The following is a 64,408-nucleotide window of genomic DNA, read 5'->3' on the forward strand; positions in this document are numbered from 1 at the left end:
TTTGCCTCAGCATCCTAGTCTGTAAAATGAAAGTAATCAGAATACCTGCCTGACAGGTCTGCTGTAATGAATGCACCAGAGGGTGTGTACGAAGTGCCCTGCATAGGGCTTAGTACAGAGGATATGCTCAATAAATGTCAGCATTGTTGTTATATTAAGTCTGAGGTGCCCTCGTGTCCTGAGGCTGGGGAAGAAACAAAGATAACTCCTTTGGCCGTGGATGCTGCATTTATGGACAAAGAATTCCCTCTCTCTAAACTCAAATGAGCCCCTTCCAGTCAGTGTGAGCCTATGAAACACAAGCTGGCCCCTTTCTCCAAAGGCTGGGGCAGAGCTGCTGAATTCCTTTGGCATTCTGTAAGACGGAGGCTCATTTTCCAACATTGCATTTCATCGTCACCCTCTCTTCACACCTCCTGCAAACTCAACAGAAGATGGCTCGCTCGTCAGTCTCACCAAATAAAACAAACATCCACAAAAGTGGAATTGTGTCCTGAAAGGCACGGCTGGAAGGACCCGGGTCGCAGGCTTTCTCTGATTGCAGGTGCTGACAATGCAGCCTTTTCCTTGCAAGTCACAAGCCTGAAACTCTAGCTGCAGCCACCCAGGTCAAAAGGCCGTCGCCATGGTTTCTGAGGCAGGAGCAGAGGCAGAAATTCCATTTTTGACTAATAGATGGAAAGGATAAGCGATCACCCTGTTTCTCTTCATGTGTCTTTAGAAGGGCAACAGGTGAAGAGAAAAGAGGAAATACTAGGGAGAAGAAAAACGAATGCATTTACCCTAGGGACAAAAGAGAAAATTACTTATTTTTCTCTTATACCTAAATAATTCATCATTCCTACCAGAAAATCACTTGACATGCTAGCAGTTGATTGTATTTGCAATTAACTTCTCTCCCTGACTGACTGGTTTTGGCTCGCGCTTCAGGTCCCAGACTCCCTACATGGGTGCTCCCTACGTGGGTGAACTGGTGGGTGAACCGCGCGCCTTGGTTAATCAGCGCTGTGACCAGCCTCAGCCTGTTTCCCTCTGAAGGGTGTTTGCTCTTCCAGTCCAGGGAGCCCAGGTTTATGGCCCCAGGGTGTGGCACCAAGCATAAATCTTTGATCAGGGTTTGTCCCTGTTACGTCAAGGGTGAATTAGTTAGGTTAGCTAATAGTGGGGATACTTAGTTATTAATCTTTTGTGAATCTCAGCTGCAGTTTTAAAAAATATATATATATATATATATTATTTTTATTGATTTCAGAGAGGAAGGGAGAGGAGAGAGAGGTAGAAACATCAATGATGAGAATCGTTGATCGGCTGCCTTCTGCACGCCCCCTACTGGGGATTGAGTTCACAACCCAGCCACGTGCCCTGACTGGGAATCGAACCAGGACCGCCTGCTTCATAGGCTGACACTCTACCACTGAGCCACACCAGCTGGGCTCTGCTGCAGTTTTGAGCCAAGAGAATGACACTACAAAGAAATGAAAACAAAAGGTACCTGTGTAAAATGGTGACTGATGAGTTTCAGTGTTTGTGCGTGTTGTTGCGGGTTGGGGAGTTGAGGGGACGGGGAGGCTTTGGTGGGGTGTGCTCGCCGGGTAATAATTACCAGGCTGTTTTTCTTTCAAAGTGTCCCAGATACATTTTCAAGCATTTTGTCTTTCCTCGTTTCCTAAAACTTGACTCAAAGCGACAAGGTATTTAGAACCTATCTTTCGTTGATGAGTGTTAAAACCTCCGTTCTGCAGTAGGAGACATAACTTTGATATGAAGGGGAAGGACAGGACACACTAAAATTTAGCTTAATTCCCCTGGGGTCTGAACTCCAGTTCTTAGGGCGGCGCCTACCACCAAAGACGCTCTTTCTGTTCCACATACCACCCTTATGAGTTGTGAGTGACACGGAAGGCAAGCTCTCCCTTTTTTTGCCCAATATCCTATTGCACTTTGCAGTCTCCATTATTTTAGCATCCATGTCATCACGAGTTACTCAGAGGACCAGCGCCCCGAGATTCAAAAGATCACAGACCCTGTCCCGGGGCACGAATGCTTTCAAGGAGGGCAGGAGGGTGAGCAAAACCCCCACTGCAATGAAACAAGGTTGTAGTAGAGATAGAAACCCTCATGATTTCAGGTTTCCTTGGTCCTGCAGAGCGATGGTCATCCTCATTAGACCCAAAGCCCCTTCTTACAACAAACATTTTGAAACACCCCCTTAATATCCTGAAGTGGAATTCATAGATAATGCAACCTGCCTACACACTTCCAACAAATCACTATCATGCCCTAACTGGAATATAAAGGAGAAAAGCAAGGAAAGTCATCTAATTGGTCATATGTATTTTAACATGTAAATACCCCAGCACAGCTACACTGAGACATATGAAAAGTCAGCTGCTTGTACCCACTACATTGAAAATATCTTACCTAATTTTTATTTGTTTATATTACTGTATTTAATATTTCATTTATTATGTATCAAAATAGTTAAAGGGTGTTTAATATAATAATGTGTTGTTATTTATAGCCAATGGTCTATTTTTTTTATTTGACATTTTGAAATCAGGACTAAATTAGTATATCATAGATATTGTGAGGTTTTATATAGATAGAGAAATAAATACACGTAGATAATGACTAAGAATGCAGAAAAATACAACGTGTTGATTTGGTGACTCAAATACCATGAATGGCTTTGTCGTCTGTGATGTGATCGGTTTTGTTATGATGAATAAGCACTTAATAAAGCTGGAACACAAGGAAGATTCAACTTATATCATAGTTGAATACCTGGAAAATTCAGTGTATGTCAACAACCATGCAAGAGAACATTTTGTAAGTTCAGTTTTAAACTCTACCCATTTGTCTTCATAAATTCCCAACTAAACACTTTAAAATTGTATGTGAGGCAATGCACTTCTTTGCTGAGCAGGATGTCCCCTGTCCCTGTAACCATGCAAAACCTCATCACCACATCTAAACAGGCAAACAGCCGGACTGGCGTGGCTCAGTGGTTGAGTGTCAACCAGGAGGTCACAGTTCGATTCCTGGTCAGGGCACATGCCGGCTTGCGAGCTCAATTCCCAGTAGGGGGCATGCAAGAAGCAGCCGATCAGTGATTCTCTCTCATCATTGATGTTTCTATCTCTCTCCCCCTCTCCCTTCCTCTCTGAAATCAATAAAAAATATATTAAAATAAATAGATAAATAAATAAATAATAAACAGGAAAACCACCAAAACCCTCCACACTGCAGTGGTTCTCAACCTTCTGGCCCTTTAAATACAGTTCCTCATGTTGTGACCCAACCATAAAATTATTTTTGTTGCTACTTCATAACTGTAATGTTGCCACTGTTATGAATCATCATGTAAATATCTGGTATGCAGGACGGTCTTAGGCGACCCCTGTGAAAGGGTCGTTCGACCGCCAAAGGGGTCGCGACCCACAGGTTGAGAACCGCTGCTCCACAGGGTCCCAAAAAGTCCCCAAGGAGGCGCCATTGTCCCCACCGAGAATCCCTGGCCGAGGAGCCCTGCTGGCCTCTGCAGTTTAGTGGTTCTGTTTATATACTTCATTCCCAAACTTAATGTAATTAATTAAAATAGACCATTGGCTATAAATAACAACACATGTGTGCCTTGTCGTTGAGGCAGGCAAAGATAAACTTGTGTCTTATTCCTTTACAAAGACTTTCACAGATTTATCCCTAATGCCTAGCACAGCCCCTGATACACACTAGGTGCTCGATAAATATGTTTGAATGCATGAATATGCATCGGGAGGATACTCAAAAAGTATCCTAGTAAATAAACATGAGTCTTTTCCTTGCATTCTAATTGGAGATGTCCTACATTTCCAGCATCCTACTTGGGGAACTAAGAACAAGATGTGACAACAATGAAAGATCAGTACAATGCAATACTTCATGAAGGGGTGCATCTTATGGTAGAAGCTGTAAGCATCATAAAGTGATAAGAGAAATTGCTGAGGTGCTGAGAGAAGGTTTAGTAGTCAGTGGAACTGGAGCGGGGCCCTGAAGGAAGGGTTGAACTTGGGTGAGAAAGGGGGAAGGCTTCCCAGAGAAACAGAGAGGAGTCTGGGCCCAGAATCAAGAATGTGCAAGGTCTGAGTGAAGAGCAGGGCAGGGAGGCGCCTGGCTGGACTGGAAGTGCAACAAGGTTCACATTAATGAGGTGTGGAAACGCTGTGACTAGGTGTGCAGGGGCCAGATTTAGAAGGACTGTGAATACCAATTAGTTAAGACTTACTTGAAAGATTTAAAAGATTTTAAAATTGTATACTATTTTAGAAACCCAAGCCAAATGCTGACATTGTTGGGGAGTGGAAGGAATGTGGACGGCTGAGGGCAGAAGTGGTCTGAGCAGTGAGGTGCTCAGGCCAGTTCACAAGAGTGGATTATTGCATTTTCAGGAATTTTGTTGGTTGGTTGGTAAACACAGCCATTATTAAAAATCAAGCTATGTGGGCAGAATTAAATAAATTCTATTAAAATGAAGGTAATACATCCTCAAAACTCATCACTTCCTAATTATTTTACCACATTTTACTATTTCTATGTTTTTGAGGTTATTTACCAGTACGTACCAGAATGGTGGAAATGATGCAGAATGTTGTGCCGCTTGAAATCAGCCCAGGAGGGAGTATGAACACTACAGAAATCAGAAAATGCTACAAATCACAGCTTGATCGATCATTTTGTTGACTGTTAAGAAGGTGACAGAGAAAATGTTAAGAAGCTTGATGAAAACTTTAAAACTGTGTCATGTCTCTAAGAACTGTTGCTTAGAGCATACCACAAAAAATTGAGGAAATCATTTTTCCAGTATTTAGAAATTTTTTAGCTTTATTTAGGTATAATTAACAACATTATAGGGTATTTAAAGTGTACAAGATGGTTATATGATATATATGATATGATTACATGATATATATAGTGAAAGTATTCTCCCATCAACTTAACATATCCCTCATCTCACATATTTGTCTTTGTTTTTGTTTTAATTTTTTATTAGATTGATTGGGGTGACATTGGTTAATACATATATAGCTTTCAGGTGCACAATTCTATAATACATCATTTATATATTGTATTGTGTGTTTACCTCCCAAAATCAAGTTTCCCTCCATCACCATTTATCCCTCTTTACTCTCCACTACCTCCCACACCTCCTTTCTCTCTTGTATTCACCAAACTGTTGTCTGTGTCTGTTGGGGAGCACACAAGACTTGGTTGGAAAGTTTGTAAGGAGGACATTCTGAGAAAAGGGAAGTGTGTGGAAGTCTGCCTGCCCTGTTTATCAGAATTCTGACTTAGGGGAGTGCTGAAGGCAGTGCCCCTAATTATTCCTTGACTTTTCCAAACAAGTCTGTGCACATGCAGACCCCTGGGTGCTTATTGGAATCCTTATGCTTAATCTTTGGGTGTCCTTGCTTAGAGGACACTACAAACACATGTGTCCTCCAAGGTTACTTATGCTACTGATTGTATCTAAAAGATAAACTTTATCTCAAACTGCTGCTACAATAAAAGCCTAAGGAGGCAGGCAATTGAGGCTGTCTGGTTCCTTTAGCCAAGCAGTCCCTTAGCCCTCTCTTTCACAGCATTGTGTCAGAGTAATCCATTCAGCTGTCACTCTGGATCTGCTGGTCAGCCCAGCATGTGTCTATGAGGGTTTTTTGTGGGGGTTTTTTCTTAATCCATTCACCTTTTCACCCAGTCCCCCAACCTCCCTTCCCTCTAACAGCTGCCAGTTTGTTTTCTGTAATGAGTCTGTTTCTATTTTGTTTCTTTATTTTGTTCATTAGATTCCACAGATAAGTGAAATCATATGATATTTGTCTTTCTCTGACTGGCTTATTTCACTCAGCAAAATACTCTCTAGACCACCCATGCTGTTGCAATATTTGCCTTTCATTTGTTTGGTAAAAATATTTAAATTCTACTCTCTTAGGAACTTTCAATATACAACAGAGCATAATCAACTATAGTCCCCATGCTTCACATTATCTCCTCAGACCTTATTCGTCTCATAGATTAAGGTTTGTACCATTGTACCAACTTCTATTTCCCCTATTCCAAGCCCCTGGCAACCACTTTTCTACCTGTTTCTATGAGCTTGACTTCTTTAAGATTCTACATATAACTGATATCATTCTGTAGGGGGAAAAATACTTGTAAATTATATACCTGGTTAATATCCAGAATATATAAAGAACTACAACTTAACAACAACAACATAAAAAGCAATCTAATTAAAAAATGAGCAAAGGACTTTAATAGACATTTCTCCAAAAGAAATAAAGGAAGAGTCAATAATCAATCACATGGAAAGATGCTCCATTTCAGTAATCATTAGGAGGGAAATGCAAATCAAAACCACCTGATATCCAACAGGATCAGCATTATCAAAAATAGCAACAAAAACAACAAACCCAGGGAATAACAAATGTTGGCTAGGATGTGGAGAAATTGGAACCCTTGTGCACTGCTGATAGGAATCTAAAATGGTGCAACTGCTGTGGAAAACAGTATGGCAGCTCCTCAAAAAATTAAAAAGAGAATGACCAGCTCTTGCCTGTATTCTCAGTGGTTAGAGCGTCAGCCTTGGACTGAAGGGTCTCAGGTTCAATTCCGGTCAATGGCACAATACCTGGGTTGCAGGCTCAATTCCTAGCTTAGTCAGGCCTCATGTGGGAGGCAACAAATCGATGTTGTCTAGCTCACATCTCTCTCTCTCTCTCTCTCTTTCTCTCTCTCTCCCTACCTCCTTCCCACTTTCTTTAAAAATCAATGGGAAAAATATCTTCGAGTGAGGATTAACAACAACAACAATAACAACAAAATAGAATCACCGTATGATCTAGAAATTCCACTTCCAGGTGGAATTAAAAGCGGGATCTTGAAGAGATATTTTCACAGCTGCTTTTACACAATAGCCAAGAGACAGAAGCCACTCAAATGTCTATTAATGAGTGAATGAATAAACAAAAGGTGTTGTATACATAAAATGGAATTTTATTCAGCCTTATAATGAAAGGAAATTTTGACACATGCTACATGGATAAACCTTGAAGACATTATGTTAGGTGAAATAAGCCAGTCACAAAAGAATAAATACTCTGTGATTCCACTTACATGAGTTACCCAGAATAGTCAAAATCATGGAACCAGAAAGTAGAAAGTGGTTGCCAGGAGTTGGGGGTGCATGGAGAATGGAGAGTTATTTAATGGGTGTAGAACTTTAGTTTTGCAAGATGAAAAAAGTTCTGGAGATTGGTTGCACAACAGTGTGAGTGAACTTGCCATTGAACTGCACACTGAAAAATGGTTAAGATGGTAAATTTTATGTTATGTGTATTTTATTATATTTAAAAAAAGGTATTTCATGCCATGTGGTACTCATAAAAGTGACTCATTATTTATGTATAAAATGTTGACATTTGAGATTGCTTTGAAACAGGATACTGCTCACACCAGGAATCAGAGCACTACACTGGGGGTGAGGAAACCCAAGCCCACTTCTTTCTGACTTCATCAATGATCCACAACATGTGAAATGCAGTTATTGAACCTTTTGAGGACTTGATCAAATGCCATTACTGCCTTCTAAAAAAAAGTAGATGTTTTAGGTATGGGTGAGGTAATATTTGTAAAACTACAGAGGCTCTTTACTAAAAAGAAGACTTTAAGTAAAGAAAAAAATATCATTAGCATGATTGTGCTACTTCTGTAAACATTATTACATTGTTCAAAGGAATTCTGTTCATTTTAACTGGTCAGGGCTAGATATCTATTAATGATAGACCCTTTGTCACAGCAAGTAATATTTAGTTTCCTGAAACCAATCTTTAAAAGTCTGCTTTGTACAACTGTTGAAATCTATCATTACAAGGACTTATTTTTGGCAGCAGGTCCTGGAGCTTTGGCTAATAGCAGTCAACTGAGGTAATTCCAGCTTACTTTTGCAAGTGTTCTAATGGCAGAAAAAATATGTTACCCATGAATCATCATGACACCCAGCAGAATAGCTCAACGTTTTACAGAGCCATAAGAGCATGTTAACTGTAGTTCCCATTTTCCAAGATCCACCCTTTGTTGGGAATCTTTCTATTATTTGGAGATATACAAATAATTTTAAAAAGTCAAATTTCATTACAATTAATACCCACATAACAAAAACATGTTCAATTTTGGAAGTTTGTGTGGTTGGCCAAGTAATCTAGATTCAAGCCCCAGGAAGAGTTTTTATACTGTGATCTTTGTTCCACCACCACTCCCCCCAAAAAAACCCAAAACAAAAAACAAAAAAAACTACTAATAAGCAGACAGAAACCAAGATGGCGGCATAGGTAAACACCTGAAATTGCTGCCTTGCACAACTACTTCAAAACAACTAAAGACAAAACAGACATCACCCAGAACCACAGGAAGGCTGGCTGAGTGGAAATTCTACAACTAGAAGGAAAGAGAAAAGCACACTGAGACTCAGAGGAGGTGTGGAAGTAAAGTGCAGAGGTATGGAGGCGCACGCTGAAAGGGCTGGCAGCTGAGAACGAGGTTGTCTTTTTCAATCGGGAGGGAGTCTCAAGCTCCCGACGGCCCTGACTCCAGTTCCAGGCGAGTCTCTGGGGACCCAGACTCATACAGGGAGAAACTGGACTGTCTGGTAGCAGGCGGAACTCGAGGGCAGCTTTCTCTCAGAGGTGCTTGCAGCAATTACCGTGGGACACTGAGACCTGGGAGCCTCTTAGGACCAGACTGAGGACCAGCCATAGCTGTTTGCTCCGCCCTGTTGATTCCCTGAGACCCCGCCCCACCCAAGCTGCGAGCAGAGGCTTTTGCATATGAATGGGCGGGCCCTTTGAGATCTAAAATTACCTAACAAACTGCAGCTGGGTCAGAGAAAACCAGAACATCCAAAAGAAGGATCAAGGCCCCACAGCAGCTTGCTTTGCTTCACAGCTGGACCTCATCTGAGCACCTCCAAACCCCAAACAAGGAAGATGAATCTGCAGATCTCTCCATAGCTCCTGCTGGGTAGCCTCAGGAAGAGGCTAAATTAGCACCTCCTTAGAGATCCAAGAGCCCGTATACCTAGTGGTCAGAGTGGGACCATACAGATTACAACTCCTCAGATCCATTAGGGACACACTCAGGGGGCAGACTCAGTGAGAACCAAAGCCCCACTGAAGCAAGTCTTGCCCCAGAAGGGTGTCTTCAGCACAGAAGGTCTCCCACTGTAGACACAGCTGATTCTCACAGTCAATTGGCCTGCAGGTCAATTCCTCCCAGTGATACCAACAACAATCAAGGCTTAACTACAATAAGACTGTGCATAAAGCCCACAAGGGGGTGCACCAAGAGTGTCCACCTCAGGTAATTGGGGAGGCTGAGCCACTGGGCCCTACAGGCACCTAGCATACAAAGCCACTCTATCAACACAGGGAAGCAGCCAGAATGCAGAGACAAAGAAACAGATCACAAATGACAGAAATGGAGGAAAGCAAATGACTGGATATAGAGTTCAAAACCACAGTTATAAGGTTTTTCAAGAAATTTCTAGAAACTGCCGATAAATTTAGTGAGACCCTCGAGGATATGAAAAAGGACCAACTAGAAATTAAGCATACACTGACTGAAATAAAGAATAATATACAGAGATCCAACAGCAGACTAGAGGATCCCAAGAATCAAGTCAAAGATTTGAAATACGAAGAAGCAAAAATCACCCAAATGGAAAAACAAAAAGAAAAGAGAATCCAAAAATATCAAGATAGTGTAAGGAGCCTCTGGGACAACTTCAAGTACACCAACATCCAAATTATAGGAGTGCCAGAAGAAGAGAGAGAGCAAGATATTGAAAACCTATTGGAAGAAATAATGACAGAAAACTTCCCCTACCTGGTGAAAGAAATAGACTTACAAGTCCAGGAAGGGCAGAGAACCCCAAACAAAAGGAATCCAAAGAAGACCACACCAAGACAAATCATAATTAAAATGCCAAGGGCAAAAGACAAAGAGAGAATCTTAAAAGCAGCAAGAGAAAAACAGTCAGTTACCTACAAGGGAGTACCCATATGACTGTCAGCTGATTTCTCAAGAGAAACAATGCAGGCCAGAAGGGAGTGGCAAGAAATATTCAAAGTGATGAATACCAAGAACCTACAACCAAGATGACTTTATCTAGCAAAGCTATCATTCAGAATTGAAGGTCAGATAAAGAGCTTCACTGATAAGAAAAAGCTAAAGGAGTTCATCACCATCAAACCAGTATTATATGAAATGCTGAAAGGTATTCTTTAAGAAGAGGAAGAAGAAGAAAAAAGGTAAAGATACAAATTATGAACAACAAATACACATCTATCAACAAGTAAATCTAAAAATCAAGTGAATAAAAAATCTGATGAACAGAGTAAACTGATGAATATAATAGAATCAGGGGCATAGAAAGGGTGTGGACTGACAATTCTCAGGGGGGAAAGGGGTGTGGGGGGTGGGGGAAGAGACTGGACAAAAACCGTACACCTATGGATGAGGACAGTGGGGGGTCAGGGGGTAAAGGTAGAAGGTGGGGTGGGAACTGGGCGGAGGGGAGTTATGGGGGGAAAAAAGAGGAACAACTGTAATACTCTGAACAATAAAGATTTATTTAAAATAAATAAATAAACTACTAATAAGCAATTTACAAGTGCAATTGTTTGAACTGATTTTCCTGTTTGAAGAGAAAATGTCATTTCTTCATGTTGCCTAGCCAACTTTCTTTTCTATACCTTGTCAATTATTTTTCCTGCTTAGTATTTATGCTATGTCAGTGGTGAAGAGAGAGGATCAGGGGAGTCATGTAGAAGAAACAAAAGTCATTTGCAAAACATTTTTTGATAAATTGTAAGCAAGAACCATGTCTTTGGCGTATAGTTCTCATGGTGCTCAGCATTTTATGGCCATTAAAATCAAATGATATTTTAAAAGCACTTTGCCATGCGGGATATCATTTTTTAGTATTTTTTCAGCGTTCATGGCTTTCTAAATCTTAGTAAGATTTTAAGTGCTAAAACAAGTTAATAAGTAATATTATATTTTAATGGGGATATTAAGGAAAGTAAGACTTTTAAAATTAGGGAAATTAAGAAAAATAACTGTTAAAACTAGTATTTAAAGAAACAAAAATCTTTGTTGATTGTCTTTCTTATCTTACTATTTCCAAACTATTGTCCACTTGTGCAATATATACAGGGTAGGGCAAAAGTAGGTTTATAGTTGTTTGTATGGAAAATAATACAATAATACAACAAGAATAAACTGTGTTTCGTGTACTCACAACTGTAAACCTACTTTTACACCATCCTGCCTGAGCAAGAGATGAATCAAAGTTCACTGGTTCAATGCCATTGCCTTCATAACAATACAGTAATATACTTCATAGATATGAATATATACAAATTGATGTGATGTATGTTATAATAAATATTTTCATTTGTACAAGGATTGCTAATTGTTAGAAGCATTATAAAACAGGATCTAACAATTTCAGAAGAATGTATTTAATGCTGTCACCATATTTTTAACAAATGAATCACAATATCATTAAGCTAGAGATCCCAATTTTTTAGTTTTCTTAAATCATGCTCACAGTTGTACATCAGGAAAGTCCCAGAAAGTCAGGGAGAAGGTGACCTACCCTTTGATTCCAGGGGCACCGGGGCATCTATATTTTGGGCAAAGAAAGGGAGAACAGATGAAGAAGGGATATTTCCTATTCTTTCTTTTTGCTACATGAAAAAAAAAAAGTGTTCTTGGAATAAATCCCATTGCACTGCATTTCTATACTTACATGATTAATTTCCAGAAATAGAGCTGTCAACACTACAGGAGAAAATCATTTCAAGGGCTTGGTGGATCAGAAATGTGTCAGCATCAAAACAAATGATGATTTAAAATAGTTCAAAAACAATTTTTATTTTTCAGGGTATCCTCACCACACCCAGAAAAGTCACTGATGTTAAGTCAGTAAGAAATTTAGCAAGAACAGAATTTGAAGCTAAATTAAATAGATGGAGATGATACAAAGATGTGAAGCTACAAAGGCAGAAGCCACTTCTTAAGACGGCTCAGAGGTGGGGCCATGAGGTTTATTGCCACCGGAAGGGAGGGGGTGAGAACTTTCATCAATGAAGAAGCTGGGGTAGGCTGGCTTTGAGTCCCACACTTCCTTTTTTTAATTTACTTAGTCGAGACATTTAAACTTAAAACTAGGCTTTGTACAGAGAGAATGGATAACTTAATTCCAGATCATCCCCACTGGTTAGCATATCAAGGGCCGGGACTGGAGGACTGCTCACAGTTGTACATCAGGAAAGTCCCAGAAAGTAAGGAAGAAGGTGACCTACCCTTTGATTCCAGGGGCACCGGGCATTCTACAGTCCAGGACGCAGTGCTGTGTTAGGTGAGCACAGAGGACTTTCGCTACACGTCTCATGTGATTTCCTGGAGGAACACTTCTCAGCTAGTGCCCTGGAGCAATCCAGGATTGCCAAGAGGCCAGGCAGAGAGAGCCTGAATTAGCGTCTCTGAGTGACCCTGAGTGGCATGAATGGAAGGCCCTAGAAGTGTCTGCATCCCCTTGGGTGCTAAAAGAATAGTAGAGACGAGGTCTGGGAAGCTTGCTAGAGTGGGTCTCCAGTGCCATGCAAAAATAACTGTGGTCAAGGGCCACAGGAGACGAATGGCCAATCCGCAGTGTCAGATGCTGAGGCAGCAGGCAGTGATGCATTTGCAGACAGGGCAGTGGTGCTGCACGGGGAAGCCAGCAGGGCCCTGAGCCTGCGGGAGCACCAGGAGAGCAGAGGGAAGAATATGGTCCCTCAACTCTCTCTGAGATCCCCTCCCCGACTCCTTCACCACAGAGGCACTGCAAGCTGTCCACCCCTCAAACCAGGTGCCATCTCAAGGAAGAAAAGGAGATGGAGAAAAAAATTTAAGGGAGATAATGTAATCTTGAAATTGACCATGTTACCTGAGAAACACTGATTCTTTATATTACTGGGTAGGTTTAATTTACCAGATTGCACTAAGCATAGTTTCTCACCTCTTATCCAGAGAGTAGGACCTTGGGAGGAGACTAGACCAGATGCAGGAAAATGAAGAGGCTTTTCTTTGACGGAGTGTAGGGTACAAATTTACAACAAATCACCCCCAAGGCCACTGCTAGCCTCTCATCCTCATCTGCTCCTCTCTCCCTGTGGAGCTTCTTCCAGCCATTCTCAAACTAGCCAGGGCCTTCTGAGCCTGCCATTCCCCCTCCTCCGGCGTCACACTGTCAGAGAACCCAGCCTTCAGCACTGCTCTTTCGCTCTCATTCAGCAACAGTCACCCCCAGGACAGACCAATCCGGTTGGACTGTAGTTGAGGTGCTAGAGCAGGAAGCTGCAGGCCCCTGCTGTGTTAGGAACTACCCTTCAGATGCAGTACTGTGTGTGGGTGTCTCAGGGGAGAAGAGGAGCAACCGGCTCAGGAGAGCACTTGCGTGCTCAGGGCAGTGACTACTTTCCAACCACTGTAGGAGAATTTCAATATTTTAACAATCAGCACAGCCAGACTGGGATGTATTAACTGGATACCAGAAGCTTCTATGTCTTCTCTCCCTCTTCCAATCAGAGCCCAGACTCTCCAGAAGCCCACTATTTCTCTTACGCCCTCCATGTCAAGGCTCTTGACCAGGGGTCCTCAAACTACGGCCCGCGGGCCACATGCAAATACAAATATTGTATTTGTTCCCGTTTTGTTTTTTTACTTCAAAATAAGATATGTGCAGTGTGCATACGAATTTGTTCATAGCTTTTTTCAAACTATAGTCTGGCCCTCCAACCGTCTGAGGGACAGTGAACTGGCCCCCCGTTTAAAAAGTTTGAGGACCCCTGCTCTTGACCTTCCTTCCTTCCTTCCTTCCTTCCTTCCTTCCTTCCTTCCTTCCTTCCTTCCTCTAGTCTCAACCCCAACCTCATAGCAGGAGCTGGTGTAGGGGAGTAAGAGAAGTAACAACTGCAAGTGGGGGTCTGGAAACTCACCCAGTGTTGGATCAGGAGAAATCCTGTCACTCATGAACCCACTGGCACTCTGAGCACATTTCCAGAGCAGAATTATAAATGGTAGATTCACATTGAAATGAGGACTGCTGTTACACCGCTAGATAGGGTCATATGGCTGCCAGGAACTTAATTGAACTTTAGGATGTTGCTTGTATAAAAACAATGCATTTACAAGTTACCATTGAGCAATGTATAAACAAGCCTCTCAGACACAAGCTCTTTTAATTTGGGTATTATCAGAGTGATGAAATCTCTATGCATTTATTATTCACTAGAGGTCCGATGCACTAAATTTGTGCAAGAGTAGGCCTTCCTTCCCCCAGCTGCCAGCACCGGCTTCCCTCTGGCACCTGGGACCTGGGCTTCCCTCACAGAGGGAGGCCCCACCCACCTGCCGCAGCCCACGGGTCGGTGGCCTGGGCCTCCCTCTGCGGGGCAATCATGGGGTGATGGCTGGGCCCCCAACCAATTGCATTGCCCCATGCCTTGGCTGGCCTGGCACCAGTGGATGTCATAGTGTGGTCGTCCGGAAGGTGTTTCGGTCTAATTAGCATATCATGCTTTTATTATTATAGACTAGAGGCCCAATGCATGAAATTCATGCAAGGGGCTCTGCCCACACAGACCCGGCCTGGGCCCTCGCAGCCCTGGCTTCATCTGGAAGGTTGTCCAGATAGTTGTTCTGCTGTTTGGCCTAATTGTCATATTAGCTCTTTATAATATAGGATTAGCAGAAACATCAAAATATACATATAATACAATGAGAAAGGCAGTTCAGTAAAGAGATTGAGGCAAAGGGACACTAATGTTAGAAAAAACAAGCCATAGGTAGTTTCTGGTTTTAAAATGCATGCCTAAAGGCAAGTGGAGCTTACTGCTAGCCAACGGAAAGAAAAATTTACTGGTTACATAATTCCTGAGATTTTGTTTTGGCCTGATTTCTCTGGAAAATGCCCAATTATGCCTGGTACTGAAGGCTGAGAAAAATTTCTCTCATGGATCCTCAACTGAGGACTCCATGTAATGTCGTTACCTAACATCATAGCTAACACTTAGTGGGGACTATACAAGTACTTGTCAGCACTGTTGCCTTCACATCTCAAAAACACTCTCTGAGACTCTTCTGAGGTGGGGAAAAGGTGGCTCAGAGAAGTTCAACAACTTGGCCAGGCCATACAGCTCAGAAATGGTGGGCCTGGGACTTGACGGGGTCTGTTGGTCACTGAAGTCCCTGCTGTTGTGTGCTGTTTTATGAATGGTAACCCTAGAGTGACATCAGTCAGTACTTTCTGGTGTTTCTTACAATGGCCTCAATAGCCAATGACAATGTGTGTCAACAAAGGAACAAATTATCTTCAAACAGGAAGCCTAAAGCATTACTTGTAACACTTTAATTTTTTTATATTAAATTTTGTACTTTCCACTTCTAGTGAATTAGTAGGAATAAAAAAAAAGAATGTTATTTTTCAAGGCTACAAATTCTCTATTTCTCTAGTAAATAAAACAAGTAGAATTTTCGCCCTAACTGGTTTGGCTCAGTGGATAGAGCGTTGGCCTGTGGATTGAAAGGTCCCAGGTTCGATTCTGGTCAAGGGCACGTACCTTGGTTGCGGGCACATCCCCGTGGGAGGTGTGCAGGAGACAGCTGATCGATGTTTCTCTCTCATTGATGTTTCTAACTCTCTATCCCTCTCCCATCCTCTCTGTAAAAAATCAATAAAATATATATATTTTTAAAAAGTCAAATTTTCAAAGTTCCATGTTTTCTCTTTTGTGTAGGTGGTAGCTCTCCCAGAGACTCTGAAGGGTTTCTCACTGTCTGTGAGAAGTAAAGTACACTTGTCAATGCGAGAAGATTCTTTCTTAAATAGTCTGCCACCTTTTGTTTAATTTTGCTGCTCCGTGGAAAGCAGCTTTATTTTTTGTCCTACTTGCAAAAGGAACTTTTCCACTAACACCTGTTGGAAATATGAAAAAGGTTATATTTCCATCAGTCTTTTCCCTTTGTGTTGAAGGACAGCAGTAAGTGAATGCCCACAAAGCACCTTAGAGGCTAAAGAAGGATTACACTGAAGGCTAAACCCTGAGGCAGGTTTATGTTCCCTGCAGTGCACTTTCCCGGGGCTTAGCATCTTTTCTCCTGGCTGCTGAGGACACCGGAGGGCACCATATCTGCCGTGAAATAGGACTAATCACCTTAGCTGAGTTCGTAGTTAAGGCCAGGGGAAGTAACAGAGACAGTGTCTGCTGCAGTGGCCAGATGTGCTTTTCAACCTGCAGGCAGAGAAGCGTCTGCAATTGAAAGGCAGAAAGTCTTCCGGTGGATTTTCCATGTGCAGTGTCAACACCAAGACGTCTTCCCAGAGGATGTGAGTACACAAATCTGCACACTGGCTAGTCCAGACCGAGGCTAGTCGCTTTTACCAAAAATGTTTGCATATGTAAAGTAAAAGGACAATTTGATCTTAAAAGGAATATAGCTCTATAGGAGGCTAATGAAAATAGGAGAAGTAAGAAAATAATCTTGTATAAGTATCGTCAACAGCATTCCTCCCATAACCACTGGTAGGTACAAGAAATATATATATATATAAAATAAAACACAGTACACTTCGGAAACACAAATTTATATAAAGTTTTATCTGTAAATGTTATCGGCTCTGATACTAGCAGTATGGTAATGTTATTGGCTCTGATACTAGCAGTAATAAGTTCTTATTTGGCTGAAGCTACTAACAAGTAAAGGTAATATACTGCTTCTGTTAAGTAAAGAAATAAATACTACCTTGCCTTAATTTTTTTTAAGTGAAGGCAAAAGGAAGTTTTAAAAGATAAAGTCAGTTTAAAGTTATATATAAATTTAAGTGTTTTCTCATCTTCAAATATATCAAGTACCTGCCTCAGTGTGTTACTGCTACATATTTACTGTACATAATTATTTTAATGGCTTCCCTCCCATTACTGCAGGTAACCATATTCCAAAAATTGTTATAATATATGGGCCATGAAGTGTCAAAGTAGATCATTTCAGGGAGGAAAAAACCATTGAGGAATAAGCAATCATAATCATGAAAATAATATCTTTATGTTACTATTTCTTAATTCATTCTCTGCAACTATCTAAAATACCTGAAATTCAGTTCAACTATATGAGTACTACTAGAATTTCTTTAGTCTATGTACGAATTTATATATAATAGATTGTGGTTCACAATCTTTTGAAGGAAGGGAACATAATTTATACAAATTGTAATAGCACATAACGTCTGTTACATTCAAGTAGAAAAGGTATTACATAATTTCTACTTGCTTAATGATGTCAAAGGTTTATCCCATGTGGCACAATATCTGCAAATGTGCCTAGAACTTTACATTTTAAGAAGGTGTGGATGGATCTAATGATAATGAGCTTCCAGAATGAAAAGAAATATGTGGTGAGGGAACCATGCACATACCATTTGCCTTCACCAACACTTCCAGGGTATATTCACTGTGAGGAGCTATGTTTAGAAAGTGCTAAAGCACATGCCTCTAGTAAAAGTGAAATCTATTTTACGGTCACTGCCAAATGCTTCTGTATTAAGTGTCTTTGCTGGCAGTATACTACAGTGATAACTCATTTTTGTGTATACTGTGCTAGAATAACAGAAAAGGTGCTTGTTGTTATTTAAAACCAAAATTAAGTCTAGCTGCCTTCTAAAATGGAATGTTAGTGGCTTAATTCAAACCAGTAGAAAAGAACTCTCTAAATTTCCTATCTTTGGTAAAGATGGGAAGGAAGGGAGTAAGTAGTGACCCAGAGTGGAGGGCCCATGAGTAGAGGCTCAGAGCAGAGTCTGGAAGAGGGTCTAGAGAGGCCTCTGCAAAACAAAATGGGGAGAATTGGTTTGGAGTTGTTGGGGTACCAGCTGAAAGAAGGTCAAGGAAACGAACAAGAAACTAGAGGCTGACTTGTCAAAATGACCCAGAGGAATGGAGAAGTCATGTTCAATTTTATGTTGTTTTTGACACACCCCCCCCACTCCAATTGGCCAAAACCTCAGTAAAGTTGGCTACACGCTGAGAGTGGTTTTATGTGGATATTGAGAGAAGTGGACTGCATTCTGAGTCAGTGAGGCATGGGGTAGACTGGGAGCCCCACAAGAGCAAAAATGTTTAGACCGAGTGCCCACAAGGATGAAATCCCCGGGAATGGGCAGAAGCCTTGTGGAGGATGTGGGACAGGGGCTGAAGGTGATATCAGTCACTCAAATTTTAAGCAGCAATATCATTTGTCCTATTATAAATTACTGTGATGCACATTTGGGATGGAGATATTTTAAACTATTTCTTCCACTTGAAATGAGTGCTTGGATAATTTTAGAATTCCCTTGTAATCTTCTCAAGAAATATGTGATTCTAGAATTAGAACAAGCAAATATTTTATGCCAATTTATCCATCTAGTCTTACCTTCAACTTTATTTCAATTAACAAATGTATTTTGAATATTGTTATAATAATTTGTATTTTATTGTATTTAACACAATATTTTATATATTCTAAAACTTTTCTTGTATTGGATATAAAAATAGTTTTTTCACACTTCTAACTACAGCTATGAGAAAATAGCATGATGTCTTTTATCACAGCTAATTTTTCTGTTAGAAGTATCTATATATAGAAAAGCCCAGCGACTGGAACGGCAGAAAGACCAGAACGACCAGTGGCTATGATGTGCACTGCAGCAGCCAACCAGCCTGATCCGGGCCCCAATCAGCCCCCCCGCCTCCCCGCCCTGGCCCCCAACTCCCCAATCAGGAGGGGGGCCAGCCAGCCAACCCCCCACCCCCCCTCCCCGCCCCCCCCACCCCCCCCCGCTGGCCTGGCCCAATGGGCCTCCATCAGGGCGGGCCGGCCAGTCCCCACCAATGCACAAATTCGGTTTGATAATGAAATGCTTTGGGGCAGCTCTTTTGGCCTTCCTAGTTTTAAAAATGATTTCCCATGCATTATTTTTAAAAACCAAAATATACTTAAAGACGTGTGAAATATGCTTTAGCATTAACATGCTTTTCAGAACTCACATTAATATAGGACACTTAGGACTATGTGAAGATTGTTTTATACCTTAAACAAAAGACCTCTAAGGATATCTCCTTCTAATTTTAATTTAAGAATTTATTTTTTTTCCAAGAATTGTAGAAACACTTGATCCTCCTAATCTTCCTTTTTAATGTAAAAACTTACCAAATACAGCAGTTATTTTAAAATGTACTTATTTAGAATGAATACATCCTAGAATTCAAGCATCATACATGCAACAAATATTTTCTATATAATTGCTCAAAATCAGACTTGGCCAAACTCAAATTGCACTGGCTTTAATGAATAATCATTTCATTCTATTTCAGTGAGAAAATGAAATAGAATCAGATTTGCAGCTGGCTACTGTGCGCCATGCAAGCTTTTAGTAAATATCTGCTGACTTGGCAAGGCCTTCAGTTCATGAAGTTCATGTCTTACTACTACTGCCCTAATCAGTTGAGACAGAATTAGCACTAGCTAAGTCGCCTTTATGCTGCCTGAAGGAGTTTGTTGAGGGTAAGAGTCTGAAGACAGAGATTAAAGAGTCCTCATCCTCCTAAAGTGCTGGGCATCCCAGATGAGAGCTCTGGGTCAGAGAAATCCAGCCAAATGCAGACCTAAGCACAGGGCACTGCCGCACTGGGGATTACCAGACACGCTCCGCATTTAAAACGGATATCCCAGTTTGCATTTTGAATCAAGGGCATTTCATCTGCCATAGCAAAGTGACCTTGGTTCACAATTTGTCTACGTGTGTGTGTCTCTTTATAAAGAGGATACCCAGAAAATGTGAAAATTAGTATTTAAAGAATCATGACGCAGTATCTCCAAAATGGTGTATATGCAGAAACTTAGATTTGGAGCTTCACGTATCTACCTGGCTGATGAAAGGAAAGATCTGGCCAATCCCAGAATATTTCCTTGGAGTGTCCTGATAGTATTTGCTTTAAAATATAATTTGTTTCAGGAGAGTGAAACTGTTCTGTATTTTGGTGAATACATGTCATTATACACTTGTCAAAACCCATAGAATGTACAACACTAAGGATGAATTCTAAGGTAAACTGTGGACCTTGGGTGATAGTGATGTGTCGATGTAGATTCATCAATTGTAACAAATGTACCACTCAAGGGAAGGCTATAAATTGGTGGGGGAGAGGTATATGGCAAATTCTCTGTGCTGTGTACTCAATTTTGTTATGAACCTAAAAATATAAAATTATATATATATATATATATATATATACACACACACACACACTAGTGCCCCAGTGCACAGATTTATGCACATTGAAAGGAAATTAATTAGAAGGTGGCCGGCGGGGTGGAACTGGGCGAGATGGGCCTGCCCTGGAGCCAACCTCCCTCAGTCCCTCTCCCTCCAGCCGCACCTGGGTTGGTGCCAGGGAAGGGCGTCTGTGGATTGAGCTGGTTCCCTCCGGCAGGTGGGGTCCCTTGGCCTGGCCTGGGGGGATCGAGCAGAAACTGGCTCTCCAACATCCCCCAAGGGGTCCCGGATTGCAAGAGGGTGGTTCTCGGGTGATGCACCCTGAATCGGGCTCTCTTCTCTCTGGTTCTGGGGTGCATCACCAAGAATCGCAGCTGCCAAGTCACCGCAGCTCGGCAGCTCCTGCATTGAGTGTCTGCCCCCTGGTGATCATTGCACTTCATAGCTACCGGTTGGACGGTCAGATGGTCACTTAGCCTTTTATATATATAGATATATGTATAATTTTGGAAAACAAAACAGGCAAAACCTGAAAAAAAAAATAAGGCATCTTAGTCCATTCAGGCTGCTGTAACAGATTACTATAGTCTGGGTGGCCTATAAACACAGAAAATCCCTGGAGGCAGGAAGTCCAAGATGAAGGTGCCAGCAGATTCAGTGTCTGATGAGGACCTTCTTCCTGGTTCAGAGACGGGCATCTTCCTGTTGTGTCCTCATGTGGCAGAGGGGTCAGGGAGATCTCTGCGATCTCATTTCTAAGGACACTAATCTCATTCATGAGGGCTCTACCTTCATGACCTAATCACCCCCAAAAGACTCTACCTCCAACACCATCACATTGGGAATTAGGTTACAATATAGGAATTGGGGAGAGGAAGGGGGATATAAACACTCAGTCTATAATACCAGGCAATGTTGTTACTTTTTAAAGAAAATTTGGGCAGCAATAGACATGATAGCGGTAAGTAAAGAAACACTCCCTCACCAAAGAAACCAGGAGAGCCAAGTGGAGCTCAGAATCATAACACTTAGATGTGGCAGGTGCCAGGGACTCATTGTCCTCCCCAGAGACCTCCATGATATGGGGATATTTCCCTAGAAATTGGAAATAAATTATATTTTAAGTAAAAACTTGGTGGATTGGATTGATTAAAAAATAATAAACTACCATATCAAAAGTGTAACAACATTTTATAGATTACATTCATTTCCCTTGGCATTGCATAAAGAGAAAAAGCCAAACCCAAGAACCATAGAACCCAGAACAGATATGGTATCAAGAAGGGCTTTAAATTATATTTAAATTAGGTGAGACTTGTCTCTGGTGCCTCGTTTCTTTATCTCCATTAGCCTGATAGCCTGTGCTCTCCACTTACTTCATTGAACATGTAACTAACAGGGGGGAAAAATCCTGCTATGTTGTTGCAGACAATGGACCCTGCAGAGCCTCGTAGAAATATGCCTGTGCCCGGCGAACCCGGCAGTCCAGAAGAAAGGTATCTGTGCCGGTTATCTAGTGGAATGACACTAGAAGGTAACCACTTTGTCTCAACTGCACTAGACACTGATGCTGCCCTATCCTACATCCCCTTGGTTCTCTTCCGAGTTCACCTGCAACCATGGAGGTCATTTTCCATCTTGAGCACCTGCATTGCTCAGCTTCGCAGTCTGAAGGCTTTCTTCTGCACCATAGGACTTTGCTGGGTCAAGGTCAGGCATAACCCAGATGTGAGGGAGAAGTGTGCTGACAGCAATTGCTGGGTAAATAGCCAACTCTTTGTCGTTCACTTGGACATTTCTGAGGTGTATACTACACGGATTCTTAGAAGGTCCCCGGCAGGATTGAGCACCAGTTGCCCACAGTAGTAACTCACACATAATTCACCCTTTATTGACTTTTCCCTTCCTCATTTCACTTTCCCTCTCCCTTATGTGGGCTTCTTGGGATCACCTCTCAAATAACTACCTGCACTCAATCTCTTGTCTCCAAGCCTGCTTAAAGGGAATCCCGAATAAAACAGTCTCATTTACTTGTGGTGACTAATCTCCATGGCATTTCCCTAAGTTGGCATGTGTGAGGAAGAGGGGTGGTCAACCTCTAGGCAATCCTTGCTCCTGAGGAATTCTGCACTGCTCCCTGTCTCCCTTCCCCTTCCTCCTGATTTGTCTCAAGCATCCCATAAAATGCAAGATGAGCACTACATTTTATAATTTCAAAGATTCTCTCTCATTCATTGGTAAATTCAAACTTCTTCAAAAGACAACTTGTGACAGAAATAAAAGTTCATAATGTTTCTAAATGAACCACCAGGATGTATCCCACATCATTCTGTTGTGTGCTGGACTAAGGGGAAGAAGGTGGCTGTGCACAAACTTTCATGTGGAGGGCCTGCGATTTCAAGCCACAGGCCAGCGTCCCTGCCAGAACTGCAAGTCGTGTCTGACATATGCCCAGCCCACATTCTTTGTTGGCATTCTCACCATAGCTGGCAGGCACCTAGTAGATATTTTTATTCGAATCCTGACAGAAATACAGTGAAAATAAATCAACACAAAAAACATTGAAAACATTTATAGATATATGGCGAACGCAAATGTTAAGGGACCCATGGACTTGAATTTACAATTTTGTCAGTAGGTCTGTCTGATAAAGAAGTTAAAGAAGTTATTGCTTATTTAAATACTGTATATTTTTAGTTATTGAATCTTATGATTGTATTAACTATTTAAAATTTAAATCAAATGTACACAAGAAAGGAAGAAAGAATGGAAGATCACTACTTTGAAAAGCAGAATTTTTCTTCCTAATTTCCTTTTTTTCCCCAACTATAGTTGTAGATCTCTTGGTTGGTTTATTTATTTGTTTACTAGAGGCCTAGCACAATTTAAGTTGTGTGAGTAGGCACCCCGCAGGCTGCCGCGGGAGTCAGGCCGGATCCTCACTACAGGCGGCTGGGACCCGCCCCTGACTCCTGCCTCAGGCCCCCCCTGCCTGTGTCCGCTCTGTGGCTGCCCAAGCCGACGTGGCCTCTCGGCCAGCCCCAGGCCCCCTGGACCTCTGCCTGTGTCTGCTCTGGGCTGCCAGAGCACTGCACCAGCTTGGGCAGGCCCCCCTGTGTCTGTCTCCATCTCTGCTCCGGGCCTCACCTGCGCGCACAACCTCCTCCTGTCAGGTCGTGACCTGTTACGGTGTCCTGGCCTAATTTGCATATTACCTCTTTTTATATCTATCTATATCTATATCTATATCTATATATATATATATATATATATATATATATATATATATATATATTTTAGTACAACTGATGATGCAGGAGAAGCTAAAATAACCTGTTTGACCCATACTTGTTTAAAATTTAAAATTATCCAAGGGACATTAATAATTAACAAGAAAACGTAAGGCAAAATATTATCCCCTTAACAAGGGTCTCTTTTTCTGATCACTATGCTCTGAAGAGAAAGTTATGAATCCTTGTGCTTATATATGTTTGAATATAACTTGGTCACTTGTATTAATTAAATACAGTCTCATGCTTTCAGCCTGTATCCTTTCTAATTAGACATATTGTTAGCCATTAAGGAGATTTCCCCTTTGTTTTAATCTTATCAACTACTAGGAATATTTTTCCAAAGATTGAACATAAGAGAGAGTATCTGCATTTTTACCTCTGGAAACACACAAATCAAATTAAGCTGTAAGAGTGGAAGTTGGTATTTCTGGAATCTTGACGAGCTGGTTTAATTTTGTTATTGCCTGTAATGTGCTTTGCTATTACCTGTGGGCGCTGCAACAAGTTTCAAGGGCACATGGATAAAACACTAAGTTCTACAGTTGTATCTGGGTGCTGACAATGGAAGGGTTTTTGTGTAACTGAAAGCTTGGTGCTTCTAGTTTTCCCAAGTGTTGGGAAAATACAAAAGGTGTTCATTGTGTTAAGAAGAATTCAAATAGTTCTCAAAAAGTAGAGTTATTTATTAACGTATCTATCTGGTTCTTTTTAGAATTCCATCAGTGGCGAGAGATATCGATGCTAAATCCCACGATGGCCATGAACCCTTTATTGACAGCATCAGGGCAGCAAAGGATCCCACTGTTTCCCTCACCATTTGAACCTCTGCCTGTGGATAGGTATTTATTTCCAACATAATATTATGGTGAAAGGAGAACATGGATAATCATTTGCCACAACCTTTTGGAGCAAGGATTCAGGATCTTGAGAAGGGGCCGCGCACAAATGAACGCACTAGACAAGAAATATGAATTTAGAAGGCATGGGGAGCCAGGTGGAAACCTTTCTCTAATGGAGAGGCTCCCTGACTTCTCTTCCCATTTGCTTTTATTCACTTGAATACACATTTGCCCTTTAGGAATGCATACAGGCATATCAAAGGTAAAGTTTGGCAAACAGTAAAAGGATTATCAGGTTAGGGGATTGTGTGAGCCATTTGGCCAACAACAGGGCAATATTATGCTGATTTTCAGCCCTGATGAATATCGCATTAATATGTTCACTACTGTTGGTCTTAGCCTCTGGCAATCATTAAGTTTTTGGATGATTTTAACCTCAGTGTTGTTTTATGGTCTAATGTTACTTTAGTGAACAGTGGTGCAATAATTCATGTCAAGATACTCTGCTGACTGTACCTTCAACACACTTCCCATCATTTCCCCTTTGAGGCCTGCTTGACATATTCAGCAAATAGCTAACAAGCACTTTTACCATGTGACAAGCATTGTGCAGGTATGAACATTGGTAGAGTCTCTGAGAGCTGCCATAACAAAATATCACAGACTAGGTGGTTGCAACAACAGAAATCTATTTCTCCCAGTTCTAGAAGCTGAATGCCCTAGATCAAGGTGGCGACAGGGTTGATTTGTGGTGAGACCTCTCTCCTTTGGCCTGCAGACAGCTGCCTTCTTGCTATGTCCTCACATGGCATTTTTCTCTGTACTTGTGGACTCCTGGTATCTCTTCCTCTTCTTATAAGGACAGCAGTCCTGTTAGATTAGGGCTCCACACTTTTGCCCTCATTTAAACTTTTAATTACCCCATTAAAAGCCTTATCTCTAAATACAGTCACATTGTGGAGTAGGACTTCAGCATATGGATTTAGGGGACACAATTTAGTTCATAATAATTGGATACCCTGGGTTTCCTGTGATAGAACAAATCTTCCTATTCAATAAAAGTGACAGTATCAATATTTATGTAGCACACTTTGGCAGTTTCTTATTTTACCTTCTTTAGAATATTTTGACATTCTGAGGAGAGAGTAAACATCTATTATTTATTCCTGTTCATGAAGCAGGAACAATACATTTGACTTCAAAAAGCACTGAAGTTTGGCAAAATAATTAAATTATTTACCCAGAAAATCAAACTTTGGTTCCAGATGTCAGAACCCAAGTCAAATATCTCCAGTAAATGAGATAAGAATGTTGTGGTCAGAACAGTATGTGGGGGGTGGCTCAAACCCAAGACATGGCCTCTCATCGTCCTCCCAGACAACATTAGCTCAGCACCCATTCAAGCGTCTCCACAAACTATTGGACCCTGGGCTCCATGCAGTCACCCAACCACCAGCCAGGCTGGCCAGCAGCATGGCCGGCATCTATGCAGGCTCTGGGCGCTTGGGCTCTTGGATCTCTGTGTCCCTCTCCATGAGCATGCAGGGTAGCTGGGGGCCCAGGGTAGCTGGGGGTCGGGGACATGGTGGGCATAGGGGGCATCCAGAGCAAGAAGGAGACTATGCAATGCTTGAATGACCATTTGGCCTCCTACCTGGAAAGGATGAGGATCCCGGAAGTTGATAATTGGAGGCTAGAGAGCAAAATCCAGAAACATTTGGAGAAAAAGGGACCCTGGGTTAGAGACTATCAGGATGTGAGGGCTCAGATCTTTGCAACTTCTGTGGACAGACAATGCCAGCCCTGCTGCTGATGACTTCAGAGTCAAGTATGAGACAGAGCTAGCCAAGTGCCAGTCTGTGGAGAATGACATCAATGGGCTTTGAAAGGTCACGGATAATATCATTGTCACTTGGCTACAGCTGGAGACAAGACAGAGATCGAGACTCTCAAGGAGCAGCTGCTCTTTATGAAGGAGGAACACTGGGAGGAAGCAAATGGTCTACGAAATCAGATTACCAACTCTGGGTTGACTATGGAGTTGGATGTTCCCATATCTCAGGACCTCAGCAAGATCATGGTGGACATCTGGACCCACTATGACCAGATGGCTCCGAAGAACTGAGCGATCGAGACAAGTACTGGTCCCAGCAGATTGAAGAGAGCACCACAGTGGTCACCTTGCAGACCACTGAGATAGGAGTTCCTGAGATGACACTCATAGAGCTGAGACATACAACCCAGTCCTTGAACTCTATGAGAAATTTGAAGGCCACCTTGGAGAACAGCCTGAGGGAAGTAGAGACACGCTATGCCATGCAAATGGAAAAGCTCAATAGGATTCTGCTGCAGCTGGAGTCAGAGCTGGCCCATACCTGGACAGAGGGACAGTCCAGCCCTAGGAGTATAAGACTCTGCTGAACATCAGGGTCAAGCTGGACGCTGAGATAGCCATCTACCACCCTCTTGCTGGAAGAAGGGGAAACTTTGATCCTGATAACACCCTGGACAACAGCAACTCCACACAATCCATCCAAAAGACCATCACCCACAGGATTGTGGGTGGCAAAGTGGTGTCTAAGGTCAATGACACCAAAGTTTTGAGGTGTCAAGGCAGCAGAAGCAGGGAACTCCTTGGCGGTGGGAAGGGGGTGGGAGGGGAGAAGGCCAATAAAAAGTTCAGAAATTGTTAAACATTTTTTTTTTAAAGGAATACTATGTTGGTCATGGAAAGTCAGATCTTTTCTTTCTGACATCCCTAAAACTTTTCTTTCCTATTTTTTCTGTTGTTGTCAGTTGGGTCAATTCTTCCTTAGTAGAGTCCTTCCTCCAATCTTCCTTACCCTATTTCTACTTAAACCAATAGGGAGTGCAGGGCTTCTGTACTTCATTTTGGGAAGAGATGATAGAATCCAATATGGCAATAAAACAAAATCTCGTTGCTTCTGCAATGGAAATTTTGTACAGTCACATCCTCATTTTTATCTATTTCATATTTTTTTCCCTAGAGATGTATTGCCTTCCACTGTGGCTCCAACTGACCCAAGACAGTTTTGTGTTCCATACCAATTTGGATCCTCTGTTCAACCAAATGCAAACATGCCGAACATGATGTCCAATCGTGTCTACTCAGGTATGAGCAATCGATGGCTCTCATCTATGGAGCCGCTGTGAACTGGAGGCTGCAGTGTGTAGCAGTTATACTTGTAGTTTCTGCAGTTACTACTTATATTTAAATTATGGTTCCACCACTGGGTGACCAAGTGGAAGTTGCTTCACTTCTCCAACTATCAATTGACTGATGAATAACATGAAAATCTGCAATATTACTATCTGTCTTACAGGTAAGAAACTGATGAGGTCATGAGGAGATGAGATCTTAGAATTAAAGGGGCTTAGGGAAGTTTATATGTGGCCTAATAGGCCATAGTGAGGACTTGCCTCTTATTCTGAGTAAGAGCGGGTAACTTTTGATGAGTTTGAGCAAGGTTGTTACATGGTCTGACTTACATTTTACCAGGATCACTCTGGCTGCTGTTTGGGGTCAAATTTAACAGGGCAAAGTTCTGGGAATAAATTGATGGGAGTAAATGGGTTATTAGAATAGTTGAAAGGTTATGCTGGATTGGCCCAGGTGGTGACAGTAGGAATAGGAATAGTGGTTGGATCCTGTAATTATTTTGAAGGTAAACAGCAGGATTTTGTCACAGTTTAGATATGAGAGGTGAGATGAGTGACATATAATTTTAGTCTGAGTAATTAGAAAGGTGATGTTGTTATATACTGATTTGAGGAATACTGTGAGAGGAAGAGTTCTTGGGGCAGAAGAGCTATCATAGGCTCAGTTTTGTTCATATTACAATTGAAATCCCTAATAGATAATCAATGAGAGGTGTCAGGAAGGCAGCTGAAGTCCAGGGAGGACTTCTGGAGACACTGCAACATAACTTTGGAAGTTATCAGCATACATAAGTGTAGGTTAGATCATCATCCAAATGTGAATGTGGATAGATATTAAAAGAATGATCCCTGGGACATATCAAGAGGGTTGAGAAGCTGTGGAGGAACAAGCAAGAGAGAGACAGAAGGAGCAAGCAGTGAGTGGGAAGAAACCCAGGAGAGTATAGAAGCCTGGAAGACAAAGGAATAAATTTTTAAGGAGAAATTGAACAACTGTGTCAAGTATGCCAATCATAGATCAAGTAGAGGAAAACTTAAGACTATATGAATAGATTTGGCTATGTGGAGGTCATTGGTTGTCTTGATAAGAGCTATTTTAGTAGTGTGGTAGCAGTGAAAACATGACTGGTAGGGGCAAGAAAGACTAGGAGGAGAGAATTTCCTCACCATATTGAAGATCAAACTGATGCATATTATCTCCCCAAAACTATATGCGCGAGTTTCTGGTTGTCCCTGCTTCCCAACTCCAACAAGTCTTAATAGATACAATGGAGTGAAAAGCCCAACCCAGAAAAGAAATATGATTGCTATCAGGGCCAGTGAAACACTGGCCTGCCTGGATCTGAGCTACCACAATGGGTCCACTGCAGTGAGATTGGGTGTCTGAACAAGGACCAGATATGAAACTAGACACCCACACTGGAGTGGCCCAAGGACCAAATAAGACAGCTGATTCTGGATGCAAGTCCCATCTGGCAGCCAGAACCCAACAAATAGTAAAGCCATGGCTACAGGCAACAGATAAATAGACCACAGACTCAGAGTGTCCTTCTTAGAGATAAAGAATTCAGAAACTGCTAATATTTGGATACAAACAAGCAGGTTGATTACCTGTCCCAAGGCCATAGGTCAGGTCCCCACCTCAAGGCTGATGTTTGGGAAAATAAGCACAGGCAGGGTAGGCCCTCAGTCCTATAGCAACTGAGCTTCTAAGTCAGTTAGCAAAATAGAAATTAAGACAGGGGTCTATTTCAAAAATAAGGATGTTAGAGAGGGAGTGACTTATTGCAGCTAGACTAGCACTAAGTTTGAGGTCACTTATTTGGGAAGAAGAAATAAACTTGGAATAGGTTTGATGAGTCCAGATTTCAAAAGGTCCTAAAATGTGGGTCATTAGAATGGTGCTCTCTACTCTGGACTTCTCACAGACTCTCTCTGCATCCTTGGGCAGTACAGCATGAGCTGGGCACTCTCATGCATGTCAGCCAGCTCATGGAGAATATCTTGAAGCCACTCAACTATAAAAATATAGAGCTTTAGAGTGAGCGGGACTTTTAGAGATCACCTCATCTAACCTCTGATTTTTAAAAATGACAAGAACCTCAAAAAAGATATAGGGTGCTTTATCTCAAGATAGGTTGCTATTAATCGTTGAATGAGCTCTACCAGCTCAATACTGAGCAAGTATAAGGAGATACTTATCCTCCTTCTGGGGAGAACAGATTTACACAAGTAAAAATATAGCTGAACAAAGCTGTGTATAATAAATGCAATTTGTGTATTTATTATTATTAGAATGTACTCTGTGGATCTGTGCTAGTTTGTGAAGTGTTGGTACAAATAAATGTATAAATGGAGAGTAAGGGCTTAGAAACTTTCATGGCAATTTGAAGGGTAATTTTATGTCTATTAATCTAATGATTTAAAAAATGTTTGCTTGTATGTATTCTTATCTTTACTTCCATTTTCTAAAACATCATTTTATTGTATTTTTAAAAAGGATTGGTCCATGATGGATTGAAAATTTAAAAAGAAAAGAATTATCTCACCATAGATGGTTTGAGAAACAAAAGTATAGATGCTAGGTGCATTAGGAGTGCAGATAAAGAAAAAAATCAATATAGTGTTATGTTACTAGTCAAGAATAGAGCCTTGAATTCTGATTATGCTGTCATTATTTCAAGACATTTTAGTAGGTTGACACAAAGAATACAGTTGCAACTCCACTCCATTGAAATTGTTCAAGAAAAAGTATTTTCCTCAGATGCACCAAAATGTCCAGATAGAGAACTATATATTTCATCCTCTTAACTCATGCATTTATTTTCAGGGATTTCAGCACATCAAGAAGCACTTAGTTACATTTTTTTAAAGGTCAACTAATTCCTTTTGTACCTAAGGGGGGGCGGGGGGAAAGCTATCAATTTTTACTTTGAAAGCAAGAGGTCAAGAGATCCACAGCTTATTTTATATTTTTCCTTCTGAGGGCAGAAAATGTCCCCAATCATGGACCGACCTTAAAGAAAAAAAAAGTATCTAGTGTTATCATGATGCCCTCACCAACATGACTCTAAGATGCTGACTAGCAATATTACTGTTTCCAACATTGTGCTCAACTAGTGGTTTTACAAATACTATTTTAATCCTTATACTTTATTTTATTATTTTCAAATGGCTGTTATTAATTTGTTTGTGGAGTGGGATGTTGATTTCCTTTCTTAAGGTTGGGGCATTTTACCACCTGAATCCTTAAAAGCAATGGCCAGGAAGAATGAAATGATTCAAAGGCAGCATACTGCCAGGTAATGTAACAGTGTTGCTTTATTTATTTTCTATTCATTCACTTGTTTGTTTATTCATTTGTTTTAGATAGGTAAATAGATATAGTTATATATACTTTTATATATACATTCATTCATTTATTATATTTGTATATTGTATTTGTGTATGTTGTTATATGTGTATATATATTTATATACATTCTGAATGAATATATGTATATATCTATGTATACATCTCTCTATGTAGATATATGTACACACACACTCTGATAAATTATGATTACGTAGAAAAATATTTCAAGAATATTACAAAAAGAAACATATGTGTGTGTGTGTGTGTGTGTGTGTGTCTGTCTATAGACACACACACACACACACACACACACACACACACACACACTGGTTGGTTAAAGATAAAAGCAATATTAGAAATTACATAGTGAACCTAAGTTTACAGACCATAATAGTTTGTCAATGTCCCATGATTAAAATGCCTGGCAGTGATTCCTCTGAAATTCGTATTGGCATTTTTTACTTAAATGACTTCAATTCTGCTCAAAGATAGAAGCCAAGTTTGCCACTCCTATTTCAGACATCAGCAGAGCCCAGGCAGCCCCCCATGTCAGCCATGCAGTGCCCTTTATTTGTAGCTACCAGGAGAAAGGAACTATAACAGTGATGACTAGGGGATGGCTGTGGGGAAAGGGTCAATTTTCTTACCACTGAACCTAATGGATCCAGGTGATGACCAATAAGCCAAGTAAAGTAAGCAAAACACCAAGTCCGCCCACCCTCCTCCACCCCAACCCCTGCTACTTGCAGTAACTTGTAACTGTTGAGACTTGCATTGACTTACTGTGGTTCTTGAGTCCCACTAAAATTGTATGGCAGCGTTTAAAAACTTCTTCCAGAACTTTAGTTCCTTTGAGGATTAATCTCTGGCAAGAAACTGCCCTGTGCTGCATTATTAATTTATAGTAGAAATGCATATAGATGTAACAGGCCAACTTGTTAAATTTGTCAGATCTATTAGAGTAAGTCTCTACAGACTGGCCTTGGACTACCATTGTGAGAGTCAGCCATGCCCTTCACCCTCAGGTCTTACCCCAAACTCTCTTCTCAGTAGCTTTATGGGGGATTTGTGTTTCCATGCAACAAACTTCAGATAATGTGAAGATTCACAAGAAAAACAGAGGTGCTAGGGAAGGCAGAGGGCCATTAAAATTATATTTCTTTAAAAATTTTTGAATGTGTTGGGGTGACACTGGTTAATAAAATTATGTAGGTTTCAAGTGTACAATTCTATATGATACATGATCTGTATATTGTATTGTATGTTCACCACCCAAAGTCAAGTCTCTTTCCATCACCATAAAATTCTATTTCTAATGGTTTTCTTGGGTTGTATAAAATACATTGTTTTGTTATAGGATGGAAATGGAAATGCATGCCATTTACCAGCAAAGGAGAATAGACAAAATAAATCCCAAAGGATTTGCAGGCCTGAGGGTACCATTCCCCTATGGCTCCAGTATCCCCAGTGGCCCAGCCACCTGCCATGGCAGGAGCATGCTCCCTGCCGGTGACCTGCACTTGCACAGACGCTCCCTGAGAAGTCTTCATGGAAACCCCATGCTAGTGGCAGCTGGTCCACGCTATCTAGAGGGTTGGGGGCAGAAATGTCGTCGTCTCAGGAGAGGTATGGGGAATCAGAAAGTTCTAGACAGTGATATTGAGAGTTCCAAAAGTCAAGCAGAAGAAAAATCCATTGGCCAGGTTCATGTGATTCCCTATGAAGAGGATGAGTATGCAAAAGACCCAGAAACAGAAGCTCTCAACAACCAGAAGTCAAGCGAAGTCAACGAAAAGCCAACTGCAGTTCTTGCCAATACCTGTGGAGAGTTGGAGCCCACCCACAGAGAACCCTGGGGAGCTCATGACGCTCCCACGGAAGCAAAGGCCTGGGATGGCGGGAGAGAGGAGGTTTCAGAGCAGGTTTTTGCAGATTGTGGTGAAAAGAATGGGGTTTACCCTCCAGTTCCTCAACCATCTTTGCCAGGTGGGTATCCAGGGAGCAAGGTCAATGGCAGATTCTCATGAACCATAGATCCTCAAGTCCTTACGTAATTACATAGTGAATTAAAACCATCATGCTTCTTTTTATCCTTTATTTTCTTAATCCCATTTAGAATGACCTCTTTTTGAAGTCATTTTATTACTTTAGTTCCAAGAAGCCAGATCAGTGAAACTAATCTCTCTCTATTGCTATGTAGAGAATTTACAGCAAAGGTTAGGTGGTCAAGTATGAGGAAGATGGGGCAACCTACTAGAATTTTTCATCAAAAATTTAATTTAATTTGCTGTTAATTTCTTCAGCAAATTGCTTAAAAGTATGAATTCTATCTGTATTGAAGTATAAAACAATAGACAAACAGAAGCATTAACTTTCAGTGCCCATTATTGTTAATGATACCTTCTGACCTAAAAATATAAATGCACTTCTCCCCTCCAAACAATAAAGTTCTAGTTTTCTAGAACTTCTTTAGATAAAAATACTTTAAAATAACAGGGATTGGAGGGGGAGGGGGGTCATGATCTAGCCACCAGACCAACTGCTTCCTTACAAAGTGTGACTTTGCCATTTTGACTAAATCCCCGCATTGCCTAGAGAGCATGACAAATCACCAAATGTCATAGGCCATGGTGGTGTTAGTCTCCAGAATGAAATCCACGGGGCATTTCTATTGGAATCTGAGGGAAGCTGCTCTGGAACTTCTTTGTTTACTTAAGATAATGTTGTCATTAAAGAGCTTTTAGACTTGCAGGGGTGGGGAACCTTCTTTCTGCCAAGGTCATTTTGATACTTATAACATTATTCGAGGGCCACACAAAATTATCAACTTAAAAATTAGTCTGCTATATTTGGTCAAACTTTTTTTTCTAGTCTTTATTGTTGAAAGCATTACATATGTCCCCCGTTGTCCCCCATCGAACTCTTCTAGCCCGCCTAAGTCACTGCCAATGTCTTGGCAGGGCCAGACCAAATGATTTCGTGGGCCTTCTATGGCCCTCGGACTGGACGTTCCCCATCCCTGTTCAGAGGAAGAAAAGAAAAGAGTCAGCTAAGCTTTTTAGAAAACACCTCTCAGTAACTCTTAATATTCTTGAAGGAGTTTACATGTAGATCTCTATAAAAGGCTCACTTCGTGGTAATAAAATATGAGGAAATGAATGTAACTGTGCATAAAACAGTGCTCTTAGTGTCCTCCTTTCCCCTGGAAATTTTATACCACCCAATAATCGTCTTTCCATTGTAAAGGAACACGTGTACTGGTTACAAGAGGGGAGGCTCTGTCTTTGGATGCGGATATTCAGAAGTGGACCGTGAGTGATGTGCACAGCTTCATCCGTGGCCTTCCGGGTTGTTCAGACTATGCTCAGGTGACCTAAATTTAAGTATTTTCCTAGACGTAAGATACTTTGAAGTATATTTCCTCTATAATGAGTTCAGTCAAACTTGCACTTCGCCCCCAGAGACGATTCCTAATAATCTCCCCCCTTTTTAGGCATTGGCTATCCTGGCGCGGGAGCCTCTGTTTGGTGTAGGGGTGGTCCCATGCCCACACCCCAGCTGGCAAAGCCCATTTCTAGCTTTAGTTTCTGTTCCACCAAGATTCCTGAGAGGTGGGAATTCTCCCCAAATTAGGAGATTCAGAGACCAAAGATTGAAAAAGAATGAGAAATGTCTAGTACCTTCCCTACTCCTCCATGAACAAATATCTTAGGGACACATACTTCTGTACCAGAAGTTTTAGACTATTCATAATAGGTAACGGAAATATATACTTCATTTTAAAAAGGACAAGACGGCAACAGATCTGAAAAGCTGGAGATTAACTGTTCTTAAATTCCATATTCATGCTAGGACAATATACAAAATTGCACAGATAAATACTACATTCTTAAAAATTCCATTAATGTCAGGCTAGTTGGAATGAAGAGTACTCTCATTCATATGGGAAAATTGGTGACAAAGATCATGGGTTGGCAAGTTTTTGAAGTTTATGTCAATGCTATATTTTCATGCATATGGTTTATTTTTCAAGTGATTTAATAACACAATTTCAAGCAACAATGTGCCTATTAAATCATGTACCATTGTCTTAATATATATGTTTATGTATTAAAGGGAAAAAAGCAAGAGAAGGACATTATGAGTTAACAACATCATAATTAACTAATGTTAGTGATCATTGTTTTTCAGATCTTAGTGTGGGAATATTTTTCTTCATGTAATGCTGTTAAGTATTTTTCTTTTTTTCTTTTGTTTATGAGACTTATGAAAAAGTTATATGGAGTAGTAATTAAGAGTGTACTTATGAAACCAAAAAGTATAAGTTCGAATCCTGGCTTTTCCACTTTCTGGACATGTGATCTAGGATAATTTTCCTCTTTCTTCTCTGTGTCTCAGTTTTTTCATCTGTAAAATGGGAATAGTATAATATGAATGTTGTAAACAATATAATAGGAATGTTGTAAACAATAAAGAGTGCCTGGCACTTTGTCAATACTCAATAAGTGCTAATTTCATCATTATATCAGCCAGAAACAAGCAACTTCCTATATAATGTACATGTGATTGCTGACTCTTTTTTTATGGCTGACTTCTGATGGATTGAATCTGTTTGAACTTTCATTATTATTAATCCATCAGTGATCCAATCATAAAAGTTTAGTTTATGTCCAGCTGGTGTGGCTCAGTGGTTGAGTGTCGACCAATGAACCAGGAAGTCACAGTTCAATTCCCTGTCAGGGCACATGCCAAGGTTAAGGGCTCGATCCCCACTGGGGGATGTGCAGGAGGCAGCTCATCAATGATTCTCTCCTATCATTGATGTTTCTATCTATCTCTCCCTTTCCCTTCTTCTCTGAAATCAATACCAAAAAAAATATTTTTTTTAAAGTGAAGTTTATAAAAACCACTCTTGTAAAAAATAATGTTACATTTCAAACTTTATCTTCCCAGGGTTCTCTTGTGGGCATATGGGAGTTACATAGACACAAATACCCAAGCTTTGCTGACTCATTATCTCTCACCAACAGGATGTGAGTTCTCCCTTCCCCACCCCAAGAAGCAGAAATGATTATTTCTAGGTGTTTCTCAAACGTGTTTAGGATCAAGTCCTGCTCTTGTTTCCTCATTAAAGTCCATTCCCTCCCAGGAACTACTGGTGAGATCAATTACAAGAGCACTGCCGCTCTCCTGGTACGGCCCCAGCACAGTGAGTGACTGTGTTCTGTACAGAAATGGGAGAATTCCTCTGGATGCAACTGTGTGCAGTCTGGTTGCAACAAACACCTAAGCAGCACTGCCTGTGCACAACTTTCACAAGTGCCATTGTCTAAACGTGCCTTTGGCTTTTACTCACAGCCCAGGGACTCGTTGGGGTTACACCTCTGTCCCCCACCCTCTTCTTCCTCACCTCTGCCTTAGGTGTCTGCTAAGCAACCTCCCTCCACCTGCCTTCTGCAGGTAGAAAAGAAAATTCAAAACAAAATAACCACAACTAAAACCCAAACCCCAATGCAAATGAACCCCTTTATTTTTGTTTCTTTGCTCTTTCAAATGAACCCTTTTAAATAGGTGTAGAGAAAGGGTTGGTGGCTCAACTGTTTAGGGACATCCATTTTGTTTGTCTAAGTAAACGAACTCAGCAGATACAATATTCTCTCCCTAAAAATAACTGAAATTACTAAGAATATATGCACATTTATATGGTGCTTTAGGCCTAAACTGCTCTCATGAGAATGGGACATCTTCTGAGAGACAGTGGCATGTTCTGTGCCTTTGCCTCAGGCCCAGGGTTCATCCGCCCTCACGCATCTCAAGCCCTGGCTGCCACACTGCCTCTGAAAATTTACCCCTGTGGTTTCTCTTCTTTTGGTGCTTTCTGATAGTCCCTTACCTGCTCACTGGAATTTCCTACCAAGGAAAAAGAAATAAGCAAAATTTCCACCATCAATATACTTCACTATTTTCATCAGCACTCCTTTTTCTGAATGGCAGTAGGATTAAGCAGGGAAAATCCTGGCTCAGAATAATCTATACTAATAACAGAGGAATATGCAAATTGTCCAGGACGTGTCACAGTAACAGTAACAACCAAACAGCAGGCTGTGTGGGGCGACCAGGCCAGCAGGGTGGGTAGTGAAGGACTACCAAACAACTGAACAGCAGGCTGTGTGAGGCGACCAGGCTGGCAGGGTGGGGCAGTTGTGGGCAACCAGGCTGGCGGGAGGGCAGTTGGGAATGACCAGGCTAGTGGCGGGGGGGGGGGAGTTGGGGGCAACCAGGCTGGCGGGGGGGGGGGGGGCAGTGAGGGGCAACCAGGCCAGCAGGGTGGCAGTTAGGGGTGACCAGGCCAGCAGGCAAGTAAGCAGTTAGGAGCCAGCGGTCCTAGATTGTGAGAGGGATGTCTGACTGCCGGTTTAGGCCTGATCCCAAGGACAGTCAGACATCCCCTGAGGGGTCCTGGATTGGAGAGGGTGAAGGCTGGGCTGAGGGGACCTCCCTCCCCCATGCATGAATTTCGTGCACCAGGCCTCTAGTAAACTATATGCTATTTTGTAAGTTCTCTAACTGACAAGCTGTGCTTCTTAGGCAACTCACCTAACCTTCTCTACGTTGCTCTATCGTTTATTAAAAAAATAGAATAATAGTGCCTATACTTTATTGAGTTGACTATATGCAAGGCACTATCCTAGGCACATCATTTATAGATTAGTTTTTAAATTTAGTCTATAGCATAATTTTGCAAAGAAGATATTAGCCCTATTTTTCAGCTAAATAAGATTGACATCAAGGTGGCTAAAAGAATAAGTACTTGAAAAATGTGTATGTGACTACAAATCTAGCTCCTTCCATTATAATTATTCTACATTGAGGATATTGAGCCAGATGGTTTCTAGTCAAGAGCCCCTAGGAGTTCTCAAAGGTGGTAAAAGAGACCTTTAAGCTATTCTTTATATTTCAAGAAACCTAAGGAAGAGCATCCATTTTCCCAAGAGAAGGCTATAAAACTAACCCAAACTGCCAATTTTCTTTCTTTGGCCCAAATTAAGTTAATTTATATCAGCCATTCTATGATTTGCTTAATTGAAATAGGAAAAGAAACAATTACTTAATAAACATATTTTGTAAGTAACTACAATATGTTAGCACACAAAGTTCCTGGCACAGAAGCTTGCCAAGCAGATTCCAGTTTTTAGCTGATCCTGTGGCATCCGGCCAAGGCCGGAAATCACAGCGGAAACCAGACAAACGTGGTTCCCCTCCCTGGGAGCTTGTGTCCAGGAGAGGGACACCGGGAAGGGGTTCCACATCAGGGTGAGACGTGCTGGGAGAGGGCAGGTACGTGCATGGTAGGCACACACAGGGGCGCCTCATGGCTTCCTCCAGGAAGAGGCATCAAAATGGGGCCTGTCAGTGAGTTTACCAGCTGAGGAAGGAAGTGAGGCAGGAAAGAAGCAAAGGAGGAATTTCCAGGGAGGACCAGGAGCCAGAGAGAATGTAGAGTAGTAAATAGTTGGGATTTTGAGAGCAGTTTCTAATGGCCCAGAGAGGGCCAGGGCCAAGGTGAGAGAGGAGAGAATGGCAAGACAGGAGGCTGGAGTGGGAAAGGGGGCCAGGTCACAAAGAGCCTTGAGGACCCAGCGAAGGACTTTATCCCAGAGACAGCTGAGGTTTTAAGAAGTGGTGTGATTGGCTTTATTTCAGAAGGGTCACTCAAGTTACTGTTATGAAAATAGGTTGAAGGTGGCCAGACTAGTGGGAAGGCCTCCTCAGATGAGCAACAGTGAAATTTGATTCAAGGTTGAAACAACGGGTTGGCCAATCAATACACCATCTAAGAGGCAGAATTGCCACCATTGGCTTCTAAGTTAGATATTCATCAGAGAGCCTGGAGCATAGAGAGACACTCATGGAAGCCCAGAGAGGCTGAGATGAATCAGGAACAACGAAGAGGACCTGGGTCAGATGCCTCAGGTACTCTAACATACGAGGATGGACAAAGAAACAGTAGCCACAAAGGTGATGCAGAGGAGAGGGCAGAAGGACCCAGGAGGGAGAAGCCTCATGATGGCAAGGGAAGGACATTTTTCACGAAGGAATAGTCAACAATGTCAAATGCAGCCACCAGCATAAGAAATGTGAGTACAGACAAATATCCATATGTTTGAAACAACAGAACACTAGGGACCCAGAGGAGAGCAGATTTGATGGACAGGTAAGGGCAGAAGTCAGACTCCTTGTGACTGAGAAATAACTGGGAAGTGAGAATATGGAAACAGAGAACATCACAACTCTTCGGAGAGATGGCTATAAAGGGAATGAGAGACATGGGGCAGTATCTAGAAGCAGAGTGAAGAAGCATTTGTGGCCCAGCCGGCGTGGCTCAGTGGTTGAGCGTGGACCTATGAACCAGGAGGTCACAGTTCGATTCCAGGTCAGGGCACATGTCCAGGTTGTGAGCTTCATCCCCAGTAGGGGGCGTGCAGGAGACAGCTAATCAATGATTCTCGTCATTGATGTTTCTATCTCTCTCTCCCTCTCCCTGCCTCTCTGAAATCAATAAAAAATATTCTTTAAAAAGAATCATTTGTGTATTATTATTATTGCCTGTTTTATGATGGTGGAGACGCGCTTAAATGCCAAAGGGAAAGAGAAGGCCAAGGAGGAGAGATTGAAGGCCAGGGAGGGATTATTTACTGAGTGAACCCCGAGGTGGGGGGGGGGTGAGGACCCACATCATACGTGGAGACATTGGTTGTCTTTCCACAGTGAGGGACCCCTCTTCCACATATCAGGACAGAAGGAGAAAATAGGAGTTTGGGGGGTTATTGGGCAGAACTAGAGGAAGTTCTTATCTACTGGTTTCTTTTTTTTTTTATTAGAAAGTTATATGATCTGTTGAAAATAAGGGAGGAATCTGTAACCTCTAGAGTTTGAAGATTGTGAAGGAAGCTTGAAATAGAGAGAAGAGAACGTTCATCAGTAAATACAGGATTGCCAGACAGGTTGAAGTTGGAGATCATGAAATTCTGGTGCTACCAATCTGCTCTGCTTTTTTCTATCCATCTCTATTTGTCTGGAACCTTTGTCCACCAGCAGCCTTCCTAGTTTCTGGAAGAAAGGAAGGCATGGTTACATCCATTGCACAGTCAGAACTATAGGCTCTGTTGGAAAAGTCAGCATGACAGCTCCCACCTGCAATTTCCCCTCCGCCCCCTACCATTCAGCTAAGGCAGTGGACAGGAAGCAGTGCACCTGTAAGTGTGAGAGATGAAATTGTCTGCGATGGTTTTTACCCATACCTCTTTATTCAGACTATTTGTTCATTCATTGATCTGTCCAGCAACGTTGATTTTACACCTTCTACTATGATCCAGTCACTGCAGGACAGGTACATTGGTAAATAAGACACAGGCCTGCCCTCAACTATTAACTATTCCAGGCTGGAACTCAGTTCTATAAACAGAGAATTACAATGTACCCCAAGGGCTATTGAAGAGCTACTGGGGCACAGAAGAGAGAGCAACTGACTATGGAAGACAGTATGGAGTTTCCTTAAAAAACTGAAAATGGAACTCCCATTTGACCCTGTGATCCCACTCCTAGGAATATATCCCAAGAAACCAGAAACACCAATCAGAAAGGATATATGCACCCCTATGTTCATAGCAGCACAATTCACCATAGCTAAGATCTGGAAACAGCCTAAGTGCCCATCAGTAGATGAATGGATTAGAAAACTGTGGTACATCTACACGATGGAATACTATGCTGCTCTAAAAAGGAAGGAATTCTTACCATTTGCAACGTCATGGATGGAACTGGAGAGCATTATGCTAAGTGAAATAAGCCAGTCAATGAAGGAAAAATACCACATGATCTCACTCATTCATGGATAATAGAGACCATTATAAACTTTTGAACAATAATAGATACAGAGGCAGAGCTGCCTCAAACAGATTGTCAAACTGCAGCGGGAAGGCCGGGGAGGGTTGGGGGGCAGGAGGTAGGGGGGTAAGAGATCAACTAAAGGACTTGTATGCATGCATATAAGCATAACCAGTGGACATAAGACATTGGGGGATAGGGGAGGCTAGGGGACTGTCTAGGGCGGGGGGATAAAATGGACACATATGTAATACCTTTTGTAATACCTTAAGCAATAAATTAAAAAAAAAAAAGAAGAGAGAGCAACTGAAATGAGAAATTTTATAAAATTTTGTGTCATTCCCCAGCAGTCTTAATGTCTCCTCCAATACTAAACTATCTGCACATAAAACAAGAATTTTTTTTAAAAGACACTGAGACAAAGTTAATACCTTTTGTGTTTTCTAAGGTATTTAAAGATCATGCAATTGATGGAGAAACTTTGCCATTACTCACAGAGGAGCATCTTCGAAGCACTATGGGGCTAAAGCTAGGGCCGGCACTAAAGATCCAATTGCAGGTATGGTGATTTTTCACAGCTAGATATCTATTCATGGTATGAAGCTTAAGAGAAATACGTTACTTTCATCCTGTTGTAATATTCATAATACCTATTTAACCTCTTTCCCCCTCTTTGGGTGGGAGCATAATAGGAGTGAGGGAACCTGAAAACACTGGAATGGGGTGGGAGCACACATTCCTAGGTAGAGTTGGGAAGGCGCAATGCAGCGATGTGCTAGCAAATGCTTAACAACCAGCTCACTTTAAAAACAAAATGAACCCAGATTTGTAGCATCTGTCAATTTCTGTGGTGTAAATACTCATACCGTGGCTGACAGACTCTTAATGTAAAGTCACTGGATACAGAATTGGGAAGAGATGCGCAGCAGCATCCCATTTTAGAGTGCCACGTGGAGAGAAGAGACACAAGCAACCTCAGCAGCAGAGATAATCATGAATGACAAGAGAATTAGGTAAAGACAGTTAAGAAGTGATGAGTTTTAGGTATTTATTACTTTCGTTTCCAATATAATATTTTAAATTGTAAATTTATATAATTTAATTTTTTATTACAGTTTGCATGCAATATTATAATGTATTTACTTGTAAGTTTGTAAAGTTTAATTTTTAACAATAGCATATTTCACAACTGGCTTGCAAACTCCCTGAAAATGTAACAATTGACTCTCAGGACAAGCCAGCTCCAGCGCGCCACTTCTCACCATCTCCACCGTCCCTGCGGGTCTAAGGCACTGTCATCTTTCATTGGGTTCCTGCATTCGCCTCCTAACTGTTCTCCCTGCTCTGCCCTCGCCCCGCCAGAGCCTAGTCACAAAGCAGAAAAGGATTGTTCTTCTAGTACAGTCATGCACAGCTTAACGATGGGGATACTTCTGAGAAATGTGTCCTCAGGCAATTCCACTGTGTGAACACCATAGAGTGCAATTCACAAACTGAGACGGTATAGCCTACCACACACCTAGACTATAAGGCATAGCCTCTTCCTCCCAGGCTACAGGCCTGTACAGCATGTCATTGCACAAAACATGGGATTAAATCAAGCACATGAGACAATGGTACAATCAGGAAACTTGGCAAACACGAGATGCATGAGGTTGCTGCCACCATAACAAGGGCATACAGTTTTACAGGAAACTTTTTTTTTCTATAAATAGAAACAATGCACTCTAAAATAATGCTAATGTTGTGGGTTCAATCCCTGGTCAGGGCACATACAAGACTCAACCAATGAATGCATAAATAAGCAGAACAACAAATCAATGACTCTCTCTCTCTCTCTCTCTCTCTCTCTCTCTCTCTCTCTCTCTCCCCCCCTTCCTCTCTCTCTAAAGTCAATCAATAAATAAGTAATTAAAAATAATGATAAAAATATAGTATAGTAAATGCATAAACCAGTAACACAATCATGTATTACCATTGTCAAGTATTATGTACTTTACATAGTTGTATGTGCTATGATTTTATACAATTGGCAGCGCAGTAGGTTTACACCAGCATCACAAACGAATGAGTAATGCAACATGACAATGGCTACGACATCACTAGGCAAAAGGAATTCTTCAGCTCCATTATAATCTTATGGGACTACCATTGTATATGTGGTTTAATATTGACTGAAACCTTTCGTTATGCAGTACCTAAGACAGACCATGTTATTCTTCTGCTCAAAAGTTTGTAATATCTCCCCCTCTCCTTCAGAGTACACGCCAAAGTCCTACTTATTTGCACTCCTCCCCACCCACCACCACCCTCACCTTCCTCATTCATCTACTTTTCTCCCCCACAGTTACTGCTTCTGCTCACACACCTCTGGATGCTACTTCAGCATCTAGGCAGGCTCCCCCGTAGGGCCATTCTCTCTACCTGGGATGCTCTTCCCTCTGATAGATTCATGCTTTGCTCCCTCTACCTTCTCAGTGAGGCTTGCTCTGATCACCCTACTTAAAATTGCACACAGCCCAGCTCATGCATACTACTCTCCCTTTTTTCTGCTCTTTCCCCCCCCTCATACTAGTAGCCCTAACACCTTCAATCATACAATTGGTTATTTATTGGTTGTGTTAATGTTCATTGTTGATTTCCTTCTGCCCCCATAGAATTGTTAGAAGGCTAATGCAGGAATCCAGTGAGAGCAGAGATCTTTATTTGTTTTGTTGACTCATGTATCCTTAGAATATGCAAGCTCTGTAACAGGTAGAAAATTATTTGTCGAAAGAAAGAGTTTCCATGAAGCATCAATTCATTCTTCCCAGAATTTATACTGCATTATAGGGCATCTTTTTATACTGCATGTTTATGCCAGGAACTGAGATTTCAAAATGTTCTTCAAAAGCCATTTTTATCTGCCAAAAAATTTTAAGGTAAAGAAGTTCATTATTTATAATGCAAATACTTTCATATTTTCATGGTTATTCTTTTTTAAATGTCTTTTTTGAAATAATTTTAGATACAGAAGAGATGCAAAGATAGTACAGAGTTCACTCAGCTTTTCCTAATGTTAACATCTTACATAACGTAGCACATTTGTCAAAATTAAGAAATTAACAGTGGTGCAATGTGGTATTCACTTTTAAGTGATTTCTTTTTCGGTGAGGATGCCACATCTCTTGGCATACTTAAATGATACTACACGGTTTTTACTTTGGCTTTGATTTATTGTTTTGGATTTTTTTTTTTTTTTTACCTTACAATGTGGCCAACTCCAAATCACCCTAATCTCCTCACTTGCCGTTAGCATTGCCCCTATATCATTTTCAGGAGGCTGTGCTAGGATCTGATATGTATAAGTGCTCCCGTGGAGCCCAGCTGAGCTGTTAGAGCCATGCCCCATCTGCCAGCATAACAGGACAAGGCTTCCACAGAAGCTGGTAGGAGGGTCGGGGAGTGGAGGTGTCCGGCTGATCCCAGACAGTCAACCAAACAGGATGGTTGTAGAGCCCTTGGGATTGGGAATGTCCAGGGGTCCAACTGAAGCAGCAGAATTGGAAGATTCTGAGTAACCTCTGGAAGACCTAGGAGGTGAGCAGGCAGGAGTTCCTCAGACAAGGTATCTTGGTGGATAAGATAAAGTCTCAATCTCCAAAATGGGAATCACAGGCAATATTCCATTATGGAGAGCCTGCTAAGAAGGAAACCCTTTCTCCAGAATAGAGGCTTAGAAGGTGCACCTGAACTGAGCATGAAAGGAGTAGGAGGAAAAAAGAATTACTGGTATTTGAGAACTCAAATAGTATTAGCATGGAGGATGCTGGGTTTGAGCTGTGACATTGTGAACAATATCACAGAATCTCCTGGGTCCCATTCAGGATCAGGTTTGTGTAGGATCCTAATGGTTAGTGTTGGGGCACTAACTCTCATAACAGCTCCATTTCTGTCTCAACACTAAGTCAACGCAAGGCCAGCTATGTGCTGAGGTTGTCCAAAGAATTCCAGCCTTTAGCCAGGAGAAGGACCAGCTGGGTGTTGGGGAAGGTGGAGGGGGGTGCCTGTGGGACCTCTTGTGAGACCATTGAAAAGGGAGAGATGGAGTGAACTCAGAATGAAATGATTATGTGTACAGATGAGCCACAGCAGAACTAGGAATGGGAATTGGAAAGTTGCTACCACCTTGATAGCCAGTTTTACAGCAGTGACCACTGTATGAATCTGAGAGGAAGAAAAAGGCCACCGTGTCCGAGAATCGTGTCCCCCACAACTATATAGATGCCCACGCCTGAAATTACCGCAGCCTCCCTGCCTCTGTGGCCAATCACAGTATGCTGGGCTATTGGAAGAATTCATAGGCTTAATTACTATAATTATTTTGTCTTCACAGGTATCTCAGCATATGGAAAGTATGTTCTACAAGAAAAGTTTTTCGCTTCCTACCCACACGAAACAAGCATTTGACCAACCAGCAGACACGTCCCCTCTTCTGGATTTTAATTCCTGGGGTGACACATTGGACAGGACCTGTTCCCAGGATATAATAATTCCTAAAGGAATCGAGCGAGATAGTATGAAAAATTAAAACCCTCAAGAAGCAAGAACAGTCTTAGTTTTCCAAAGTCTAGGATATTCTGAACGGTGTGTGAGGGCTTCCCGGGACCAGGTGGAGGCTGTGGGGGAGAGAAAGCCAGCCCTCCCCGAACTTGTCTTGGAGGAGGCCTTGCCCAAGAGGCTTCCGGACGTGACCTCAGCACAAAGTGACTGAAGGCCAGTCCCTGAGAGCCCAAGCTAAATGCAGGAGAGAATGTGCACACACTAACAAAAGCTACAGGTGGATGTTTCCTTAAGGAAAACTCGGAAGAAGCCAAAACAGCTGCTACTGGGGGTTGGGGAAGTGGGGTGGGGAGGCTCCTTAACCTCTCTTCACTCATTTCCCATCTCCCAGAAAGAGACAAACACAGAAGGAGGCAGAAGAGAAAGAGAAGTACAAAATAGAGAAACAGAGACGCTGACCACAAGGCTTCCACCGTTTCCCATTGCAGCCTTCCAGGCTTAAAGCCTCTGCTTTAAGGTAGGAAAGGGCAGACATTTCAACCTCAAAGTTCCGAGTCAGCTATTAGTCAGCATTTTCTTTCAGTCTGCCATAAAACTACGTTATGACTAAAGATAACGGGCAGGCTCCTCCTTATCTGAGAGGGCCATGAAAAGGCATAATGTCCACCGCAGATTTCAGCCAAGGGGTGGAGTGGCGTTATCCCTGCAAAGCAGGTTTGAACCGGCAGGATGGAGGGAAGAAGATTAAAGTGGCTTTCTGCGTGCACCCTGTGGAGTTCCACTCTTTCAGCTTCACACCCAGCAGAGACCCTCTGAAAAGACACACAAGAAACTGACAAGTTTGCTCAAGGCAGGGGGTGGGGGACTCGGTGACTTTAGTCCTGAGGGAGACTTACTACTTACCCTCTTTTTCTTTTCCTTTTAATATATTTTATTGATTTTTACAGAGAGGAAGGGAGAAGGATAGAGAGTTAAAAACATCAATGAGAGAAAAACATCGATCAGCTGCCTCCCGCACACCCGCTCTGGGGATGTGCCCGCAACCAAGGTACATGCCCTCGACCAGAATCGGACCTGGGACCCTTCAGTCTACAGGCCGACGCTCTATCCACTGAGCCAAACTGGTTAGGGCACTACTTACCCTCTTACACATTTTGAATTTCTAACTATGGCAATGTGTTTTCTATTTTTAAAATTTACATTTAAAATAAAGAATCTGTAGTAAGCAGCCTTTAAGATGGCCCCCAGTGATCTCTGCTTTCTGAGATGCATGTCCTTATGCAATCCCCTCCTCTTTTGAGTGGGCTGGACTTGACTCTTTTCTAATGAATGGAATATGAAAGGCATGATGGGATGTCACTCTGGGGGGTTCTGTCTCGGGTGCTCCCTCGCACCCTCTGGAACACTTTCTCTTGAAGTAGCCACTAGGCAGCCCCATAGAGAGCCCCATGTGACTGAACTCTGAAATGGATCTTGGAGGGCTACCAACAGCCACAGGAGGGAACTTGAAGGTGGCTCCTCCCAGAATCAAACTTTGGGATGACTATACAGCTCCTGCCCACAGCTTGAATGGCATCCCTGAGCCAGAGGCCCCAGCTTAGCTGCTCCCGGATTCCTGACACATAGAAACTGTGAGATAATAAATCTGTGTTGTTTTCAACCAGGTTTTGGAGTAATTTGTTTCATAGCAATAGATAACTAAAACAAACAAATTGCACCAATAAACATATATAACATGCTATCTACATTGGAAGAAATCAGGCTTTCGCAGAGTATAGACTTTTTCCTTTGATTTGGAGAGTGGGTTCTTGAAGTCATTCCGCTACAAATCAATCTAATTTAGTTGAGCTTTTCTTTCCTTTATCTTTATATAATAGAAGAGAAACATGCAAATTAACCATCCTCTGCAATGCCCACAAGCCACGCCCAGCAGCCAATGAGGGTGGGTATGCAAATTAACCTGACAAAGATGATGGGATAATTTGCATATATAGGCACCGGACAGCCAGGGGCGGGACAGGTACTGTCCCGCACACCTCTCTAGAGTGCGTGCTGGGGTGCTGGCGGAGGTTCTTGCTCCGCAGCCGCTTGCGCATGTGCCAGCGCCAAAAGGCCTGTGTCCCCAGGACAGGCATCCTCAGGAGCCAAGCCACCCTGAGCCTGTAGTCCCGTACCTAGCCCTGAAGCAGCGGGGTCCCAGTAAGTGACAAAGGGTGCACGTCGGGCTGAGGGGACTTCCCCTTCCACCCCCCCCCCATGCATGAATTTTGTGCACTGGGCTCCTAGTTTTTAATATAAAAAAGCAGGTTTTCCCCAATGTAACATTATATTATACTATCAGACGAGATCGGACGCGTTCAGGGTGGTATGACCGTAGACTATACTATCAAATATGCATATGACTTGCTTGTTTACTCTCTCTGGAGACACATGCACACATGTGCGGACATGCGCGCGTGCGCACATACACACACACACAGAACCACTCCAAATTTTAAAATTCTAAGAAGTTTTGTCACATGACCTTTCAACAGCTATAATTCCCAGCATACAGAAGTTTCACAAGAAACTGCTGTATACCAAATGTAAGTTAACAGATGCTATGGTGTGGATAAAAAGAGAAGCTAATTAGTATTTTTAGAGGCAAAGAAGTCATGTGGTTCAGTCCATATGATGGCTTTTGAATTTCTTATTCCTGCTAAATGAGTCAATTGAGCTGGTAACTGATTCACTTGAACAGATGTGTCTCCTTGTTGCTCTAAGAAAATATTCTGATATGCCATCCTGGCATGTACCATCACCAAAAAAAGCACTGTGATTAATTTTAGGTCGTGCATAAAAAAGGACCAGGGACACATGCAAAGGAGGCTCTCCCCAGCTCTCAGCACTCTTCTTTGGAAGAAAGGGAGATTGAAATGGCTTGTCACACTAAGATTGCTTTCTTCCCAGGTTAATGACTGTAAGATATCTTTGACAAAAGACCCACCTTAGTAACAGAAATGATTTGGGAGGGTGAAAATTTCACTCCTATGGAAGTAGTCATTAACTTTTCCACAAGTGCTACTTTAGTCCTGAGCAACCTCTGTGCCCCTTTGAGAATTAAACAACAGCAATGCCAACAACAACAAAAATCTCTCTCATGTTTGAAAACCAAACACAATAAAACTGTGTTTGCTAAATAGGGTCTTCTGACTTATAAAATATTCTGTTTAGACAGATTGAATAAACCTGTGTGTGTGTGTGTGTGTGTGTGTGTGTGTGTGTGTTTGTGGACCATTATGCCTATTTCCTCTATGGAAGTAGTAGAGCTAGTAAAAAGGAGTAATAGAATTCAAATATCACCATTTTACACCTTTAAAAAATACAGGATCGACAATGATCATAAATGGTTGTTGCTGACATCACAAAAAGAGAAACAACCAGACATCATATGCCTCCTGATGAAACAGTTATGAAATAGAAAAATCCAAACTCTGGAAAAATCAGGTAATAGCAGAAATTACCTGATTTTCTTTAACAAATAAATTGCAAGGAAAAACAGAGGGAAAAGGAAAACCAGTAGATTAAAAGATATACTAAAGATTCAAATCACCCAGAAGTAAAAGTTTTGGAAATAGGAGCAATAATGGTTGCACAACATTGCCAATGTAATAATGCCACTGAATTATACACTTGATAATTGTTAAAATCACAAATACTATATAATAAAGAGTTAATATGCAAATGGTCGTCACGCCCTCATGCCATCATGCCCTCATGCCCTCATGCCCTCATGCCATCATGCCGTAACTGTTCAGACACTCAACACTGGGGAGAGAGGAATGGGGACCAGCCAGGCAAAAATGAGCTCTCGAGAGAGAGAGAGAGAGGAATAGGGACCAGCCAGGCTGCGGCCCGGGAGAGGGACAAGCCACCTGCCCCGCAGTCTTGGGTGCCTGTGGCTGTGGCCTGGGTGAAGCATCCCGCCCATGGTCACCTGTGGCTGCAGCCAGCCTGGGCAAAGCCGGCCCGGGTCCTGGGTGCATGAGGCTGGCCAGAGGGAGGGAAGCCCAGGTCCCAGGTGCTTGTGACCAGCCAGAGGAAGGAAACCTGGGTCCCAGGTGTGGGGCAAGGCAGAGGCAGTTAGGGGCGATCAGACCAGCAGGGAAGCGGTTAGGGGCAATCAGGCAGACAGGCAGAGGTGGTTAGGGGTGATCAGGCAGGCAGAAGTGATTAGGGGCGATCAGGCAGGCAGTCAGAGGGGTTAGGGGCGATCAGGCAGGCAGGCAGATGAGCAGTTAGGAGCCAGCAGTCCCGGATTGAGAGAGGCAGTCGGACATCCCCCAAGGGGTCCTGGAATGGAGAGGGTGCAGGCTGGGCTGAAGGACCCACTCCCATGCACAAATTTCATGCACCAGGCCTCTGGTTTTATATATATATGTAGATATAGATATTTACTACAATAAAACATTTTAAAGATTCAAGTCACCCAATATAAATATTTGGATGCCTATTGAATATACTGTAAAAAATAAAACAATTGGAGAAATTTGAACACAATTAGAAATATTCAATTCTATTAAAGAATTATTGTATTTTTTTAAATGTGATATTAGTATTTTGAAGAATTTTTTTTCTTTTGGTAAGAACTTTAACATGAAATTTTTCCTCTTAACAATTTTAAGTGCACAATAAAATAGTGTTAACTGTAGGGACAATGTTGTACAGTAATTCTCCAGAACTTATTCACCTTACCTAAGTTTTTTTTAAAATATATACTTTATTGATTCTTTACAGAGAGGAAGGGAGGAGAATAGAGAGTTAGAAACATCGATGAGAGAGAAACATTGATCAGCTGCCTCCTGCACACTCCCCATTGGGGATGTGCCCACAACCAAGGTACATGCCCTTGACTGGGATCGAACCTGGGACCCCTGAGTCTGCAGACCGATGCTCTATCCACTGAGCCAAACCGGTTAGGGCTTACCTAAGTTTTTTTTAAAGAGTTCTTATCTCTTAAAATGTATACTAAAATATGTACAGATAAAATAATATATGCTGTATCTGGGATTACCTTACCAACAACATAATAAATTTACCACTTATCATTTTTTGGAGATTGGTAGAATACTCAAGACTCTTGGGTCGGAGACAAAGGACTTTATTACACATGACACAATAAACATCATGAATGTCAGCATATTTCCTTTTGTCCTCAAGTGTCATGGGGGCAACACAGATGACACATGCAGTGGGTTGCCTGCCCATGCAGTGGATTGCTTCACAGCTGAGGAACACTGAGCTTGGGGAAGCCACTAATTTTATAGCAAGCAGTAAACAAGCATGCTCTCTGTCCAGGGGTGGAGATGGAGTGTGGAGGAGTGAGGAGATATTACCTCATTCCTTAAGGTTATCAGGTGCATAAGCAATAGAGCTAGGAATATTGTGACCAAATAGCCTCGGCACCTATTTTTTAAAGCTAATTTCCCAGCCACCAAAGGAAAAAACAACACTGACTCACCCCTCACTCATGTAGTCCATTCTTGACCAGACCCTCTACTTTGACTCATAGGAAAAGAGGAAAGCTTTTTATTATTATTACTAGAGGCCCGGTGCATGAAATTCCTGCACTCGGCGGGGGTGGGGGGGTGGAGGGGGGTACCTAAGCCCAGCCTGCACCCTCTCGCAGTCTGGGAGCCCTCAGATAATGTCCGAATGCCAGCTTAGACCCACTCCCCACCAGCAGTAGGACATCCCACCACCGCCGCTGCACTCACCAGCTGTGAGCCTGGCTTCTGGCTTAGTGGCACTCACCCCATGAGAGTGCACTAACCACCAGGGGGCAGCTCCTGCATTGAGCATCTGCCCCCTGGTGATCAGTACACCTCATAGCGACCAGTCGTTCCACTGTTTGGTCAATTTGCATATTAGCCCTTTATTATATAGGACTAGAGTCCCAGTGCATGAATTTTCATGCAGTGGAGGGGGTGGTCCCTCAGCCCAGCCTGACTCCTCTCATAGTCCAGGAGCCCTCAGGGGCAGAAGGCGACCCGGCGGTCAGGGGAAGGCAACGCCTCATCACACCTCTGCTGCTGCCACTACCAGCAGCACAAGCCTCAACTGGCCCTGTTTATCTGAGCCTCGGGCAGCCCTGGGTGGCTGGGCAGCCGCCATCCAAGGCTTGCCTGCGCCTTGGGCCGGCCCTGGGAAGCAGGGGGGCTGAGGGGACTGGGGGACTCCAAAGGCAGGCATGGGGCAAGGGCGGGCCCAGCAGGGCTGAGGGAACTGGGTGCCGCTATCTTGTGGCTGTGGGCGCCACCATCTTTGAGGGAGGGGCAGTTAATTAGCATATTCTCTCCTTATTGGCTGTGGGTGTCGCCATCTTTGAGGGCAGGGCAGTCAATTAGCATATTCCCTCCTTATTGGCTGTGGGCGCCGCCATCTTTGCGATGGTGTGAGGGTCAATTAGCATATTCCCTCTTTATTAGATAGGATTATTATTATTATTATTATTATTATTATTATTTTCCAGGTAGAGGAGAAGGTACACCACAAACTGTGCTTTGGATTCACTCCTTCTAGTCACACTGGCAGATGGTTATCCACCTTTTGTTCATGGCCCCTCCTCTTTCCCAACCATTTCCTCTTGTTGAAATCATCTCACAGGTCTCCTAAATTAGGGCTCTGAGTTCTCATTCTGCCTTTTCCATATAAGCAAACTCAAAGAGTTTTACCCCCTGCGAGAATCTTTCGTATCTCAGAAGTCTGACCCACCTCACTCTGTGGAGGGATGTTTCTCCCTGTTCTAGGGACCAGCTTGACAGTGGGTATATCTACCTCCTTTGTTCTGACTCTTGACTCTGAATTCCTTCGGACACCAACTTAGCCACTCTAAATGCATACTTCCTCACTTCCTAAGCACTTCCTGTAGTAGTAAGCCATCCATTCTTTCCTCTAAACTGTTTGATTCTTCTATAGTGGCTATCTCACCCAGCCTGCCATTCACTGCCCCAAGGTCCTGGGAAAATACACAAATGACTCCTGGGAAACCTGGTGATAGTCTCCCCTTTGCTCAAGGGCACATGCCTCTTCAGATACACATATACACTAGGATGCACAACTGATGAGCTGTATTTACATGTGAAATTGAAATAGCCTTTCTTCTGTGTCTGCAATCCATTCTGCTTCTTCTCTCTGACTCATCTGGGTCCATAAATTCTGTTTTAAGCATTTCTACATCTTTACTGATACAGTCATAGAGATATTTAATGAATTTAACAAGGCTCATTATGCAGTATCTATAGGATGTATATGACATAATAGACTAAAAATGCTCTCTGACACTGCAAAGAATTCTGTGGAAACTAGAAATTTCCGTGCTTTCTATATGAGCTGGCAGATGATTTGCTAAACTGTCAACCTGTTGTTTTGCATTTGAATAACCAATCCAACCAGTTCTGTGAAGGCAGCACAATATTTACCAGAGTTATGTCTAACACAGCACTGTGCTTTGCTTTGATAAGAGAACTCTGTTGCAGTTTTCTTTTACTTAAAAGGCAGAAATTTCAAGTACAAAAAGCATTGGTACAATTTAATAATTGTATTAATAATAGTTGAAAGCTGTTCCCTGATATTTTCAAGACTTCATTACAGACCTCTACTATGACAACATTTTCTTTTCAGACACACATTACACATTTAGATCTCCAGACACTGAATAAATAGAAATAACTTCATTCAAAATAGCAGAAAGAAATTTTGTCTATGCTAGATTGTTATTTTTTGTTTTCTGGTGTGTGTGGGGTTTTTTAATGAAATAAGTGATAAACAGGTAGCTTATTGTTGTATGAGATTATTATTACAGTGGGTTTAGAATCCTTTAACACTCGGCTTTTCCTAAATTATTTTCTTGGCTCTATGTACTTTGTATTAACACCAATAGTTTGCCACTAAAACCACTCATTTAACTGAGCAAACAAATAAGAAAAGATTCACAGCACAGGAATCAGAAAGAATCAGGTATCTGATTGCATAGGTTGTACATGAAAGGGATATCAGCAACTTCAAAGAGAAATCTATGAAAAGCAACATTTTTTATTCATGGTAGGATATGAAAAAAAGTCTGTATTTCAGGCCTGGTGATTGTTCCCATACCAGAAGCATTAAAAAAATCATAATTCACTAGCCTTTGTCTACACTCACCAACCATTTAGGCAAATGACATCCACAAAATAGATTCTAAGTACTGCTTCCCTTACAGAGATCTTTTCAAAATGAATGATCAGATTGGGTTACTTCCTATGATTACTATTTGTTAATTCAAAAATCAGGGTTTTATTTTAAAATTTAAGATTAAAATATAACCATTGCCCGAGCCAGTTTAGCCTATAGATGGAAGGGTCCCGGGTTTGATTCTGGTCAAGAGCATGTACCTCGGTTGCAGGCTCCTCCCTGGCCCAGGCTCTGGACAAGGCGCATGCAGGAGGCAACCAATCAATGTGTTTCTCTCACATCAATATTTCTCTCTGTCTTTCCTTTCTCTAAAAAATAAATGGGAAAATATCCTAGGGTGAGAATCTTTTTTAAAAAAAAGGATAATCCAAACTTTTTTGTGAACATTAAAATATTTTATTTAAAATAATACTTTGTTTTAATTACCTTGCTTTAATATGGTGTATCAATTAGGATGCTCTATGACAGGGGTCCTCAAACTACGGCCCGCGGGCCACATGCAAATACAAATATTGTATTTGTTCCTGTTTTGGTTTTTTACTTCAAAATAAGATATGTGCATAGGAATTTGTTCATAGTTTTTGTTTTAAACTATAGTCCGGTCCTCCAATGGTCTGAGGGACAGTGAACTGGCCCCCTGTTTAAAAAGTTTGAGGACCCCTGCTCTATGATGTAAATTACAGGGATCCCAATACAAACTGGCTTAAACTAGAAATGAAATTTTTTAAACAAAAAGTCTAGCTGTCTGGCTTCAGGTAAGGCTTTTCTAGTGGTTCAAATGATGCCACCAAGGATCCAGTTTCTCCTTTGATTTTATCTTTAGGTTCCATTAAAGTGGCTCTGAGCAGCTCAGGGCCTCCTCTCCTGGTAGTAAAAGGCCTGCAGCTGTCCAGACCCAACATTCTCAAATCCTGAGGTAGAAGGAAGAGTATATGTCTCTTCTAATAGACACAACGTCCTGGGAGTCACTCAGTCTCATGGTTTCTTTGGCTTCTGTGCTCAATCCCTGTGGCTAGGAGGGCTGGATACACTGACCAGCTCATGCCTGAAGCCTGAATTTTTATGTCTGTATAGACCCTTCATTTTGTTTTTCATTTGTAATAACTCATCTCACCCTTTTGGTTATGAGCCCCTTGAGAGCAGCATCTATGACTTCTAAATTCCTGCATTATTTCAAAGGACCAACAACAACAAATGGTCAAGAAATGGGATTAAATTACCTGATGTGATTATCATAATAGTAATTTCTTTTGATTAACTGTTCTCTAGAATCCCAAAATACCTTGTAAAAAATACTAGAATCATAAGATGATGAAGGTTTTCCAGGGCTCTTCCAGATTCTCTGTCCATCCCTCTCCACCATGCTCAGTGCCCCAAGTGGAGGGGTTGATTAGATTTCATCAAATGGCCTTCATTCACTCCGACTTTCACTTGGGTTTGGCCAATAGGCAATACCAATAGAAGAGAAAGAGGGAATAGGAGAAAAGAGAGGTCAGAGTATTTATTTCTTAGGCCCCTTCCCTGCAAGGCTGCTTTCCTCACGAAAGCCATAATTCCTGACAGGCAGCCCTCTCCAGCAGCTACAGCTATGGCTCTTCCCAAACTCTGGATTCTGGGAAGCCAGCCTCTTCCCTTGTCATTTCAGGCCTAGCAATGGGAAGGTTCCCTGCTATTGCTAGTTTTTGTTGGCTTCCATTAACCCCACCCACACCTGTATTAAATTCTCCTGAATTGCCTTAAGTGTGCTCATTCACACACACACACACACACACACACACACACACACACACACTTAGAAAACCCAACTCAAACTGGCTTAAGTCATCAATGGAATTTATTGAATCATTTAACTAAAAAAATATAGACATCTTGTTTCAAGCCAATGTAGTAGCTCAAATAATGGCATCAAGGCTATGAGAACTGGGAGGGACTTCATTAATCAGATTCTTGCCTTAATTATAATAAATCTGTGTTCAGGAGAAGTGAGAAAAAGTTTTCTTGCTCCATTTTGCTGTTAAGAACACTAAAGGATGGCAAAAACTAGCTCCACTGAAATACACAGAACCTAAAGGAGAAATAAATCATTGGTTCATCATTTACATCTTTGCACATTATTAACTTTTTTCATCTTTGATTCGCAGTATCTAACATGGTCCCTACAGGATAGGTGTTCAGTAAATAGATGAGTAATGGAAAGTCCAAACTAAATATTTTCTTTCATGTGATGCTGTTCCCAAACATTTATTGGTTCCTCCTGCCGATTTCATATAATGGAGAGACTGAGGGAGGCCAGGGATGCTATCAGTAAATGATGTTTTTATTGTAGCCAAAGACGGCAAAATATACACCAGTTTTGATTTTTTCAAATGAAAAGACTTTCACTGTGGGCACAATGTTTCTAATAACACTGCAACGTCGAAGTTAGAAAACAAGATAATGAGAAGGGTGCTTAAAAGCTTCTCATTGTTCCAAGTACTTTGTGTTTCCCTGTGAACAATGGACAATTGCTCCCATTAAACTTTTGAAATACTTGTATGAGATATAACACAGCTGACCTCTCAAAAAATTTTTATCTTTTACACTTTCTAAGTTAGAAAAATATTTTTTAAATGTTTTTTGACTCTCATGAATCTCTCCTTTAGGTAAATAATGAGTGTGTCTCTGTTGTCCCATGTTATACCAATGACAGCAATATATTTCTTATTAAGCACAGACAGGTATAACAAGCAAGAGAGTAAAGTGGCCACAAGAAATAGTGCAAAGCACTTGTTGCCCAAGAGGTGGGAGATGGGGTAAGACAGGCCATGCAAATAGAGGAACAAGCCCGTCCTTGCCCAGGCTCTCACTGAGCCTCAGCTCTGGGAGACGCTAGCGACCACCCAGGGTGCCTTGGCCTCAGGCTTAAGAAAACCTAAGCACAGCCCCACTTGGCTCTCTGAAGAACTTAACCACCGAAGGAACAGAAATCCTACTATCAAAACAGGTTGAGACAGGAAAATGATTAGTAACTCAAGTGTCTGGGAGGAAAGGGATTGTCACCGCCCATCCATTCCTTCCCCTGAAGCTCAGCGCCATTGCAAAACACCATACCAATTCCTTGAGAGCATTCAAGAAGTGGATGCTTCCAGCATGATCTGGGTAATGCCGAGGTCTCCTTCCTGCACGTGCTTCTTCACCCGCCCCAGCGGAGGGTAGGTTAAACAGGGGCGAGGGAGCCACACTTGGAAAACCTTGCTCCCAGAAGGTTGCCCGCTCAGGTGCGCTGTGGCTTTGGAACTCACCGCTTCCAGAGTGTCTGCTGTTTCCACATAATCAATCAGAACAGGCTTGCTCCTTCCCATGGTGGGTGAAATGCACTCAATTTGTACTGATTTCCTCTGGGTCGGGACACATGGCCCCACGCTGATAGACCTGGTGCCGGGCCTGCCTGGAAGTGTTGTCATTGATGCCTGGGGATTAGACCAGGCCTTGCTGCCCCAGCCACCGCTGCGGAGGCCACATGGGATGCGTGCTTAACAGCAGAGAGCCAACACCCTGCCCCTGCAGTGGTGGGAGCCGCTGCTGCTGGCCTTGCTCATGGAGCAGTCCTCTGTCCTTAGCCACAGTCGCGGCTGCCGCTCCTCCTACTTCTTTTGCTTTTTTGAATTGATGTCTTACAGTTTAAAAAAATGAGTGCCTGTGGCCTCATGGCTCAAGAGGGTATGCAGTGGTAAACCTCCTGTCCTCCAGCCACTAACTGCCCTCCTGTAATAAGTAAAAATGAGCAACTATTCTTTTTACCCGTTTTTGCAAATGTTAACGAACTACATTTGGGAGGGGTGTGTGTGTGTGTGTGTTTCACGTAACAAAGAAATAACACTGTGGCCAGCAATGAGTGAGGCTCTGTTGGACCAGCTCTCACCAACACACACAGTTTTATCAAAACTTTTGATGTCTGTTCATCTGATAGGTGAAAAATATCAGTAGAGTTGTAATTTGTAATACTTCACCATAAGAAGTAGCAAAAAATGCCTGCTGGCGTTACCTGTTCCTTCTCTACCTCTGGAAGAAGAGAGAACTGACCCCGGGTGTTTCCTGCATCAAGCCAGTCCCACCAGAGGCACCCAGCATGGCCCCAGCTCCTGGTCCTTCCCTCTGAGCAGGAGTCCTTGAGCCAATGGCATGCAGCTCCCCCGTCCTGGGATTTGGCTGGCAATCTCTATGAACTCTGAGTAACTACCTGTGACTGCACATCCTTGCCAGCTTCTGCTGGTACTCTTCTTTCTAGAAAGCTCTTGGTCTGTGTCCCCTTCTCAGGCTCACAGCAGCTGGAGCCTAAGCCTGAAGGGCCAAGGGTAGGGAAATGTTTCCAGAACCCCAGCTGAGAGATCTGAACGGGAAGGATCACCAGCAAGAACTGTGACCTCCAACCAAGGACACAGCCAGACCACTGCCTCCCAGCGGAGAGGTGAACCAGCAGACTGAACAGCTTCACCTCTCCTCCCACCTCCTTCTCCTGCCGATGCTCTCCATTGGCTGAACGTCACCAGAAGCCAGAGCGGGAGGGAGATCACTGATGTAGCCACTGAGTCACAAAGTAATGGAGAAGGGCAGGGAGGGGAGCTGGGAGAGCAAACGGGAGAAACCCACACACACACAAATGGCAAATCCTGAGTTCCTCTGGAACTTGTTCCCTCAGACTCACTTTGCCTCTTGCATTTTCCAAGCTCCTGGAAGTCAAAGGCCGATGGGTCTAAGGCTTGCAGTCATGACAGTCCATGCTTCCCTTCATGGAATATTTTTCTAGTAGATGGACACTCAGCAACACAGTAGCCATATTGCCTCTGGGTTACTTGTAACGTTTTAAAAGCTGAGCATATGGATCTTGGATTAGTACAGAGTTATATGGAAGAAAAATATCTGAATAAGGTAGAGGCAATTGTTATAATTCACTTGCAACTAGCAGGTACTGTTTCATGAAGAACTTCTTGTTTTACAGGTTGGAGATAGCTAATGTGTGTGTTCTGGAAACCAAGTAGGCTAAGGCAAATTACGGTTTTAAGTCTAGAATCCTAGTGTTTCACTATTTTAAGACAATGGGTACAAGTGAATCTCTGCTGATATATATATATCTAACTGTCAATAGTATCTCACTTCCACTTGCTCAACTGTATTAAGAAGTCTAATTTTTAACAATGCCCATGTTTCCGGAAATTTGCTAGAATTATCAGGGATCTTATATATGCCCATGAGTCAGTCATGGTCACCATTTTCTAATCTGGTAAGATGAACTAGGGCTCCACAGCCTCAGGGGCCGATGGTTCCTATCACACAGAACTGAAATCGCTCCTGTGCCCATGGCTGTCCAGGGCTAGTGGACAGGAACTCAACAATACCTACAGCTACATCTAGTGTCACTGAGCTAGAGCCAGGCAGCTAGCTGGTGTGGTGGAGTTGGACCTGTAATGATGCTCATATTGATCTTACAATGTAAGGAGGAGAAGAAAGAGAATACTCCCCCTGGGCACACTCAGGTACAGCAGTACAGGGTCCCACAACAAGGTTGTATGGACCCGAAGTATTAGAACATTTAGTCTCACAGTTATTTTAAATAATACACTATGCCACTTTTACCAAGGGCCATACCTACTGGCAGAGGTCTCTGTGGAGGTAACTTCTACCGCAGCGATCTAAAGTCAACACCCCTCTGAAGCGTGTGCTCTGTTTCTGGGTCTGACCTGCTGGATCAGGCTCCTTTTTCTCTTAAAGGAGGTCCCACTGTTCTCGTGCCTCACATGGTTCTTTCAAAACTCCGGCCCTCGTGAGGCCAGTCCATCACACATGTTGTGCATGGCTTCACAGAGTCCAGAATCTTTTTCTGGGAAAGATATTGGGCCCTGCTATACATCAGTGGCTGCAAACAGATTCATAGTGAAAGATGTTTCCTAGGTCCTTTCCAAAAAAACCACATGAACTTTTTTCCAGACCACTCCCCCATTTCAAAAAATTTGGTTACACAGATGCCACAAAAGGGAGCAGTTCTTTTGGGGTGATATGGAGAGTACAGTACCTGAAGGTTACCATGTTAAGTCTCATTGAAAAACCATTCCTAAGTGATGGCCTCTCGAAAGGCATGCCAATTTAATAAATAAACAAATAAGTGAATAAAAAAACTCTTTCCTACAGTAGTATCCCAATTAATACATGTAGAAAGAATGATGAAAATAGAAAATCATCGTTTGGCAGACACAACAGTAATAATTATTTCAGGGTGAGGCAATTAATGTACGCTAACAGGAGTAGGCAAAAGCATGCTGAAAAGCAGACTATTTACATAATTTCAAACGATCCCCTGATTAGCTGCTTATTGATTTTAAAGAGAATAGTAACTTTACAGTGATTAAACCCGGCAGATGCCACCTTAACTAAGGGTTCAAAATAAGCACCACCGGTGATGGAACACAGTGACTACGTTCCTCCTGATAGGAAGCATTGAAATGTTCTTGCCAAAAATGTGTAACCTGAATGTCGTCATGAGGAAATGTCAGACAAATCCAAATTGAGCAACATTCTACCCAAAAAAAACCCAAAACACCCAACAACAGCAACAAAAAACCTGGCCAGTACTCTTCAAAAAGTCAAAGAAAGACAAAGAAAAACTGAGGACTGGTCACAGATTAAAGACTAAGGAACCAAAAAGGATCTCTTACCCTTTGAGACAGCATGGAGGGTCCTGGAGAGCATTATGCTGAGCAAAATAAGCCAGTCAGAGAAAGACACGTATCACATGATCTCACTCATATGTGGAATCTAATGAACAAAATAAACTGATCAACAAAATGGATCCAGAAACACAGTAGCATGAAACGGACTGGTGAATCTCAGAGGGACGGGGGTGGGGGTGGAGCTAGGGAAGAGATTAATCAAAAAACATTTGCATATAGGCATAACCCATGGACACTGACAATAGTGTGGTGAAGGTGGGAGGGGCGGGGAGCGGGGTGGAGGGGGTCAATGGGGGAAAGAAGGGAGCATCTGTAATATTTTCAACAATAAAGATAAATTTTTTTTAAAAATACTAATTAACCAGCCTTGGCCAGTGTGGCTCATTTGATTGGTTGGTTGGTTGGAGCATCATCCCTGTACATCAAAAGGCGTCAGGTTCGATTCCCAGTCAGGGTGTGTTTGGGAGGCAACCAATTAATATTTCTCTCTCACATATATGTTTCTCTCTCTCCCTCCCCCTCTCTTTATCTCTCTCTCACTCTAGCTCTCTTCCTCTCTCTCCTCTCCTTCCCTTCTTCTAAGGTAGATTGGAAAAAAAAATACTAATGAAAATTAGATACAAAGCAAAATCTTGGATTGGATCCCGAGCAGAAAAAGTACATTAGTAAGACATGATAAAATTTGAATAAGGTCTGGAGATTACTTTGTCAAGTTAATTTCCTATTTTGAAAATGGTGCTATGGTAACAGAAGATAGCATTTGTAGAAACTGGGTGAAGAATACTACATAGGAACTCTTTATACTATTTTGTTGAAACTGTCTCATAACTGAAAGTATGTCAAAATTAATAGTTGAAGAAAATTAAAAATAAATTTTGCTATGGCTGAGCAAAATTTACTTATTACAATATTGGTTTGTGGGCAGAGTAAAAAATACATATTAATTAAAAGAAATACCTTTACTCTTGAAGTTAAGATTAGACTAGCAAACCTTGCCTTTGATTAGTCATGTGCCAGATTATTCAAGCATTTCTTAAAAGCACATTCTAAGCTCTCGGCATTTATTTTATTACCAAAAGTTGAAGGTCAGAATAGTAATTGTATGTGAAAATATTTAGGTGATCCTGGTCTGTCCTGTAACAGAATGAATAGACCTTTGCTGGGAGCTGTTTTATTATGACAAACACTAAATACAATGGCCTTTCAGACCAGCAATTCCTGGGTTGAAGGCAAGTGGAAGAGGAAAGTTTTCCATTTGACAGATTAAAAATCAAAGACCCCCAAATCCCTTTCCTTAGGAAGTATAGGTTAGGGAAGGAATCTAGTACTTTTCCCTGTTTCGTCTGAAAATATATATCACTTCAAATGCAGTGAGTTAATTTCCAGCGTCAAGGGAGAAACCCTGCATAACTCAGAAGCAACATGTTGGAAAATAATTGGAGCCACGGGAAGCAGAACATTTTACATGTCGCATAAGAATATAAAATGTCATACAGCATTTTAGTAATTTCTTCAAGAGATATACAAGAAAAAATAAGTGAATAACTAGTAGCTTTAATTTGGGGGTTAACCCATAATTACCACTGCCTCTACCAAATTATTTAATTACCTAAAAGTTAAAATATTCATTCCAAAAATCTACTGGCCTATTGTCCTTTTTATTTCAGAGAAATCAGCATTATTGAGCTAGCACTTGAGAACAAGAGCTGTCTGAAATTCATTCGAGGCCAATATGAGAAGGAAAAATATTAGGATTTTTCTCCCATGTCCATATCCCAATCTAGAAGCCCTGGTTTTGCTTTGAAAAAAAAAAAAGAGGGGCAATACTCCTCGTTCAGGTAAGAAATAAAAGTCAGATGACAGGAATGATATTCAAATTCAAAGGAAAATCAGAGCAAGAAGTGGCTAGGAGAAACTCTCCACCACCACCATCAAAGATATACTAGAGAATGGGGCTCTGTGAAGAGCGTGTGGATTATTTTTATATAAGTATTAAGTGGAAGGAGGATCCAGATATTTGACCCTTGGGTGAGAACATTAGCCATCCTTAATGCTGCTGTGCACAACTGGGGAGTAACGGTGGGTGGGGGCAGAGGTGAAACAAGGGAATGAAAGGTAATCTAAAGTGTAGAGAGTGTAGAGTTGGGAAGAATGATTACGAGGCGCTTGTAACAATGGTTCAGGTAGGTACTGATAAAGACCGGATCAAAGCAATGGCAGTAGGAGTGGCGAGGGAGGTTAGAATGCCAAACATCTCAATTGTAAAATCAGTAGGACTGGTGACTCCTTGACAGAGAAGCATGGTTGAGATACCTCCAAGGTTTCTAATCCTGAGTAACTGAGTGAACAATGATGCAGTTATCAGTTTTAAAATAAAATAAAAGGGGAAGGTCTTGTGGGGAAAACGATGATCTCTAGTTGGACTTTAGGAGATATCCAGAACACAGCTGGAAATAAACATATATGCAGTATTTTGGAATTGAGCTGTAAGCATGAATGAGAATTCCCAGAATGCATAGAGAAAAGAGAAGGGAAGAAGCTGAGCAAGGAAGCATGGTGGCCAGGAACATGGAAGAGCTGGGTAGAGAGGAGCCCAAAAGAAACAAACAGAAAGGAAGAACTTGATATCATAGATGCCAAGGAAGAAGAATAAGAAGTGAATAGTCAATGTTGTCAAGTGCTTACTAAGATGCTAGCCAAAAAGAAGCTATTGGATTTGATGGGAATTATTAATGAACTAGAGGCCTGGTGCATGAAATTCATGGGGGGGGGGGGCAGGGAGGAGGAGTCCCTCAGCCCATCCTGTGCCTTCTCACAATCCAGGACCCCTCGGGGATGTCTGACTGCTGGTTCAGGCCTGATCCCAACATTCAGACATCCCTCTTGCAATCCGGGACCGCTGGCTCCTAAATGCTCTCCTGCCTGCCTCATCGCCCCTAACTGCTGGCCTGCCTGCCTGCCTGATTGCCCCTAACTGCTTGCCTGCCTGCCTTATCGCCCCTAACCACTCGCCTGCCTGACTGATCACCCCTAACTGCTCCCCTGCCTGCCTGATCGCCCCTAACCACTTGCCTGAAGGCCTGATCACCCCTAACTGCTCGCCTGCCTGCCTGATTGCCCCTAACCGCCTCTGCCCAGTCCCCGCCATGGTGACTTTTTCAGGAAGGACATCCCGAATGACGTCCAGAAGGTCATTCGGCTGTCCGGTCTAATTAGCATATTACGCTTTTATTATTATAGATGGTGGAGGTAGAAACCAAATTGTTGTAGTCTAAGAAGTAAATGTCAATTAGAACATGAGGATGGTAAATTAAAGCTCTTTGGAAGAAAAAGGTGGTAGAGCAGTAGCTTGAGAGGCAGTAATTGTCTACAAAGGACTTTGGTTCCCCATCATAATTCTAGGCACTATCTCTTAAACACAACATTTTCTCTTATAAATCAGCTCTCTGATGTACAAAACAGATCTATCATTTTGGATGGGAAGAGTGCCTGAAGGAAACAGACATTTCACAACCTACATTATGTTTTGGGTTAATTGTTAAGAATCAGCACGTTTTCTCCCCCTCCCTAGCCACACGTACCCCTAACTGTAGATTACGGAGGGGAAAGGAACTAAATGGCTGGCTGGTCCTGCCCCCAGTGCAGCATTGCATAGTCCAAAACAGAACTTTAGCTACCTTACTTTATAAAAAGATGCCGCTATTTGCCGTAGTTACACAGTTAATTTTTATTAGGTTACATATTTAATGTGGGAAACTTGAAGGATTTTGTAATGACGTAAGTGCTTGCAACAGAACATAAAGTGAAAAAAAATGGCTACCATATTACATATACAGGGGAAAGAGGAAAATGTATAAATATAAAAACAAACACACAAAGTAGGAACAAATACTGAAAGGAAACAAACTAAAATGATCATCTCTTTGGGCGGCAGAATTTGGGGTTTTTGTTTTCCTCGTCTAACTTTTCTGCATTTTCTCAATTTTCTATAATGAAAAATGC

The 64,408-nt window shown here is 42.0% G+C and overlaps 1 protein-coding gene and 1 pseudogene across 2 annotated transcripts; both read left to right on the forward strand.

The window, feature by feature from the left end:
* Window positions 1–16,433: 16,433 nt before the first annotated feature.
* On the forward strand, window positions 16,434–45,519 carry SAMD7 (sterile alpha motif domain containing 7; the record flags this gene model as incomplete). The annotated part of the gene is made up of 9 exons (XM_081087968.1): window positions 16,434–16,471; window positions 21,824–21,891; window positions 24,401–24,527; window positions 27,536–27,660; window positions 30,931–31,009; window positions 32,419–33,047; window positions 34,308–34,429; window positions 41,398–41,508; window positions 45,325–45,519. 9 exons carry the CDS (start codon window positions 16,434–16,436, stop codon window positions 45,517–45,519), a joined length of 1,494 nt encoding a protein of 497 aa, XP_080944094.1.
* LOC308516858 (keratin, type I cytoskeletal 18-like) lies at window positions 24,868–27,343 on the forward strand (annotated as a pseudogene). Its single transcript has 3 exons — window positions 24,868–24,915; window positions 26,095–27,167; window positions 27,324–27,343. The product of its transcript is annotated as a keratin, type I cytoskeletal 18-like (transcript).
* Window positions 45,520–64,408: the final 18,889 nt, after the last annotated feature.

This window comes from Myotis nattereri (genome assembly GCF_964212035.1).
Source record: "Myotis nattereri genome assembly, chromosome: 3".
NCBI classification, from domain to species: domain Eukaryota; kingdom Metazoa; phylum Chordata; class Mammalia; order Chiroptera; family Vespertilionidae; genus Myotis; species Myotis nattereri.